This window comes from Lolium perenne, chromosome 2 (assembly GCF_019359855.2).
Source record: "Lolium perenne isolate Kyuss_39 chromosome 2, Kyuss_2.0, whole genome shotgun sequence".
Taxonomy (NCBI): Eukaryota; Viridiplantae; Streptophyta; class Magnoliopsida; order Poales; family Poaceae; genus Lolium; species Lolium perenne.
Window position 1 is genome coordinate 332793803 of NC_067245.2, and position 71926 is coordinate 332865728.

At 44.4% G+C, this 71926-nt stretch overlaps 4 protein-coding genes across 4 annotated transcripts; 2 read left to right on the forward strand and 2 right to left on the reverse strand.

Moving 5' to 3' along the window:
• Positions 1-15604: 15604 nt before the first annotated feature.
• LOC127335328 (malate synthase) lies at positions 15605-17780 on the forward strand. Its single transcript, XM_051361948.1, has 4 exons — positions 15605-16069; positions 16170-16498; positions 16571-16901; positions 16977-17780. Exons 1-4 carry the CDS (start codon positions 15692-15694, stop codon positions 17637-17639), a joined length of 1701 nt encoding a protein of 566 aa, XP_051217908.1. The 5' UTR covers positions 15605-15691; the 3' UTR covers positions 17640-17780.
• A 60-nt stretch (positions 17781-17840) lies between these two features.
• LOC127335329 (uncharacterized) lies at positions 17841-22770 on the reverse strand. The gene is made up of 5 exons (XM_051361951.2): positions 22455-22770; positions 20479-20635; positions 20095-20145; positions 18869-18961; positions 17841-18220 (listed from the first exon to the last, which is right to left on the reverse strand). The coding sequence occupies exons 1-5, from the start codon at positions 22538-22540 to the stop codon at positions 18152-18154; spliced, it is 456 nt and encodes a 151-aa protein (XP_051217911.1). The 5' UTR covers positions 22541-22770; the 3' UTR covers positions 17841-18151.
• A 1238-nt stretch (positions 22771-24008) lies between these two features.
• On the reverse strand, positions 24009-31273 carry LOC127335327 (ATP-dependent DNA helicase Q-like 5). Its single transcript, XM_051361947.2, has 21 exons — positions 30216-31273; positions 30027-30146; positions 29889-29942; positions 29499-29611; positions 28627-28839; positions 28447-28525; positions 28296-28349; positions 28152-28226; positions 28001-28054; positions 27784-27828; positions 27611-27705; positions 27406-27526; positions 26680-26778; positions 26381-26436; positions 26188-26290; positions 25476-25604; positions 24967-25145; positions 24838-24862; positions 24634-24749; positions 24360-24541; positions 24009-24260 (listed from the first exon to the last, which is right to left on the reverse strand). The coding sequence occupies exons 1-20, from the start codon at positions 31200-31202 to the stop codon at positions 24457-24459; spliced, it is 2802 nt and encodes a 933-aa protein (XP_051217907.1). The 5' UTR covers positions 31203-31273; the 3' UTR covers positions 24009-24260; positions 24360-24456.
• Positions 31274-32791: 1518 nt separating this feature from the next.
• On the forward strand, positions 32792-34405 carry LOC127330527 (tyrosine decarboxylase-like). Its single transcript, XM_051356713.2, has one exon. It carries the CDS (start codon positions 32792-32794, stop codon positions 34403-34405), a length of 1614 nt encoding a protein of 537 aa, XP_051212673.1.
• Positions 34406-71926: the final 37521 nt, after the last annotated feature.

Consider the following 71926-nt stretch of genomic DNA (forward strand, 5'->3'; position numbering starts at 1 on the left):
TAGATATTGATGATCACATCAATTCCTATGGAGCCTAACCTTAAGTTAGTATTAAAGTCCTTTCCAAAATGAGAGAGACCAATCATACAAAACATAGCTTTATCTATTTAAGAATAAAGGACAACCACTGAACTAGAGTATTAGGAGCACACCATAACCTAGAATAATCCATTCTTATATAAGAGAGATCAATTATGGTGTTACACTCAAGTTAGTTGAGGCAACACTTGAGTTTAAGGGAGAGAATTACCCATATACCCAGATGATAATATCAAAATTGATTAAGTAGAACCCTAACATAATATCTCAGGCATTCTCCTGGGATATAAACCAAAGAGACAATCATAGTAGACCCATACAAGAAGGTAAATTAGAAGTGCTATACCTTGATTGATCTAGACAATGATTGATCATGGAAGTGAGAACCCATTTAATGAGAGATCCCTAGGAATCCAAACCTTGATCATTATAAATTGAGTGATGATCATAAACCCTAAGAACTTGAGGTAAAAATGTTAAGAACAAGATGATCATGCCTAATCCATGATCATGCTCTTGAGGTATTGAGGATAAACCCTAAAAGGATAAGTAGTTATCCTTCACCACATGAAATCATAGGGAGGTAATTAATAAGCAACCCTAAACTTATATTCCAACCTTTACTTGTGAACCACTTGGTGATCATAAGAAGAATCCTACCATATCCATACTTCAGAAACTAAACAACTTCAGAAAACCTTAGAGTTAAACTCTATACTTTATATGGTGAGAAACCCTATACCCATACAACCAAAGTTAACTATAAAAAGAACTATAACCAATGTAGTTACTTAAATGATAAATTGAGGTTAATAATAGAAGCCAATTGGTGGAAGATAAAACCAATTCTCAATATCTTAGCAACTAAAGGAGAACATAAAATGTTAATTAAGCCATCACCTTATCATGGTTAGGGGAGATTAACCCTAGCACATGCAATATGGTGTCACTTCATCTCACAACCTAGAATTAAACCTCAACCCTAGTTTATGCATCACTTGGGTGATCATAATTAAAAATCTAAACCTTATTTGAGATTCAAACCATGTGTCATTAGGAGAATATGACTTGAACCCTAATGGTTCATTAATTAAATCCAATGTTTCAATTATAAAACATAAGAGCCACCTAATGCTAAGTTCCATAATTAAAACCACATAAGTAGTGACCAACCATTTATCCTTGGAATCAAGATCAATCATAATGGAACCAATATCTACTTAAATCCTTTCAAATATAATATTATCCTTAATAATGGGGTGTAATAGACATCCTAAAACCCTAACAAATTGATGCTCACATAAAATCATATGTGAACAACCAACTTCTTAAATAAGATAACCAGTCCTAATGATAAACTTTTAAAATACCTTGAGCTGGACTTACCAACTCTAATACTTCAAAAATATTGATTCCACCAGAAGAAGAAATTAAAAGAGTACATAAAATCATGAATAATTGAAACTTCAATAAAGCTCACATATTTAATAAATGTTCAGAACAACAAAACAATGCAGTGATTTTGTTATTAACTCCTAATTGAAATATAAAGAAACATCTGCAAAGTAGGATTGAATTCAAATTTGAATTCAACAAATGGAATGGAAAACATAAAATACAAAACAGAAAATAAAACAGAAAAAGAAAAGGGGAGATAAAAAACCTTACCTGGACTCACCTGGCCGCAGAAGCCCAGCAAGGCAGCCCAGCAGCAGCCCAGAACCGACCCACCTAGCAGCCCACGTACCCCTTCGTCGAAATAAGATGAGGATTTCATCCTCATCCTCTCCAACGCGCATGGAGGACATCACGACGGCGTGTCCGTCTTCTCCCTCGCGCTGGCACGCTCTCCTCGCTCAGCGTCGTGACGAGGCGCAGATCATCGCCATATAAAAGCCCACGACGAGTTCTAAGCCCCGGTTTCTTCCTCATTTGCCCCAATTAAGCAAACCCTAGCCGTACGGTGCCCGACCATCACCGCCGATGGAGACCACCCCAGACCTCGCCGTGACCACCGTTAGAACCGCCATGCTCTGCTTGCTCCTCCTGCAAAAGGAATCGAGCAGGGGCAGTCCGTAGCGCCGTCGCCAAGCTCAGCTCTCCGGCGGCTGGCGCCATGAAATCCGGCGAACCAGACCTCCATCGACCACGCCGTCAAGCGCTACGTGTTCCTGGTGAGCTATTGAATCCCGTGGTGTACTTGGTTCGCTCGATTACGCCCAGTAACATGCGTAGCATCGTTGCCCCGTGATATCTGCCGCTCGGTCTCGCCGGCGTGCGAGCTCCGGCGACCATTAGATGGCGGCGCTGCCACCACTAGCCTCGCCTCGTCGTCCTCTTCTAGTAAGCACAAGCACGCCCTCGGGGGACCACGGGAACGCCGGCAATCGCCGTCACTGGTCGCCGGTGACACACATGGTGGCCACATCAGCACCACGTGGCCGCCAGCGTGGACACGGCCCACCAGTCATGGACTGTGTGGTTGTCCTGTCCGTGTAACTTTAGCAATTCTGTTTAATTTCAAATTCAATAATTGCTGTAACTTTACAAATTCGTATAAAATTCAAAATAGCTCAGAAAAATATAAATGATACATTAAAATTCTTAGAAAAGAAAATTCTATTCAATAAAAATATAAAACCAAATTTTTATTTTTAATAAAAATTTACTTATTTAATACTTGTTATTTAAGCCTTATTTATTAATTCTAAATTCAATTAAAATTCAATAATCAGGAAAACCCTTCAAATTAAATAAAAACCAGTAAATAAATAAAGAAAACATTAAAACAAATTTTCTTTATTTATCATTTGTTAAATCTTTATTATTGGAATTTAAACCCTGATTAATAATTACTCTAATTATTAATTATTTAAAAAAATGATAAATGCCAAATTCAATATTATTTTTATTTTAGAGGTTATTAATAACTTCAAATTCAAAATGAAGTTATTAACTTATGAACTAAATAGTACTTTTGCAACCCTAGTTCCATATGGTAGAAAATTAGGAACTCATCATTTCATGTGGGATCCTAAAACCCTAATACCATTTAGAACCTAGCTCCACTAGTTCATTTGAACCCTAATTTACTTCTAAAACCTAAACCCTAGATCCTCGCATGTAATCATGGTATTCTATTTCCATCCATAGAACCCTAATTAGCAAAATAATACCTGCCATGTTCACATAAAATGTAGGAGCCCTTTTATCCATAACTCAGTATTCCATGTATGCACACCTATTCCACCTAGATGATCAAATAGGATCAACCTTAGTCCTTTATTATCAAGAATCTTATCCTTATTCATCCTGATATAGCATCACACCATGGTGATGAACCCTAATAACAATTATACCAAATATTGTGCATTACCTAACCATATTCCACTAAACCCTACTAGTGTGAGATACTTATAAACCATCCTATTTAGGAACCAGCCATTCTCTACTTAGAAACCCAATAGCTAATACAAGACAACCTCAACCTTAATTGTTATACTTCTTAGTATCTAAGAAGTATGTTCTTCAAAAGTTATTCTTTTGAAGTAAAACAAAGAACCATCATCAACCCTGCTTATAAGAACCTATAAGTCCTAGCCAGCCATCACTAGCAAGATAAACCAACCTTGACCACAACCATGTATAATAAATTGCTTAGGATGCCTAGGCTTATCTCAACCTTACAAGCCCTAGTTGCTGATGAATCCAACTATGTTGTGATCCATCTACTACTTACTCCAGTAACCAATTAGAACCATAGAAAACCATAGAAACCCACAAACCTAATTATCATAGTTGTTCTTTATCAAAGTACATGTTCTTTAAAAGTTATTCTTTTAAAGTATATGATAATCAATCATTAACCATGCCATTTAGTACTAAACCGACCACTTGTTCTTTACTTGATAACATTATGCCAATTGTCATCCTTTGTGTGCTCAATTGATTATTATGCTTTATTATCTATCTGTTGATAATACCAAATAAGTCACACCTGAATAAGAACTTTGTATGTGAATCACTCTAAAAGTGCAACACACCCTAAACCAATCATTACCACTCACTAATCCTAAATCATCGGGGTTAGGACACGCTTAGAGCGATTGCATCTCATTCTTATGCATTATTGCATTCTTGCCAATCTTTTAAACATCGTCCTTACTGGACGATGATGCTATTTCAGAATTTGGAGTTATTGCGTAACGAAGACCTTGCCTGCATAATCTTGCAGTCAAGAAAGGCAAGTTCATCACTTGCTCATATCATTTGAGTATTTTTATCAAATTACTTGCAAAGTATTATGGATATCACTATTGCACAAAAATCAAAACCACTACTTTCATAACTATGAATATGACTAAGTGGTGGGCAATGGAACCATGGATTGTGTTGTTATGGTGGAGGTTCCATTGCACGGGTTTATATCCATCTAGGATTAAACAACAAATGTCGCCAGTGATTCTTGTGCCGTAATACCCGTGTTAACCATAAGATCCGGAGTGGGACGGAGTAGTCAAAAGTGTTTCCACCTCTCGTTCATCAACGGATGCGCTTTACCGTAGTACACTTGTAATCCAAGGGGGCAAGCTGGTGAGGCTGGGGAGTCCTAAGTCCCCACGGCATAGTCCGTAGTACACTTGTCGCCCGAAGGAGCAAGATGGTGAGGCTGGGGAGTCCTAAGTCCCCACGGTATTGCGGTCTAGGATGGGTTGCAGCTACCGGCGTAGGAGTGTATGGTAGAGCCCAAAGACCGTTGTCGTGGTCGGGGTCCACCTTGAAATCTACAGAATAATGGGACCGACGTGGACCCAGGGTCGGGGCATGCAACAAAGGGTGGGTGTTCGAGGTAGCGGAGGAACATGATTGGCTAGACCTTATACCGGGCCTCACACCATAGGAAGTGTGGACGGGTCATTCCCGGTTGGCACCAAGGTTAAGATCTCTTATGGGTAAAGCAACACACCTCTGCAGAGTGTAAAGAACCGTGACCTGTCACTCCCTGTTCCGGGATATGGAACTGCGAACGCGGCCGGAAAGGAGCTCCATGAAGTTCTAGTAAACCGGTGAAGGCTGGCGGACATAGTTCTTCTGAATAAAAGCAACCTTTTGAAGAAATGGTTATGAAAACTTGCATTGGTATTAGACTTTCTGGTCTAATGCTGTAGCTAGTGCATTAAACACCTCTTTCCTATAATGAACTTGTTGAGTACGCTCGTACTCATCCCACTCTTAAATCCCCTGCTTAGATATGGAGGCATCGAAGGAGGATCTACAGTGCAACTCGAAGGCCGAGGAGTCAACAACTACTTCAAGAGACAGGACCCTGTCAGAGGAGTCAGATACCACATCCAACAAGGAGAAAACCTAGTTTAGCCATAGAAGGGAACTAGCTTCCTAAACTTAGCTCCTATTTAGCTAGAGTCTATTCATAGCCTCTCTAGATAGTTAAATACTCTACAAATAGAGTTCGTGATAGGATTAGACTACGAGTCGTTCTTCTGGAGTTTATTTGCAGATTTACCTCATTGTAAAGTAGGAGGCTGTGGTGATCTTATGTAACAGAGTCAATATTGTAATTCTATAGACATGCCTTGGACCCGCATATGTTTCTGTTGTACCACTCTGAGCGATATAATACTAGTGGAACGGTGTTTCATTGGTGTTATATCAGACTTGCATACTACACCATGCAGTGGTATGCCGGGTCACCACAAAAGCTGCCACGCCTCCTGTGAAACCTAAGACTGGCCCTAAGCCTGATGCTGAGTGTTATTACTGCAAGGAGAAGGGACACTGGAAGCGTAATTGCTCCAAGTATTTGGCGGATCTGAAGAGCGGCCTTGTCAAGAAGAAGAAAGAAGGTATATCTGATATACATGTTATAGATGTTTATCTTACTGGTTCTCGTACTAGTACCTGGGTATTTGATACTGGTTCGGTTGCTCATATTTGTAACTCGAAACAGGAACTAAAGAATAAATGAAGACTACTAAAGGATGAAGTGACCATGCGCGTTGGAAATGGATCCAAAGTCGATGTGATCGCTGTCGGCACACTTCCTCTACATCTACCTTCGGGATTAGTTTTAAGCCTCAATAATTGTTATTTTGTACCCGTGTTGAGCATGAACATTATATCTGGATCTTGTTTAATGCAAGACGGTTATTCATTCAAGTCTGAGAATAATGGTTGTTCTATTTTTATGAATAATATCTTTTATGGTGAAGCACGTGAAAAGAATGGCTTATTTCTGTTAGATCTCGATAGTAGTGATACACATATACATAACATTGATGCTAAGCGAATTAAATTGAATGATAATTCTACTTATATGTGGCAATCGCTGCCTTGGTCATATTGGAGTGAAACGCATGAAGAAACTCCATACCGATGGATTACTTGAATCACTTGACTTTGAGTCACTTGATAGATGCGAAGCATGTCTAATGGGAAAAATGACTAAGACTCCATTCTCTGGTATTATGGAGCGAGCTACTGACTTATTGGAAATCATACATACCGATGTGTGCGGACCAATGAGTGTAGCATCGCGCGGTGGTTATCGTTATGTTCTAACCTTCACAGATGATCTGAGTAGATATGGGTATATCTATTTCATGAAACATAAATCTGAAACTTTTGAGAAGTTTAAGGAATTCCAAAGTGAAGTAGAAAATCAACGTAACAAGAAGATTAAATTTCTACGATCTTATCGCGGAGGTGAATATCTGAGTTATGAGTTTGGCATGCATTTAAAGAAATGCGGAATACTTTCACAATTGACACCGCCGGGAACACCACAACGAAACGGTGTGTCCGAACGTCGTAATCAAACTCTCTTAGATATGGTTCGTTCTATGATGTCTCTTACTGATTTGCCGTTATCATTTTGGAGTTATGCATTAGAGACAGCCGCATTCACTTTAAATAGAGCACCATCAAAATCCGTTGAAACGACACCGTATGAATTATGGTTTAATAAGAAACCTAAGCTGTCATTCCTGAAAGTTTGGGGTTGCGAAGCCTATGTAAAAAAGTTACAACCGGACAAGCTAGAACCCAAAGCGGAGAAATGCGTCTTCATAGGATACCCTAAGGAAACTATAGGGTACACTTTCTATCACAGATCCGAAGGCAAGATCTTTGTTGCTAAGAACGGAACCTTTCTTGAGAAAGAATTTCTCACTAAAGAAGTGACTGGAAGAAAAGTAGAACTCGATGAGATTGAAGAATCTCTGCTCGTTGATCAGAGTAGCGCATTACCGGAAGATGTTCCTGTGTCGCCTACACCGGCAACAGAGGAAGCTAATAATAATGATCATGAAACTTCAAATGAGACAACTACTGAACCTCGCAGATCGACAAGGGAACGTGCCACTCCTGATTGGTATGATCCTTATCTAAATGTCATGATTGTGGATAACAATGATGAAGACCCTGCGACGTATGAAGAAGCGATGATGAGCCCAGATTCCAACAAATAGCAAGAAGCCATGAAATCCGAAATGGGATCCATGTATGATAACAAAGTATGGACTTTGGTAGACTTACCTGATAGCCGAAAGGCTGTCGAGAATAAATGGATCTTCAAGAGAAAAACAGATGCTGATGGTAATATTACTGTCTATAAAGCTCGACTTGTCGCAAAGGGTTTCCGACAAATTCAAGGTGTTGACTACGATGAGACTTTCTCACCTATAGCGAAGCTAAAATCTGTGAGGATTTTGTTAGCAATAGCTGCATTTTTCGATTATGAGATTTGGCAGATGGATGTCAAAACGGCGTTCCTTAATGGAGATATTGAGGAAGAGTTGTATATGGTACAACCCAAAGGTTTTGTCGATCCTAAAAATGCTGACAAAGTATGCAAACTTCAGCGTTCAATGTATGGACTGAAGCAAGCATCGAGAAGTTGGAACCGACGCTTTGATAAGGTAATCAAAGACTTCGGGTTTATACAGTGCCATGGAGAGGCTTGTATTTACAAGAAAGTGAGTGGGAGCTCTGTAGCATTCCTGATATTATATGTAGATGACATATTATTGATTGGGAATGATATAGAACTATTAAGCAGTGTAAAAGGTTATTTGAATAACAGTTTTTCAATGAAAGACCTTGGTGAAGCATCATATATATTAGGCATCAAGATTTATAGAGATAGATCAAGATGCCTAATAGGGCTATCACAGAGTACATACCTGGACAAGATTCTAAAGAAGTTTAGAATGGATGAAAGTAAGAAAGGGTTTTTACCTATGTTACCAGGCAAGGTCTTGAGTAAGACTCAAGGACCGGCTACGGCAGAAGAAAGAGAAAGGATGAGTCAGATCCCCTATGCTTCGGCAGTAGGTTCTATTATGTATGTCATGCTATGTACAAGACCGGATATAGCGCATGCTGTTAGTTTGACTAGCAGATATCAAAGTGATCCAGGAATGGAACACTGGACAGCGGTCAAGAATATCCTGAAGTACTTGAAAAGAACTAAGGATATGTTTCTTTGTTATGGAGGTGACCAAGAGCTCGTTGTAACAAGTTACACCGATGCAAGTTGGAACACTGATCCTGATGACTCTAAGTCACGATGCGGGTACGTGTTTATATTGAATGGTGCTGCGATGGTGGGCAAGCTCAAAGCAGTGCACGGTGGCGAAGTCTTCAACAGAATCAGAGTACATAGCAGCTTCAGAGGCTTCATCAGAAGCGGTATGGATGAAGAGGTTCATTGTAGAGCTCGGTGTGGTTCCTAGAGCATTGGACCCATTAATCATCTACTGTGATAACATGGGTGCCATCGCCAATGCACAAGAACCAAGGTCACACAAGAGGCTGAAACATATCAAACTGCGTTATCATTCGATTCGCGAGTACATCGAAGATGGAGAAGTAAAGATTTGCAAAGTACACACTGATCTGAATGTAGCAGATCCGTTGACTAAAGCTCTCCCTAGGGAAAAGCATGACCAACACCAGAATGCCATGGGTGTTAGGTACCTTACAATGTAATCTAGATTATTGACTCTAGTGCAAGTGGGAGACTGTTGGAGATATGCCCAAGAGGCAATAATAAAAGTAGTTATTATATATCTTTATGTTTATGATAAATGTTTATATATCATGCTATAATTGTATTAACCGAAACATTGATACATGTGTGTTATGTAAACAAACAAATGAGTCCCTAGTAAGCCTCTTAACTAGCTTGTTGATTAATAGATGATTAGTTTCATAATCATGAACATTGGATGTTATTAATAACAAGGTTATATCATTATATGAATGATGTAATGGACACACCCAATTAAGCGTAGCATAAGATCTCGTCATTAAGTTATTTGCTATAAGCTTTCGATACATAGTTACCTAGTCCTTATGACCATGAGATCATGTAAATCACTTATACCGGAAAGGTACTTTGATTACATCAAACGCCACTGCGTAAATGGGTGGTTATAAAGGTGGGATTAAGTATCCGGAAAGTATGAGTTGAGGCATATGGATCAACAGTGGGATTTGTCCATCCCGATGACGGATAGATATACTCTGGGCCCTCTCGGTGGAATGTCGTCTAATGTCTTGCAAGCATATGAATAAGTTCATAAGAGACCACATACCACGGTACGAGTAAAGAGTACTTGTCAGGAGACGAGGTTGAACAAGGTATAGAGTGATACCGATGATCAAACCTCGGACAAGTAAAATATCGCGTGACAAAGGGAATTGGTATCGTATGTGAATGGTTCATTCGATCACTAAAGTCATCGTTGAATATGTGGGAGCTATTATGGATCTCCAGATCCCGCTATTAGTTATTGGTCGGAGTAAGTACTCAACCATGTCCGCATAGTTCGCGAACCGTAGGGTGACACACTTAAAGTTGGATGTTGAAATGGTAGAACTTGAATATGGAATGGAGTTCGAATATTTGTTCGGAGTCCCGGATGAGATCCCGGACATCACGAGGAGTTCCGGAATGGTCCGGAGAATAAGATTCATATATAGGATGTCATTTTATGTGATTTAAAATGATGCGGAAGGTTCTATGGAAGGTTCTAGAAGGTTCTAGAAAAGTCCGGAAGAAACCACCAAGGAAGGTGGAGTCCCGGAGGGACTCCACCTCCATGGCCGGCCAACCCTAGAGGGGGAGGAGTCCCAAGTGGACTCCCCCAAAGGGGGCCGGCCACCCCCTCCATGGAAGGTGGAACTCCCACCTCTAGTGGGAGTCCTAGCTTGGGTAGGTTTTCCTATCATATGGAAGGTTTTGGGTTCGGGTCTTATTCGGAGACTTGTAGTCCAACCCTTGGGGCTTCCACCTATATAATGAGGGACAAGGGGAGGGGCCCGGCCACCTCAAGACCACCACCTGGCCGCACCCCCCAAGTGGCCGGCCACCCCCTCCCAAACCCTAGCCGCCCCCCTCTCCTCCATAGCTCCCGCGTGCTTTAGCGAAGCTCCGCCGGAGTTCTCCACCGCCACCGACACCACGCCGTCGTGCTGTCGGATTCAAGAGGAGCTACTACTTCCGCTGCCCGCTGGAACGGGAGGTGGACATCGTCTTCATCAACAACCGAACGTGTGACCGAGTACGGAGGTGCTGCCCGTTCGTGGCGCCGGTGATCAAGATCTTCTACGCGCTTTTGCAAGCGGCAAGTGAACGTCTACCGCAGCAACAAGAGCCTCATCTTGTAGGCTTTGGAATCTCTTCAAGGGTGAGACTCGATAAACCCCTCGTTGCTACCGTCTTCTAGATTGCATCTTGGCTTGGATTGCGTGTTCGCGGTAGGAAAAATTTTGTTTTCTATGCAACGTTATCCTACACCCGGTCCTATTCTTTACATCTGAAATACAATCTGCTGCAATTGTTCTTTACTATTCTTCGCAAACAAACATCATCATCCACACTATACATCTAATCCTTTGTTTACAGCAAGCCGGTGAGATTGACAACCTCGCTGTTACGTTGGGGAAAAGTTCTGTGATTGTGTTGTGCAGGTTCCACGTTGGCGCCGGAATCCCTGGTGTTGCGCCGCACTACACTCCTCCGCCATCAACCTTCAACGTGCTTCTTGACTCCTACTGGTTCGATTAAACCTTGGTTTCTTACTGAGGGAAACTTGCTACTGTGCGCATCACACCTTCCTCTTGGGGTTCCCAACGGACGTGTCAACTACACGCATCAAGCAAATTTCTGGCGCCGTTGCCGGGGAACTGAAGAAAAGTTACACCACAAAGATTTCTAACTCCCACGTCAACTACGCGCCAGCAGTAAGTCCCCAGGTTCTGTCCTGTGTGGCGTGGTATCGCACCCGAATGCGCTCTGCTACTTTTTTCCGTATCAACATATGCGAAGAAAACTTCCTAGTGGATGCGCTATGGATCTTATAAATATGACTAGAATTCGATTCATGAGTAAGTCCTGAAGCGGCACATGTGGAATTACGTCAGTGTTCCGGGGTCATGTCCAGGGACTTGACCTTGAAGTAGGTTTTTGCGGGTTTGCCACAAGAGCAGTTAACTGGTGCCTGATCCGTCAGATGAACCAGCCCCATTTACTATTATCCCTGTACAAAATATGTATGTCTCGAATAAATTGTTATGATGACTCGAAGAATTTATGGATTAATTGAACGATGGAGATTTTACTCGACTCTGCGACTCAAGCAAAATCTCGGGGGCTACCGACATAGGCATCCCGGATGGGCCTGCCGAAGAAGGTACCCGGGATTTACTGAAGGCCCACGACCCGAAGATTATAAAGCCCGGAAGCCCATTGAAGCATCGATATGGAAAATAGAGATAGATTAGGAGTAAAGAGAATTGTAACTATACGGGACAAACTCAAATAGTCTCCCGATATCTGTAACTTGTACGGCACGAAACCCTCGGCTCCGCCTCCTATATAAGGGGGAGTCGAGGGACAAATAAAGGATCAATCTCATTGTCAACATAACCCTAGTTTTTAGCAGTCGAGCACCTTTTCGGCTGAAACCTTCGAGATCTACTTGCCCTCTACTTTCCACGAAACCCTAGTTTACAACTTGTAGGCATTGACAAGTTAATCCCTTGTCACTCGTGGCCCGATTCACCAACTCAATAGGATCCACAGGCAAAAGACATAAACGTAGAATGGCAAGTGGAAAGATTGTCAAGCAAGGGATCGAATTCTAGAATGATGAAGCGATCACAATTTGGAAGAGGTGCAAAGCAAAATACCAAAGGTAGAATTGCAAAGCAATAGACCAACCGTGATGATGTCACTAAAGAGAAAAGATAACTCACAAGGATCCTTGATACAACTCAAAGATTTAGTGTCTAAAAGATAAATGGGTTCCCTAGCTCCTTTGGGAAAGGAGGAATAAGCCTAATTCATCATCATATACATTCTAGGGTTTCCTAATGAGGGTGGGGGCATATATATAACCATCCATGAGCTAGGGGTAGTTTGGGCATGCAAGGGTATCTTGAGATTACATGTGCTAGACCCATATCTGATGTGCATCGGCAGGAAGGAATGTCCGGGGTAAGTAAAGACCAGATACCTGGGCCAGGCCAAAGATTCTGGTGCTGGTTGGGGCAGAATATTCCAGTGCCTTGAGGCTAGATATTATAGGGCTTTGGTAGTTGCTTATTCCTTCTTCTCTTCCATGCTTCTATGATGTCGGTCTTGAGTCCACGTGCGCTTGAGGCTTCCTCCCATGCTCTTGTACTCCTCGTCGGTAACCTATCAGTATCACAAGATGGAGTGTGAAGTAGTATACAATTCAAGAGACATGTGGAGACACGCATAAAGGAAAAGATTCACTTTTGAGTGATAGCGTGGCTTGTCACTAGTGGTTGAAGCACTCGACATGGTGATGGCAGTACACCACCCCCGAGCATCAAGAACCCTTATAGTGATGGAGGCCCATTTTGATAGATATATATTGTCAGGTGTAACGTGTCTCATGGTCCGAGAAATGAACGTAAACTTCTAGAGGTATTTTCACATCATTGGCGGTTATTTTGTTCTGTCTCTAGCAGGTATTCTCGACGAGCCATTAGGTTCATCCAAATCGCCAGAGATGTCCCAAATAAGATAGGTCGTCATATACTAGTTGGATTTTGCATACTTATTGCCACATCTAGAATGTACATTGCACTAATATTGTATGTATCTCGATAATTATGAAATCATAGCAACATCTGCACTGTTCTTTGTGAATATAGCTTGATGTGTGAAGTTTTATTGTTTGGAACCATGAAACTTCCTCTAGTTCATAACATGCAAAGGGATCATCATAGTTGCGAGAGACTTGGGCCAAGAAACGGGGTTGCTGGATGAGGAAGGGACCTCTTTAGGCCAAGGTCCGACAAGGGGTAACTCGGTTGATGTGTTGACAACCAAACATGCCAGTCCATTTTATTACTCTGTGCATGCAGTTAGTAAGTCTCCGTTTTGAAATTTACAAATCTTAATACAACAAAAGTGTAAAGGAATATTGTAACTAAAACATAGACTACGCAAAACTGTTGTGTGGGACTAACTCTGCGTGACAAAATCATTCTATTTTTTCCTAGATTTTGAGTTATTTATGGTCGCCCGTTCTTATCCAGATAGCAGGACTCATTGACTCCATTTCAAATGATGGCAAGAAACATCGACCTATGATCCAGTGGCGAAGCTAGTCTAGCTACAAAGCCTGGGCAGATTACAAAGGCTCATGGCCGGTGGTTTTCTTGCCTATGCAAACTGGTGGTTTTTCTTGCATATGCAAACTAACGATTAATTCTTCAATATCCACTTTAACCTTATGGAGGATCCTGGGAAGAGCATGGCCAGCTGACTAGGCATGCCGGGGCGAATCTCTGCCACTACATTGACCCATACAACACATGACTGGTGTGGCAATACATGCAGTGATGGCTTATTTGTACTAAACTTCCTTATTTTCTAATAATTATCTATGTCAATATGAGATCTAAATTAATATGTTTCAGTCATACCAAGATTAAATCTTATTTGTTTCACATTGTGATGCTAAATACCAAGATATGATCATATTTGCTACACATTTCTAACATATGTCAACGCCCTACTTTCGCAATAAATTTAAATTGCATGTTGCGGCAAATTAGGTTAATTGTTCATTCTTGAATCTTCTTGCATCTGACTTTTTTTATTGTTGAGAAAATCACATGCTTCCCCAACATAGTTTATGCCAGTATAGATTAGTATAGTCTATATATGTTTTTGTGTGCATTGTAGTATATATGTTCATAAGGTAACTCAAAATCATAAGGTCTAACAAAGAGATTAGGGTTCGTGGAGTGAGCATTATTATCTATCTTAGGTGCAAATAAATAGAAAAGTCTAGAGTATACGAGGTGCCTATGAGAAGTTTGTTTTCAAATAATTGACATAATTTCTTGCTAGTGGCTCCATCATTATCAAATATGTCATTCTTGTTTGTGTGAGTTCGACAATTAGCTAGCAACCCATTACTAATCTTCCTTCATTGATATTGACTTTTCACTGCTTGTAATCACCGCGCAGAAGAATTTAGAATACACTTTATGATTGAAGTAGTTCACATGATTTTTTCTTGTGTTTCGTAATCTGCATCGAACTTTGCAACTCAAGGATAAATAACTAGAAACCTTCACAACTCACTCAAAATCAATCAAACTCATTGAGGTTAATGCATTGATTTGGAAAACCGAATTACCCCTTTAGCCATGTATATGAGCAACATTATTATACTGCTTGGCCTGCCTTTTGTTATATTAGGGTATTTTATTTGGTTGTCAACCATGAACATGAATGTATTATCCATTTTATTTGAGACTACTTTTTGTTGGTGTGTACTATTTGAGCCTACCTAACATAACAAATATATCTTTTTAGTAATTCGAAAAAAAAATCTCTTTTTAGTGGAAGATTCAACTATCTTTGTGTATAATCTGGCTATAACCTCGGCATGCGACTCCCACTGTGGGATGAAGACGCTGCAGCTCCCAGTCCCAGCCTTCTGTAACTTTGCACGAATTCTGCGACTCGTAAAAAAACTCAACGATAAAACTACCTTCAGAAGGAAGATAGTTTATTACTCCCTCCAATCCATAATAACCATTATGAGCTTAATTCAAATTTATCTAAATTGAAACTAAACCAATATTTATTATGGATCGATCGAAGGGAAGGGAGTTCTAGTTTGGGACATGACGGCACGGCTCTTCAATCTCTGCTCCTAGAGTCCAACCTGAAACTTCCACTGGACAGGTGGATAAGAACTGGAACAGAAACGGCCAACACTACTGTTAGTAAAACAATCTCCTCGTCCTCGGTACGCCAAAGAAACAAGCTACGCCAACCGCGCTATGGCCATGCATGCACGCTGATGCACAAGGTTACACCACAGAGCGGCGCACCACGGCAGCAGCTTCCCTTATCGTAACCGCAACCTGTTCCAAGTCTTCGTCACTCACCCTAATTCCTGATCCACGGCATACGCAATGCTTGATGCTATGCTAGCCTCTTCGCCTCGTCGTGTGCCCCATGTGTGCGTATATATCTCCGCACTCCATGGTCACCAAAGAAAACACACACACACACACACACACACTCCCGTTCCCGCTCAGAGCTCGCGCGAAATCAAGCTAGCTCGACACGATGCCCAGTATGCCCACCACCGGCACCGCCGCCATGGCGTCCTACGACACGCCGGAGGGCGTGGACATCCGCGGCCGCTACGACCCGGAGTTCGCGGCCATCCTCACCCGCGACGCGCTGGCCTTCGTGGCCGGCCTGCAGCGCGAGTTCCGCGGCGCCGTCCGGCACGCCATGGAGCGCCGGCGGGAGACGCAGCGGCGCTACGACGCAGGCGAGCTGCCGCGGTTCGACCCCGCCACGAGGTTCGTCCGCGAGGGCGACTGGACGTGCGCGCCCGTGCCGCCGGCCATCGCGGACCGCACCGTGGAGATCACCGGCCCCGCCGACCCCAGGAAGATGGTCATCAACGCGCTCAACTCCGGCGCCAAGGTCTTCATGGTAAGCACCCCATACGCGCACGTACGTGCAAGCCAAACGTGCATGCGTTTTAAGGAAAAAAAATACTGTAAATGAAACGTGACATGGGACGACGTGGCAGGCTGACTTCGAGGACGCGCTGGCGCCGACGTGGGAGAACCTGATGCGCGGGCAGGTGAACCTGCGGGACGCCGTGGCCGGCACCATAACCTTCCGCGGCGCCGCGCGCGGCGGACGGGTGTACAAGCTCGACGAGCGCACCGCGAAGCTCTTCGTCCGGCCGCGCGGCTGGCACCTGCCCGAGGCGCACGTGTTCATCGACGGCGAACCGGCCATCGGCTGCCTGGTGGACTTCGGGCTCTACTTCTTCCACAGCCACGCCGCCTTCCGCGCCGGCCAGGGGGGCGGGTTCGGGCCCTTCTTCTACCTCCCCAAGATGGAGCACTCCAGGTACCCATCGTATGGCACGTTCGTGACTGATAGTTAAGTTCAGGGTGATCATTCGAGCGTGCGCGCGTGCAGGGAGGCGAGGATATGGAATGGAGTCTTCGAGAGGGCCGAGAGGGTTGCGGGGATCGAGCGGGGGAGCATCAGAGCGACGGTGCTGGTGGAGACGCTGCCGGCGGTGTTCCAGATGGACGAGATCCTGCACGAGCTGCGGGACCACTCGGCGGGGCTCAACTGCGGCCGGTGGGACTACATCTTCAGCTACGTCAAGACCTTCCGCGCCCACCCGGACCGCCTCCTCCCCGACCGCGCCCTCGTCGGCATGGCGCAGCACTTCATGCGCTCCTACTCCCACCTCCTCATCCGCACATGCCACCGCCGCCAAGTCCACGCCATGGGCGGCATGGTGACCAACCAACCCAGCTCTCCATTGGCTATCGCTAGCTAGTTCCCAGCTAATTACCTGTGTGTTGATTGACAGGCGGCTCAGATTCCGATCAAGGACGACGCGGCGGCGAACGAAGCGGCGCTGGAGTTGGTGCGCGGGGACAAGCTGAGGGAGGTGCGCGCGGGGCACGACGGCACGTGGGCGGCGCACCCGGGGCTCATCCCGGCGATACGGGAGGTCTTCGAGGGCCACCTGGGCGGGAAGCCCAACCAGATCAACGCCGCCGGGGCGCCCGCCGACGCTGCCGCGATCACGGAGGAGGACCTGATCCAGCCTCCTCGCGGAGCGCGCACGGTGGAGGGGCTGCGGCTCAACACCCGCGTCGGCGTGCAGTACCTGGCGGCGTGGCTGGGCGGGTCCGGCTCCGTGCCGCTGTACAACCTCATGGAGGACGCGGCCACGGCCGAGATCAGCCGCGTGCAGAACTGGCAGTGGCTGCGACACGGCGCGACGCTGGATGCCGGCGGCGTGGCGGTGCGCGCAACGCCGGAGCTGCTGGCGCGCGTCGTGGAGGAGGAGATGGCGAGAGTTCGGGCGGAGGTCGGCCCAGAGAAGTTCCGGCGGGGTCGCTTAGCTGAAGCTGGCAAGATCTTCAGCCGACAGTGCGTCGCGCGAGAGCTCGACGACTTCCTCACGCTGGACGCCTACGGCCTCATCGTGGTGCACCATCCCAGAGCGCCGGCTTCCAAGCTCTGAGAATCTGATTAAGAACAAAACTGCGGCATCCATATACAAACCTTTATATGTTGGCCTCCTTGTTGCTTAAACAATAATCATCTGGGAGACTGGGACAGTCTGTATCTATGTTGCCTTATATTTTCTGTGTCATGTTTCTTACTAGTACTTGTTGGATCAAATACAACTATAAATAATTCCGTACCCAGAAGGTGAAGTTGATGACATGATCTCAGATATTCAGATTCATCGCCCCTGAAGCTACACATCACTTGCTAGTGGTACAGCAAACATTCAACATGAGGTTCTGATCGACAGTAGACATCTCAGATTTACAGTACCAACTGAAGTTACAACCTCCACCCTACGACACGGATCTAAAATCAGTTAAAACTTGTAGCACCATCATGAACAAACCACTTGTACACATCACATCAAAGAGGAGAACATTTTTCCATTCTTTACAAGACAACACTCATCATCGATCTGATATTTGATGATCCAAGTATTGCCAATATCTAGGAGCAACGTGGCTAGTAACTACCTAGAGCTAAGAGCATAACTACAGCTGTGAGGATTCCAAGGATGCAACCGGCCACCACCTGAGATGTAAAAACAAAGTATGTTTTACATCCAGTGCATCTGATATAATCATTGTTATGAAAATAATATATTCTTACGATAAGAGAAGTGTCCAATCTTACAAGATGAACATGTAGGCAAAAAATCGGAAAGGGTGAAAAAGAAAATTATGGGCACACATAGGTGAGGAACTATCAAGTACTAACAACTATCAGTCCGAATTGACTTGACTTATGAGATGTCATTTGCCTTTTAAGTATTGGTTAACAGAAGTGGATTTGATCATATGACAAAACTATTCAATAATATCCTAGAACATGCTACAGTTAAGAATATCTTCCGATGTGACTTATCCGCTAGCTGTTGAAGTAACTCGCAAATGATGCTCTGAAAGAGTTTTAGTAGGAGTAGTCAGTCTTGTCTACTTCATGTATGGACAACTACAATTGCTTAACTTGTTGCAAGGCTACATACACCAATATAGGGAAGCTAGCGGGCGCCAAGCGCATGGGCAACTTGATGCCGGGAGAGTAATGCTTGTTGTAATAGGGTTACAGTTCTTGTAATATTGTCACAATCCTTTCTTAATTAACGGAATAGGGCGAAGTTTTTGCCCTCTTTTCAAAAAAAAAAAAAAGGGAAGCTGAAGCTGAAGCATGTAAGCTAACCTGAGGAACTGTGTGTCCAAGAATTTCACGCAATGGCTTTGTCTCTGCGAGTGGATGCTCTATAGGCAGCTCGTAGACAATTTGATTCAGCACCTGATAGGATTTGCATCAAAATATTAGTTCCCATCTTGCTTCAGTGTTCCATAAAGTTGGAAAGACTGCATGGTGCATCTGTACTGTCTTATTCAAATCAGCAATTCAACATAACAAGTGATGGCAGCAGGTAAACAGAGAAAAATTATCATCTCAAACGAAAACGACGCATCACACTTCTATGCTACTTATCATGTCAATGAGGATCTGTACACGTACAGTTGTCGCTATCACAATTTAGGGAAATTTTAGTTGATAAAGTCCAGGCTACTCATCAATTGCTTATCAAGTGTTCAAGGAATCATGGAGAATAGCATCCAGTCAAACATAGAAATTATAGCCAATTTCAGGGAAACATTCTTGGTGGTGCATACTCCCCATTCTGCATACATAACTTCCTGGGCTGGATATCAGGTGATACTACACTTCACACGATACCACTCCTCAAAATTCAAATTTACAAGTTCCTAAAAAAATTCGGAAAAATTTGTGAACGTTCACAGGATGTGTGTTTACAATCCAATAATTTTGAGAACCAATTCGAAAAAATACATAGAGAAAAAAAAAAGACAAACCGACTTGTCAATAGCATCATTTTGTGCTTTGTCTTTTTGTGACACTATTCATGTTGGATTTGTCTTTTTCGTTTCTCTGTGTATTTCAAACTTGGTTCTTAAAACTATACTGATTGTGAACACACATCTTGTGAACACCCACCATTTTAAAGAAATTTTTAGAAACTTATAATTTTGAATTTTGAGGAGTAGAATCAGGGTACCATGTGATATTTTCTCAACTTACTGCACACTGAATGCTAGCAGCAAAGAACAACAGAATAATTTCAACATTTGATAACCATTTAGCTGTAATTTATACTTACAGGTACTGGTATCCTCAATTCGAGTGCAGCAAACCGAGGAGAAAGTCTAATGAATATATATGTTCAAGTGCAATTCAATTAATTAACCTCCAGTGGAGTAGTACAAAACAAACAGTTGTTCCATGTGAAAAAACTGTATGCTAGTTATAGACAGAATTATTAGCTTACAATCAGGGCAGCCAAAGCAGAAACCCTCCTATGCTTTTTCATAGTACTGTTTTACCACAAGTCTATTAGGATGAGATTGACAAACCTCTGCCTGTTTTCCAGCATGTAACCGAACACCAAAAGCATCATGCATCACCTAAAAACAAAATCAAAGGTTTTAGCCACAGAAGCGTTTCATATGCAAGCGTGTCCGCATTATATATCAGTGTTCAGAGGCGCAAATATGAATGCTATCAGGTCAGTGATGCTAACTAGTAGTTTTGCAACATACAATAGCGAATCTCAAAAGCAATGTGCGAAATACCACATGAAAGCAGAAGAGATAAATAGAGATGAAAGCAAAAAAGGGAATGCAGATAGTCTGATATTCTCCTCTATCTTAGGATACTCATGCAGTAGAAGTAGCTAAAGCTTAAGATCATCTGGTTACAATAAAGGATTATATAGAGAATTTCAAGCATGTACTCACCACACATGCAAGTATCATTGAAGTTGCAAATGTGGCACTACGAAAGCCTTCTTGGATTCCAACAGACACTGCAAGTGCTGTCACTGTGGCTGAATGAGATGATGGCATCCCTCCAGAAGCTATAAATTGCCTGGCATCCCAACGCTTCTCTTTATACCTACATAAAAACATTTTTTTTATTAATTGCTTTAGAGAGCAACAAATGTATGAGGTAGGACAGTGACAAGCCATTTTAGCATGCATATTACCAGTTCACCCATGCTTCTGTGAAGACTATGATAAGATAAATTGCAGAAAATACAAAGGTTTGGCAGAAGTGCAGTTTGAAACACATAGTTATCTGACGGTCTAGACATTCCTTGCCCCTCCCAAACCCAGCCTGAAGATAGTTATACAGCTGGAGAAATGGAAGCCACCTCCTCCATACCACTCCAGATCATAACAAGATAACATAAGCGATTAACTTCCGCAGGGTGTTATCAAATATTTGTCCTGGCGCAGTTCAGGTGAGTGTGCTTGTTCGAATGGTAGCCAAACAACTGATTTTCTTATTTCGAATAATATGCAGCACGCGACAGCAAATGGTAATGCGCACTACAATAAGCTCACAACCTGTGAGATAAATGAAACATTGATTATGAGGGCACGGCTCACATCATGCCTATAGTCCCATACCAACCTAGATCATCAGGAAGAGCAAAAGCTACTTTGGTTACTTGTAGATGATTCTTATGGGCAGGACCATCACAAATTTCTGATTATACATCTAGCATTGAACATGCAGCCAATTTGTTCCAGCAATCGCAATTGGACGAGAATCCAGCCCTTATCTGGCACCCAGAACAAGTGTTAAAATAAAATAAAAATAGACTTCGAAGTGCCTCACCAAACCATCTGAAATTCTGAATGACCCCAAAAAGTTCTCAGATTCCCTCACAAAAATTAAACAAAAGCTTTTCAGGTTAATAGCTAAAACCTCATAGCACTAACAGTAACGTGATCCAGTGGTGTCTCTCCACTACTCGGAGAGAAAAACATACCAAAATCATATATAGGCCAAAATTTGTGACATGTTTTTTTGCCATAGTTCCCTAAATATTTACATCACGTGGCATCTGGCATTTCGGTTGTCTCTCGTTCACAGATATTCTTTGGATATTTTCACAAATATCTTTTGACAGAAGCAGTTGCTGCAGATCATACTACCATAACGAAGCGAAACACAGAGATAGGAGGAAGATCTCGCTAAATTTGGCGAGGATCCGCGGTCTAGGCGCCTAGTTACGGATCTGATCCACCGAATCACAGAATTGAAGAACAGCCTAAGCTTGGTGAACGCCGGTTCCACGCGGTCCTCGAATCTAAATCCCCGCTCACCTTCGCGCTACGCCTGCAAGCTACAGACCACCAAAACTTCTCATGCGCGCCACTGGCTCACGAGTGGTCCAGATGAAACAAAATTCTCAGATTCCCTCACAGAAGTAAAACAAAAGGTTGTCATGTTAATAGCCAAAGCCTCATAACTAATAGTGATGTGACTAAAATTTGTGACATGTTTGATAAGTAGTTCGCTAAATATTGGCATCCGGTGGCATCTGGCATTTCAGTTGCGTCTCGTTCACAGATATTCTTCGCATAGTTCATAAATATCTGTTCACAGAGGCGGAACGCAGAAATAGGAGGAAGATCTCGCTAAATTTGGCGAGGATCCGACGCCTAGGCGTCAAGCCACGGAACTGATCCGCGGAGTTGCAAAATTAAAAGCAGCGTATAATTAGTAACCGCCGATTCCTCGCGGGTCCCGAATCTAAATCCCCCGCTCACCTTCGTGCTACTACGAACTCCCCAACCCACCAAAATTCCTCACGCTCAAACCGGCTCAAGCAATGCTCGCGCGGGGACCGCGGAGCCAAAACCGCCGGCTAGAAATGCAACGCTGGGAAGGGAGGTGAGGGGAGAGGAGCGGGGCGGCTGACCAGGTTGTGAAGAACTTGGTGGACTGCGCGAGCGCGAAGGCGATGAGCCCCGCGACGAGCGGGTAGTTCACCACGCCGCCGGCCATGTCCCGCCTCCCGCGCGCCTCGCGACCGGTCCCGCTTCCTCCTCCTCGATCTCCGGCGGAGCCCTCTCGAGCGGCGGCACGGAGCGGTGGGTACGGAGGATTCGAGTTCGGCGCGAGGAAGCAACTCAGAGCAGGAGAAGAGGGGGGAAGGAAGGCTTTCGCGTTCCTTGTGCCGTCGGTTTTTCCCTTTTTTTTCCCCCTCTTCCCCTTCGTGGCTTGTGGCTTGCGCTTGTCAAAAAGAAGGCCGTCGCGTGTAAATTTTGCGTGCGTGCGTGCCGCTCCGTGCTCCGTACGAGCTGCTCTTTTCTACGAAGGTGTCGACGTTGCGCTGACGTCACGGCCCCGCCGCTTTTACCACGGAGATCGATCGACTCGACAGACGCGAACGGAGTTCCATATTTTATTTGTTTTTTTTCCGTTGCTTTTCACTTCATCAGGTTCGATTCCGCGGCACGGGCATGTCGTTTTACCTTGTTGCAACGGCACAAGCTCCAATCCAACAGGCGGCTGGTCCCCACCCCCATTATGGCTGCCTGATTGCGAGCTTGTGAATATGCTTCGGGATCGCTGGATCCGAGCCGTGGAATATGCCATAATAACACGATAGATAGATACCTCACTACCTGCTGAGTGCTGACCCTCTTCCTTGAGAGAATATCTTTGCGAAACGAGGTCAGCTGTCCAATTTGGTGGCCTGACTACGGCACTAACAAAGAAAGCTGCGTGTTCACCGGTGCAACTCGGCAGTCCAGCTTAACTGCGTGTTCGCTGTCATGTCAATTTCCATCTACAATTACCGTGTCACGTATGATGGGCTCTGGCCTCGTGCATCTAGTAGCAGGAAGGTACTACGTAGTACTCCGGTGAACACGCAGCTATCGAGTAATTATACTTTGCCGTGCCGGGGGATGCAAATGAGCAATTTGAGTCTGTACTCTTCTCATCTTTTCTTCTATCTGGAAGCAACATGTACCAATGCCCCATGGTTCGCTGCGCACAGCACACGGTGTTCCAAGTTGGAACTTCCAACCAAAACCGCCCGTACGCACCCCACCGAGTAATGGGAAGATCCAACGTGTCACGCAATCAATTCAGAACTGGATCTGCCGGACAAGCACCTCAGGACGCACCTTAAATTCGTCGTGCTGCCCGATCTACATGGGCAGCCAACGAATGGATCGGTTGACGCCAAAATTGATGCACAGGCGCGCCATACCTTCTCTCAAGGACCCACAAAAGAAGCCTCTCTCACAGAACGCAACATGCCTTCCCGGGGCATATGCGGATATGTTATAGAAAGAAGAAAAAAAATGCGGATATTCGATGGCGACATGGCATGTGGCATGAAGCTGCCCTGCAGTACTCAAACATCCAACCGAGCTAGCTGATGATGGGGAAGGGCCCAACAACCGCCCAAGTGCCCCACTGCCGGTTGATCGGCCAGTCAACTCAGTTTTCATATCGTCCAAAAAAAAAAAGGAGTCAGCAAGTGACTAATATTTCTTTACATTGCAAATAATGTTTTTGCTCCCGAAGAGGGAACATCAGTTTGCATCATCGTTTATTCGTTTCCTTCATCAGCGTGCGTCTTAAGACAGCGAAAACGCATGTAGACAGCTTCACTGGAAGGCAAAGCATTGCTTGAATAGATGCTTCACAATCACCAGGCTGGTGTTCCCTCTGCATGAGAATGCTTGCCAACACACTCTCCCAAGCGTCTCTGCAGATTTGGAAGCAACGGAGATCAGCGTTAAGCCTAGCGAATTCCAAATGTTGGGGGTGTGCCCATGGGGCTACTTGCTGGGGAGTGGGCACGAACCTTCTGTAGTTAACTTTCTATCAGATTCTTGGTTTCTTCAATTTCATTCCTACGTGCATGGTAGCCTGGCAAGCCATCCGATTGCCAGCTTGTAGTACTATTCTCCTTTTCCAACAAATTTAACTAGCTCTGCTCTGGCAGCTTCTATGACCAATGGAAACTCAACCTCCATATAGCGTCCCCTGTTGAGCAACATTTCAGTCCGTGAGGTAAATCGGTGCGATGGGCAGCTACACATAAGTAAAACAAAACACGACCAGAGAAAGAGAGAGACCAGAAGTGGTTTTTGGACCAAGTTGCAGCTGGAAACGCTGGGCTCGAGATGCCGTGCATAATCCTCGCGACCGCCCTCGGGGTGAACTTTGCAAACGAATTGCTCTGGAGGAATACCTAGCGACATGGATGTGAAGACATTGTCAAGCAGGCCTATAACATCATACTAAATTGCAAGGAAATGCACCGTAGCATTAGTTCTTACTTTTATATCGGATTGCAAGAACGTGCTGCAAGAGGCAAAATCAAATTTAGGTCAGATAAAACTTACTAACTCGGAACAGCGTAAGAAACAAATGCTCTGGTAAGTTCTGTGGGAAGAGAGCACACATACCTGCTCTTGCGGAGCGGAGTACAGTAGTCATCGTCTGACGGGCCTTCAGTTCTGCTGAAGTAGTCTATAATCCTCTTCTGAATGCACGGAGTGTGCTGGGAACCAGAACACCCACTGGTCCTTTTGCAACTTTTGACGGCATAGTTCGCAAGACAAAACATAGCGTCCAGTTTTCTGATCTGTTTAAGCAGCAAGCATCAGCAATCAGTCAATAAGAACGTCTGAGACTCACTACACTACCATTTATAAAATCCCATTTAGTACATGATTTGCTGTCCTCTAAGGAATACAATATATATACTGAAGATCTACAGATACAATTTGGAGGACAATATTGAATGAAGAGATTCTTAGTTAGAATAGCTTAAGTAATAAATATTGCTGAATGCTGAGTGCCATGTACTGATAAATGCTTGAATAATTCAATAAAAGAGCCGTATGCATCAATTGCTGTAGAGGCTGGGGCTTTCCCTGTTTCAAAAAAAAAAGCTTAAGAAACTGTTTACCACCTTTGAGTTCTCTACTTCAGAAAGCCATTTTGTGACTTTTTCTGAAAGAGCATTTAAGTCATCTGGCCTTTTCAAGATCATGTAACAGTAGGCTGGGTCTTTCACTTCATATGATAGTTCTCCTGAAAACTGATTTATACAGGGAGCATATAAGTAATAAATATTGCATAACATAAGGAGTTTAACAAATTGGAGCAACAGGATAAAAAACAACAGAAAATAGATGATGAATCATCCCATATGTGTAATATTAGTAAGTCAACCTCGATCTATGCCCGGCTATAGGTCTGTAACTACATGATCAAAGATCTTACATTAGAACAGCAATGAGCAACAACCACAACAAATGTCACAGCACAAGTGATAGTGAAAAAGTTTGCTAGGATATGGAAATGTGATCATAAACAAAATGGTATAAATAACAGAAAGGTAGGCAAAGGCCTATGTGCCCATTTTCTGTAGCAACAGCACACATTGTCTAAACAGTGAGCTGATGGTCTGCTACAATACAGGAGATGTGATTTTTAAGTGTACAAAATGTGAAATTAGCTCAGATGCAATTTCCATTTCTCTGTTTGATAAGCTTAGCTCATCCTAGACTGTGGATGCATATATGAACAGAAGTTAAAACTGACCGAGATAACCATGGAATTTATGGACACTGGAAAACACCACATAAACTGGAAATTTTACTACGTTCATTCAAGCAAACCTTTAGCTTTTGCAATCGATCAAACACTTCATTCATTGTGATCCTCATATTGTTAGCTATTCTTGGTACTTCGAAGACATAACTTCCATCCTTCATCTCTGAACTGTGTTTCCATCAACACCGAAACAAAAACTTAAAGAAGTGCAGCAAGTTCCGATAAGCACTTCAAAACAAAAGCAGACAGTGTATTTACTTTTTTAGAATTGATCTAAGTAGTATATCCTTGTCAGCGAGCAATTGCGGTGATGTCTGCAGCAATATGAATCAGCAAATCAAGAGAAGTGAAAAGAAAGGGAGGAAAGTAAAATATCTTATCAAAAAAAAACAATGAACATGGTACGTGCACAGCACTCATATGCCTAGGTCAAAAACAATTAAGGGTGAATTTCTGTTACTAGACACATAACAAGGTCCTCAGCTGACTAGCTGAGCACGATAAGATAACTTTTGGTTCAAATGGTGCAAAGCTCAGATCACTGGGTAAGCACGTACCTTGTGAAAATACAATGTGCAGGTAACACTGAACTGAGGAAGTAAATGGAGATATTGCTCGTCGCCAATTTCCAGCTGTGTGAGGACCGTCAAAAGCACCTGCAGTGATAATTTGTTATGACATTTTCTTATCTTAAGATTAGCTGAATTGTTCGAGAATTCATATGTTTCACAAGTAACCAAATGCTTAGAGGGAATTTTAAGAGCAAAGCACATGAACATTTTCATAAGAAATGATAATTTTCAAATAGATCGTGTCACTACTGCTAAAATTTTTGAATGAAAGGGTATCTACATCTTTACTCCATATAACTAGCACACCCATTAGTTTGTTACTTGCCGTTCTAAAATGCATACAATAAAATGTTGACTACAAAGATATTTTTAGACTTATCAAAAACTCCCTCCGTCTCATAATGTAAGATGTTATTACAACCAATAACTTCTAAGATGGCATCTCATATTATGGGAGTATGGGACAGAGGGAGTATTATACTATCATTCATCCCTCACAAAAAAAAAGTCAAGACTAGTGAAAATAGATAACTTTTGCAGGTCATGTCGAACAACCACTAATCTCCATGTTACAGCTAACTAGTGCAGATGTGTATTGAGCTACTTCGATAGAATATTGTGCAAGGCTGTGAGCAGGCTTTCTAAGCACAGATCACAAGAGCAAAAGACAGAACAAACTAGTTGCAGTGGGCTTGTAAGACAGACGCAAACCTCTTCTTTCATATCGAACTTGCGTGATGTAGACTCTTTAACCAAGGAACAGATGCACCCTGTGCCAGAGGAGAATAACTGGTGAAGAAATTTGCTCATTGCATATTCATCAATGCCATCACTGCCAAAGGAGGTTGTAGAGTCATTTCATAATTCATATGAAACATATGGAAGACAGAGCAAGTACATCAGAGAGACAGTTCACCTGTGTGAAAGACTACGAATCTTATAGAATGTTGTTGAATCAAAAAGAAGATGACAGTGTGATACCCGTCCATCCCTTCCAGCACGGCCAGTTTCCTGGAAAGATCATATCTAGACGTTCAAGAAGAGAGGGGAGAATGGAAAAGCATATACCATGTCATGAATGTAAATTACCTGTATGTATTCTTCCATGCTTTCCGGCAACCTATAGTGGATCACCTTTAAGAAAAGAACGCTTTAATCAGTACAAGTTAGCAGCAATTTAATTTTGCTTTAGTTGGGAGGATCTCATTTGAAAGAATATTGAATTTTCTCGTTTTCTAGAGAAAAGAAAAAGAACAATTGCAATTTCTCGAGCAGATTGAAAATAATTGTGTGGACATATTCATACCCCTTCGACGTCACTCTTATCAAGACCCATGCCAAATGCCACAGTTGCAACAACCTTCCTCAAGGGAGGACGAAACAAAGTTAGATATCTGGCCAACTTATGAATGCAACTTATGAATAGGAAATACCAAGGTACATAGGCAAAGATATACCACTCTTATTTTGTTAGAGCAAAAAAGCTCCTGTACACGGCTCCTCTTTTTCATCAGAAGTCCACTATGGTAGCTCTAAAAAGACAAAAGATGTCATGAAAGTATATGCAGCTAACTCATGTCAAGCTAAAGATGAAGGCCAACCTTGGCAGTAATGTTGTTATCACACAAGTGCTTACAAACAAAGTCTGTTTCTGTCTGTTCAAGATAACAAGAAAGAGGTTACATATGCAATGTTGAATTATATTTTACTGGGGACATGTATGAACCATATTCAGGAAAGAGAAAGTTTAACCTGAAATTTACAATAGACGATAATACTTCTCATGTCAACAAAAGGGGGAGACTTTAATAACAACAATAAATCCTTCAACCTGTGACATAAAAGATAATGTGTCATGTGCCTTATTTGAAATATAATATCGTGGCTACCGTAGCAAATAGACTATTCATACAGAGTAGAAGGACGATCTACCTGTTATCACTCATGCTAATAGATAGCTGTAAATTTTCCCTTATTTGAGATGTTTGGATGAGATTACCAGATGGTATTTCTAAGGCACTTACTATCTCCTGCAAGGTTTGCGTTGTTGCAGTTGCAGTCATTGCAAGAATACATTGAATATTAAGCTTTCTCCGAAGTAGTGATGCTCGAAGCCTTAGATATGAAGGTCTAAAATTATGAGACCTGTTCATTTGGGAAGACATAAAGATCAGTTCATGAACTTGGTCACACTGGGAGTCTAACACTATAAAGTGGGCAGCAAGTACATAATACAGTAGGAAACAAAGCAATGGTGAAACTAGTGGGCTGTATCACGAAAATTAAGTATGACACACAAGCACAGATAAAAAGAGAGGTAGATCAGAAAAAATATCGCTAGGCAAGCTAATGGTAGACCTAAATCTTTTTAATTCAAAATCTAAAGTAAATTGTTGTCATTTTCTTATATGCAAGCTATTGGAACTATCTATGTTCATATAAAAAACATGAATGGTATCAATTATGTTCAATGAGATGATAGCTTCTGATCAGTGCATTTAACTGTCACCATCTGATTATGTGATTCCAATTTTCTTGGATATTTCTTATCTATATAGTGATGCATCAAATAATGTTTGCATGTTTGTACAAAGCAGAGTTGTTGTCTTGTTCAGTTGTATCTAGACTGGTAGGTGTTAATGACCTGTTTAAAACTGGCAGCTGCTTTCGTCCTAAATCTGATATTTCCATGTTTCGGTTTTTCATTTTGTATCCTGGCACCCAATTACATAGAGATTGCAGTGCCAACTGTAAACAAGTATCTCATGTTCTCAGCTGAACTAGAAGGAAAAATATAAACTCACCATTCAGAAATGCAATGAGCTTCATCGATCACCACAAGAGATATTGGCAGCGTGTCCCGGAATATCAGCAGAAATTCTTCATTCAAGAATCTCTCAGGGGAAACAAAAAGAACCTGATAAACACTGGGAGCTATGTTAGAACACTGCAACAAAATACATGTCAACATCACCTACTGCAAAACATATGAAGCACAATTGGGTTCATTTCCTGAATGTAAGAAGAATTGTCCTATTTCAAATCCATTTTTCGTCACTATATGAACAAGATATATTGTTTTGGAATATAATTTGCAAGGTATGGAGGGATGACTCTCTAGATAAGGCAGAATCAAGGCAATTACTCATTGTGCTAGACAGTCAATTGAGAAATGGGAGTTAAGAAAGCTGTACCTTTATTTCCCCTGCACGCAACCTTCGCAATGTTTCATGAAACTCATCGCTCGTCTGTATGAATGAAATAATATAATACCTATGTTAAAAATAGGATATTGAATAGGACTAGCAGGAAGCATAGAATTTTGCAAATACCTGACTACTCCCAAGAAGGCCTCCTGGGAGAAATGCAGGGAGCTTCCTCAACTGATCCACCATCAAGGAAAGCAGTGGGCTCACCACCAGTGTCAGTCCAGGCAAAATCATAGCGGGCAACTGAAAATTAGCATTACCATCATGTCAGAGCTGACCTACAAAACCAGCAACTAAAATTTGGCTGCATACCTGATAGCACAGTGACTTGCCCGCGCCAGTCGGCAGCACAAGCACCGTAGACTCTCCTGCAATTATATTCTGGATCGCCTGAAGCTGACCTACGCGGAATGAATCATAGCCAAACACCTTCCTGAGCAAGCTGTCAAGATTCTGCTCGGACGGGTCCTCCCTGGCTACCTCAACAGCCTCGAGAACACCGTCGCCTCCTCCCGCCCCATTCTTCTCCCGCTCGAGCAGCGCCTCAGCCACGAAATCCCCTTCCTCGTCGGCGCCTACCCGGGGCTTGCCACCGCCGGGCTGCTGCCGCTTCCAGGAGCGGAATTTCGTCGGGCGCCTTGCCTGCGACTTGAACGATTTCTTCCGGCCGTACCCGTTGATGTTGAGCCGAACGAAGTTGCCTGCGCTGTCCCCTCTGGGTCTCTTCGGCTGCTCGGCCGCGACCGTGGGGGCCTCCGACACCGAGTTGGGGTGCACCCGCTTGGGCCTGAGCTGCGGCAGCGGGTAGGTGGCTGCCGGGGGCGGGCACGGCTCGGCGCTTGGTATCTCCGCGGGCTCGGGCTCGGACGGGGAGGCGGGGGCAGGGGTAGGGATGGTGAATGCGGCGGCGGGTTCGACGGTGAGGTTGCGCGACTGGACGAGGCGGCGGAATGAGGAGAAGGAGGCTGCGCCGGCGTTGGCTGTGAGCGCGGACGCCGTGGGAGCGATGCGCCCGGTGAGGCCGTGCGGGTCAGAGAGGGCGGCGGCGCGGATTGGAGGCGCGGTGGCGGAGGTGGGGGTGGAGGTAGAGGAGGGTACTGGCTTGGGCTTAGGTTTGGGTTTGGGCTTGCGCTTGAGTTTTGTGGTTGGATTTGGCGTGGGACGGTGTTTGGGCGGTGGCGGCCGGGGTGGCGAGCAGCGGCGAGGCGGGGAGTCGGGTACGTCGGAGAGGAGGGAGCCGTCGGAATCGGAGTCGGCGGCGTGGAGCGAGGAGTACATTGCTGGTAGAGGCGGAGCCATGGCCGAATTGGTGGTGCGGGGCGGTCGGTCCGGCGGAGAGCAGAGTTGAGGAATTGGGGGGAGATTTTGAGCGTTCCCGCCAAATGCTCCATGTTTATTACCAAATCGTTTGTCAAGTACTGTAGTACACTCCTACTAATCATAAAGCCCAATTAACTCTGGTCCGTTACGAGGTACCGGTGGGCCTGAGCTTTTCCAGCCCAATTATGCAAGAGACTAATCGGGGTAAAACTAGATGAAGACAGACCGTTCTCAAAAAACAAAAAAAGATGAAGACCGACCTCTCCAAAGGTAAGAGGGCATCTCCAGCGGCGCGACTTCAAACGGCGATCCATTCAGTTTATTTCTATCTGTTTAGATCGCACCGTGAATAGAAAATGGGATTCGGTCCGGCTTATCGGGCCAGTGACCACACTGGTGCAACCCATTCGTTCTTTGATGGGCATTTTTTCCCTTTGGCCAAAGAGAAAAACTAAATAGATTCAAACAAAAACTAACAACGCACAAAATTTTGAAACAAAATAATTCATTTAAACATAATTTACATGGAAAATTAATAAAAGACAATTTTGCTAAGCCCTAGCTACCGCTTCTGCCCTACGCGGGCATCGACGACGTCGCTGCCTAGTCTACGTCCTCGGTGAGGTCGACAAATGAGGTGGTGTCCATGGCCCCTATTGTGCCCACGTATTAGTTTTTAGTTTATAGTATCAACTTGTTTCAAGCAAATTGTCTGCAAATATGTATGCAATTTATTTAATCATGAGATGTTGCGCTCCAACACCGGACTGAATGGGTTACGACCCTAGACGCAATGGCCTGGCCTGCTGGCCCGTCCAAATTATGTCTGTTGCGTGGCCCAAACAAATAGTATCGGACCATTTGAGTCACCGGTTTGGATCGCCCTCTGGAGATACCGTGAGACGAGGGAGTTGTACACGTGGCACGCCAAGTAAACCTGGCAGTGGAGGCTACATGTCAATCAGAGGTTTTCTTTTCAGTTGCAAATGTACATTTGTTGCTTTACTAAGGATACACCGCAAATTTCTTGGCTTTTGCACCTTTTACTGTGTATATTTGTCTCTTTTTCGTCAGTTCACACTCAACTTGAAATTTTATAGGACTGTATGAGGCCGGATTACCTGTGCATGGCCACTTTGTGTGCTTTCTCAGTTATTGCAAACTGAAGCGTGCTTTGTTGCTAGAAGAAAGGTCGAAAGTTTGCGTGAAAGGAAAGTAAGATTTCAATTTGAGCAACGGGAGTAATGTGTTCCGGAATACATTCACGAGTCGCGCGCTCACCTTTTTTTTTTTTTTTTTTTTTTGTGTGCTTCACTTCATGCTTGGTGTTTGCCTACTTTGCAGTTTCGCTGCTGCTATTGTTTGCCTCTATTCATCATGCTCTGACACTAGTACAGATACAACGCATCCGCTTTTCCTCGCATGCAGTTGGAGGATATACCAGTATAATGCCAGCTTCATACTGCTAGACTGTATAAATATCTGTCGGGACGGTTCGGAATTGACATCGATCGACATTGCCAATATCACCATTAATTTGTGGGGGTGTAGCAAGTTAATCACCACGCATGGCTCCGCCGTCGCAGCACTGCTTTGACACCGTCAACGGTGCAACCAACAACGGCGTCGTCCCAGTGGTAATGGTGGACACGCCCCAGCAGAAGCTGCCGTGCCCCACCTTGCTCGACGCCGACGAGTTCCGGCGCCAGGGTCACCATGTCATCGACTTCATCGCCGACTACTACAGCCGCATAGGCGACTACCCCGTGCACCCTAGCGTCACCCCCGGCTTCCTGCGCAACCAGCTCGCCGGCGCCGCGCCGTCCCGTCCGGAGCCCGACGCATTCGGCTCGGCGCTGCGGGACGTCCGCGACCTCATCCTCCCGGGCATCACGCACTGGCAGAGCCCCCGCCACTTCGCGCACTTCCCGGCGTCGAGCAGCACCGTCGGTGCCCTCGGGGAGGCGCTCACCGCCGGCATCAACGTCATCCCGTTCACCTGGACCGCCTCACCGGCCGCCACCGAGCTCGAGATGGTGGTCATCGACTGGCTCGGCAAAGCGCTGCACCTGCCGGACAGCCTCCTGTTCGCCGGAGGAGGCGGAGGTGCGCTCCTGGGCACCTCGTGCGAGGCCATACTCTGCGCCCTCGTCGCCGCGAGGGACCGGAAGCTGGCGGAGATCGGCGGGAAGAGGATCGTCGACCTCGTCGTGTACTGCTCCGACCAGACCCACTTCGCCTTCCGCAAGGCCGCGCGCATCGCCGGCATCCAGCGAGACCAGTGCCGCGAGATACGCACGTGCCACGCGAACATGTTCGCGCTCTCGCCCACGGAGCTGCGCGACGCAATGCAGGCCGACGTGGACGCCGGGCTGGTGCCACTGTTCCTGTGCGCGACGGTCGGGACCACCCAGACGACCGCCGTCGACCCGATCGGCGAGCTCTGCGCCGTGGCGGCACCTCACGGCGTCTGGGTGCACGTGGACGCGGCCTACGCCGGCTCCGCGCTGGTCTGCCCGGAGTTCCGCGACGTGATCGACGGCGTGGAGTCCGTGGACTCGTTCAGCATGAACGCCCACAAGTGGCTCCTCGCCAACAACGACTGCTGCGCGATGTGGGTGAAGAAGCCGTGCGCGCTCATCGCGGCGCTCGGCACGGAGCAGGAGTACATCCTCAGGGACTCGGAGGCTTCGGACGTGGTGGACTACAAGGACTGGACCATGACGCTCACCCGCCGGTTCCGCGCGCTCAAGGTGTGGCTCGTGCTCCGCTGCTACGGCGTCGACGGCCTGCGCCACCACGTCCGCTCCCATGTGCGCATGGCGGAGGCGTTCGAGAACATGGTGAAGGCCGACGGGAGGTTCGAGGTTGTGACGGACAGGCGGTTCGCGCTGGTGTGCTTCCGGCTCCGGCCTCGGGAGGAGTTCGGCGGCCAGAAGACGGCGAACGAGCTCAACCGGAGTCTCCTTGCTGAGGTGAACGCGTTCGGCTCGGGGCCGTACATGAGCTCCGCCAACGTAGGTGGCATGTACATGCTAAGGTGTGCCGTCGGAAGCACGCTGACGGAGGAGCGGCACGTCGAGGACGCATGGACGGTCGTCCAGGATCGGGCGTCAGCGATCCTTCAGAGAATGGAAATTATCTATAGTGTGGTTAGCCGTTCCGTTAGGAACTTGGGATGATGCTTCCCAAGAACCTAAAGCTCATTTCAACAGCTATAAAGTGGGTATTCTTTTCAGTCTACCCCTACTCACCATTTAATTTCAACAGCTATAAAGTTCGATGGGTTTCTTCCAAAGTTTGAAATAGCATGCTACAGTAGCGTTTGGCGTTTTTGGCACCGTGCTGACAAGTTTATTAGCGTGTTAAGAGGTGCCAAACCACTCAAGGGCTTGTTTGGTACTAGAGTTTTAGTGGAGATTAGCGGGGATAATCCTCTCCAAACTTCAAATCCCACTTATCTCCAATACATGTTTGGTGCTACAGTATGAACGAGTTTAATTCTCACTTATCCCCACTTTTTCCCAAATTTTAGTGTAATTTTTTCAATCCCCAATACTCTACCCCTACCTAGTGGATTGGGGTTGGGGTTTTGTGGGGATTGGGTGACAAAAGTGATTCACTCAATACTCTAGAGTATTATCCCCACTAATCCCCACTAAAACACTGGTACCAAACAAGGTCTAAATAGGTGTGTGCTATAGGGCGAGTTCTGGAAAATTAATTTAGCTCCGTAGAAATTGTAGGAGGTCATGGGACCTAAAAATCAAGTTGTGTAAGTAGATTTGTTGCAAACAAGTCGTCTTGAGCATCGTAGCAGAAGCCCATGCCCCGTTGTTTAGTTGGGCTCTTTTTCGTTTCGCATTTTTGGTTGCTTACGAGCCGTTTCCCGCATACGGTTACCACATCCGCTTCATGGCGAGCTTAGAGCATGTCTAACAGACCCTTAAAAGGGCCAAACCCGTATAATAACCGCCAAAATACAGGGTTGGGCTCTACCCGGCCGTCTAGCAGGCCCCGTAAAAATGACCCTCGCGTCAATTTTTCCCGGTTTTGATTACGGGGCGGGTCTTCGCCCCCTACTTGTGCGGGGTGCGAGCGGGAATAGAGGGCCAAACCAGTATCCTCCCCTCCACTGCGCGAGAAGGGTTTCAACGAAACCCAACCGCCGCCCGATCTCCTCCGCCCCGCCATTCCCGGCAACGACGCGGCCGGATCCCGTTGCCATGGATCCTCCGCAAGGGCCGCCGACCGCCGGCGGTGCACCTCCTTCGGCCGCGGTGGTTGATGTCCCCGTCGGAGGTCCGCCAAACGCCGGCGACGTGTCGGCCATGATCTCCGCCGCCATCCCGTCGAAGAGGAAGAGGTTTCCGAAGCAATTCTTCGAAGCCCCTGCGGCGACCGCAGCTCCGCCGGCCGCAGCCCCGCCAGCTGCTAAGAAGGGGGGCAGGATGAAGACGAAGGCGGCCGGGCCGAGGGGTGCCCCGCAGTCCAAGGTGAATACTCTGTTTTACGGGGTGGGGATACGGGTTCTGCTAGCTCGAACGAGTTTTCGGCCGGTGAAAACTGAATACAGGGCCCTCTACTCGCGTTTTAAGGGGCAGAAAAGTACGGGACATGTTAGACATGCTCTTACCAAAGCAACCAACAATACATAAAAGATGTTCGACAAAATAGCATTTCAAACAGGGCTAATATTTAGCACATGAATAACAACATAAACGTAGTTTTAGCACTGGATTAGATTGTTACACCATGAGTCCACCTATAATTACTTGTGATGCAACACAACTTCATCAACCGAGAGGTTACTCAGGGCGTATCCAGCGGGGTGGATGGGTGGAGCACCCTAAGAATTAGGCCCATATCAAATATATTAGTGCTAAAAAATATATAAATAATGTTACAACGGCGATTCTACCACTTAGGCCCAACCAAGCAGCAAAGACAAAGCTATATGGCCGATACTAAGATGCCTCTGTCTCTCGCTCACAGAAGTCCGAATGGATAACACATCCCGCCCTAGCTTAGGGGAAGTTTTGGCGAGGCGGTGGCTGATTGCGGCGGCTAGCCTTCTGCCGGCAGGGCTGCAGCCGGAAGCCAAAACTGCGTATGCAAGCTGGGGCGATCGCCTAAACGGCAGAAGTTTCCCTTCCTTGCCCCTTGCATCTTCAGGTGCTAGCTCCTTTGCATCTTTCAATCTTATTCTGAATTTTTTGTGCAGTTCGTACACATAAATTTTAAGTGCTTTGCGATAGATTTTTTGCATTGCAGAATTTCAACATCGGCGTTTCATTAGTGATCAATGAGTATGAATATTTATTCAATATTTCAATCTATTTGGAGAACCAAATGCAGATTTGCAGTTTTTATGATAGCATTTTACAAATGTCCATTTCCATGGTATAGTTGTAGCATTCAAAAAAATGCAACTAGTTGCCCCACGCTAGAGTAAAATTCTGGATCCGCCACTGGGGTTACTACACACCTCCTCGTCATACCTAGCTACCGCCAAAAATATACATACTTGGCATCCGTGTTCATCAAACCTAGCTACTTCCAAAATATACATCATCTTCATGATGTTCATCACTATCATCAGAACGAGCACTACAATAAGAACCCAATACTCTGGCTCCTCAAAGGTAATACTTTTTTAGGAAGGCAGTAAATCAGGACATCATGCACTCAGGGCTTATCGCAAGGTACCTGGTGGCATGTGCTTGTGCTCCATGAGGTGGCTAAGAGCACAGTGGATCGCAGTGGGGGAGATGGGTGCTTGTGGAACACGCCCGATGTAGATCATTTCTATCTGAGCATAGTTCTCTATGGGCTTGTTGAGGAGATCACCATCCCTCGGGTGAGTCTGCAAGCAAGAAGATAGTGATGATGGTCAACGGGCTTGATGAACTGTCTTGATTATTCCCCAGCAACAACGCCAAAAGATCTTGATATGTTGGGACTCCAAGTGCAGAGTGTTGTATCAGTAGAGTATTCTTTTCACAAGGGTGACTCGAGGGTTTATATCGAACTCTCGGTGAACTGGGCAAAGAGTATTCTCTTCTCTCTTCTTCTAGCAATTGTGTTTCCAACTCCACCGTGTGGTTGTCAAGCGAAAGGTTTCACGCAAGTAAATAAACACGAGTAAAAATAAAGCGACTAAAACTAGATGAAATAAAGTAACTAAGTAAAAACTTTAAAGGGGTTTATTTTTTTGGTGTTTTGGATGCAAATAAGAAAAGTAAATATTTTGTATTTTCAGATTAAAATAGTGCTGCAAATAGAAAACAAGATAAAAGCAAGATAAAAGTGTTTCTTATGATAAAACATGGACCAGGGTTCATATGTTCACTTGACTATTCTCTCTTTTAAGTTGTAGTGGATATATAGTAATTCATCAATGAGATATGACGATACAGAACAATAACATGAGTAAGATACGCATTCATATGGGCATCACGTCCTAACATAGAGATGATGCAACCCTTATCTCATATATTCCACAAGAAAGAGAAAACTCCATGCAATCTTTTACTAAGAATTAACAGAGTATAGCCTTAAGTACTTTGATATGATGCTTGAATATCAAATATGCTAACTTGACCAAACAAGATCATCACTTTTGTCACGTGACGAACGTAGCACATGCATTCACTTTATTCCTAGCGAGGTAGAAAAATAAAAGAGAAACCCATAATAGATCATGAATTTGTTGTCACTATTCAATCACTAAATCCATGCTACTCCATCTAATACACACATCACCCCACACACACTCTTGCATAGATGTTGGGTTAGAATAAATACTTAAGAACATGGTACATAATATGCATATATCAATACATCTTACACATAATACGATCAGATATCATAGCATAATATCATAGAATAAGGATACACCACATAAGTATTATAAATATGGCCATAATCATGTGAGGCAGCTCATATGGCACTAAGAACTATGAAGAACATGAGAGAAATAGATCAAGCTACTGCCACAAACCCGTAGTTCAAAGGTGGACTACTCTCCCTTGATCATGGTAATGATGATGAAGACGTTGGAGAAGGTGTAGATTCCTCCGGCGGTGATCCCAGCGGAGTTTCCCCCTCCAATCTTCTCCGCTGCAACTTTTGTTTTCATGTATGTGTATTTCTGCGGCGCTCTCTGATGCATGTAAAATGCATACATGAACTTTGCACTTTATTGCAACATATTACAACATATTTGCATCTTATATAATGTTATTGACATGTTTTATGATGTTTTAGGGGATTTTCTAAACAATCTCCCTCCACCGGTTCTGATTCTGTTTGGCAGAAAACGTCACTTTTTAGTGTTTTTGACTTTTCAGGAGCTACGGGACCCCAAAAAGGGCAAGATCAGGGGCCACGCTTCGGAATTTTCGAGCCGGACAAAATGAGCTAAAGTGAGACACCAGGAGGTCAAGGAGCTACAAACTAGGGCAGGTGGCACCCCCCTTTGGACGCGCTACCTGGGGTTGTTTGCACCTCGTCCATCCGATTCGACTCAATATTTCGCGAACCGGCTCTTTTTGCACCAAAAATCGCTATATATATGACCCCGAGGATTTCGTCGAGGCTACGATGGCGTAGATCAAAAACACATAAACATAAAGTCAGGAGGCCATCATCGGTGGAGATCGGAGGAGAGAAACGCTGTCGGAATCACCTCCGGTGGACTCCACCCTCCTCCGATGAAGGCATCAGCACCATCTTCATCAATATATACGGCAACTCTTCATCATGTTTGTAGCATGTCACTTCAGAAATTATTTTCTTTTTATCGTTTACCTACTCGAGGACGAGTAGGAACTAAGCTTGGGGATGCTTGATACGTCTCCAACGTATCTATAATTTCTGTTGTTTCATGCTTGTTTTATGTATCATTTTCACATGTTTTATATGCATTATATATCATTATTATACATTTTTTGGGACTAACCTATTAACAAGATGCCACAGTGCCAGTTCCTGTTTTCTGCTGTTTTTGGTTCCAGAAAAGCTGTTCGGGCAATATTCTCGAAATTCGACGAAACAAAAGCCAAACCTCCTATTTTTCCGAGGGACACACGGAGCCAGAAGGGAAAGCCAGGGGGAGGCCCAGGGCCTCCACCCCATAGGGCGGCACGGCCAGGCCCACAGGCGCGCCGGCCTGTGGGGAGGCCACCTCGGGACTCCACCGACGTCGCCTCTTTGCCTATTTATTCCCCCACGACGCGAAACCCCAGATATATCTATCATACTCCAGAAAGACTCCTGGGGCGCCGCCGCCATCGCGAAACCTAGTTTTGGGGGTCAGAAGTTCCTGTTTCGGCACCCTGTCGGGACGGGGATCGACCCCCGGAGCCTTCTCCATCGACGCCACCGCCTCCAATATGCTCCGTGAGTAGTTCCCCCATGGACTACGGGTTCTAGCTGTAGCTAGTTGGTACTCTCTCTCCCATGTACTTCAATACAATGATCTCATGAGCTGCCTTACATGATTGAGATCCATCTGATGTAATCGGTGTTGTGTTTGTTAGGATCCGATGAATTGTTACATTATGATCAGTCTATCTATAAAGTTTGTGAAGTTATTATTGCTGCAATCTTGTTGTGTTTAATGCTTGTCACTAGTGCACGAGTGGCATGCTCTTAGATTTAAGCTCTATAATTATTGCTTAGATTGTATCTACAAGTTGTTTGCACATGTCTATGTCCGGAACCCGAGGCCCCAGAGTGACAACAACTGGGATAACTGAGGGGATGGCTTAGATATGAGGATCACATGTTTTCACCAAGTGTTAATGCTTTGCTCCGGTGCTCTATTAAAATGAGTACCTTAATTACCAGTAGTTTCCCTAGAGGCCCGGCTGCCACCGGCTGGTAGGACAAAAGATGGTATGCAAGTTTCTCATTGCGAGCACGTATGACTATATATGGAAAACATGCCTACATGATTAATAAACTGGATGTTCTGTCTTAATGCTATAATAATTATATCAATTGCCCAAGTGTAATTTGTTCACCCAACACTTGTTATTGGAGAGTTACCACTAGTGTAGATAGCTGGGAACCCCGGTCCATCTTTCATCATCAAATACTCACTTGGTCCTATATGCCATTAGAAGTAGTATCAACTATTTTCTAGTGCCATTGCCTTTGTGTTACTGCTACTGCTGCTGTGTTACTGTTACTATTGCTCTCATATTACTGCTGCTTTCACATCACCCCTATTACTAGTGTTTTTCCAGGTGCAGCTGAATTGACAACTCAGTTGTTAAGGCTTATAATTATTCTTTGTCTCCCCTTGTGTCAAATCAATAAATTTGGGTTTTACTTCCCTTGAAGACTGTTGCGATCCCCTATACTTGTGGGTTATCACCGAGCCATAACCCTGACTGCTGAGGACGGTGAAGTAGTTGAGCATGTGGCGACCATGCCATCCTCAAAGGCTTTATGCAAGAAGAGTGTCGCCAGTCCAGCCCTGCATGAAGTACCTATATCTTGTGAGTATCCTGAGGTTTTCCCCGGTGAGTTACCCGGTATGCCCCCTGATCGGGATATCAAGTTTATCATCGAACTAGTTCCTGGAACTGCCCCATTGCTCAGCGACCTTACCGGATGAATCGCCAAGAATTAGTTGAGTTGAATAAGCAGTTGGATGACATGCTAAGGAAAGGGTTGATTCGTCCGAGCGCATCACCCTGGGGATCTCCTGTTATCTTTGTGGATAAGCGGGACGGTACTATTCGCATGTGTGTGGATTACCGTAAGCTAAATGATATCACCATAAAGAACAAATACCCCTCCTGAAAATGGAAGACCCGTTTGACCAGATGAATGGAGCCTGAGTTTTCTCCAAGATCGATTCCGAACTGGTTATCATCAACTCAAGGTTCGAGAGTCAGACATCCCCAAGACTGCCTTCACCACACGGTATGGACTTTTTGAATATACCGTTATGTCATTTGGACTGACGAATGCCCCTGCCTATTTCATGAATCTCATGAACAAGGTGTTCCTGAAGTACCTCGACAAGTTCGTCGTGGTGTTCATCGACGATATTCTGATCTACTCAAAAAATGAAGAAGAGCATGCTGAACATTGATACGTCTCCGACGTATCGATAATTTCTTATGTTCCATGCTACTTTATTGATGATACCTACATGTTTTATGCATACTTTATGTCATATTTATGCGTTTTCCGGAACTAACCTATTGACGAGATGCCGAAGGGCCAGTTGTTGTTTTCTGCTGTTTTTGGTTTCAGAAATCCTAGTAAGGAAATATTCTCGGAATCGAACGAAATCAACGCCCAGCATCTTAGAATCTCCGGAAGCATCCAGAACACCCGAGAGTCACCAGAGTGGACCCACAGGGGGCCCACACATGGTGGCGGCGCGGCCAAGAAGCCAGGCGCGCCGCCCTATGGTGTGGTGGCCCAAGGCCCCCTCCGAGGCTGCCCTTCCGCCTATTTAAAGCCTCCGTCGCGAAAACCCTATGACGATCGACGAAACCCGCAAAAACCTTCCAGAGCCGCCGCCATCACGAAGCCAAGATCTGGGGGACAGGAGTCTCTGTTTCGGCACGCTGCCGGGACGGGGAAGTGCCCCCGGAAGGCTTCTCCATCGACACCACCGCCATCTTCATCAACGCTGCTGTCTCCCATGAGGAGGGAGTAGTTCTCCATCGAGGCTAAGGGCTGTACCGGTAGCTATGTGGTTCATCTCTCTCTCTATGTACTTCAATACAATGATCTCATGAGCTGCCTTACATGATTGAGATCCATATGATGATGATTGTAATCTAGATGTCGTTATGCTAGTCAAGTGAATTTTACTTATGTGATCTCCGGAGACTCCTTGTCCCACGTGTGTAAAGGTGACAGTGTGTGCACCGTGTGGGTCTCTTAGGCTATATTTCACAGAATACTTATTCACTGTTATGGATAGCATAGTGAAGTGCTTATTTATATCCCTTTATGATTGCAATATGTTTTGTATCACTATTTATCTATGTGCTACTCTAGTGATGTTATTCAAGTACTCTATTCCTCCTTCATGATGTAATGGTGACAGTGTGTGCATCATGTAGTACTTGGCGTAGTTTATGATTATGATCTCTTGTAGATTATGAAGTTAACTATTACTATGATGGTATTGATGTGATCTATTCCTCCTTTCATAGTATGAAGGTGACAGTGTGCATGCTATGTTAGTACTTGGTATAGTTGTGTTGATCTATCATGCACTCTAAGGTTAATTAAACATGAATATCGAATGTTGTGGAGCTTGTTAACTCCGGCATTGAGGTGCTCTTGTAGCCCTACACAAATAGCGGTGTTCATCATCCAACAAGAGAGTGTAGAGTGGTTTTATTATGTGATCAATGTTGAGAGTGTCCACTAGTGAAAGTACGATCCCTAGGCCTTATTTCCAATACTGCTATCGCTGCTTGTTTCTTTGTTCTGCTTTGCATCTTTACTTACTACACGCCAGCAAGCACTTTTACGCACTTGTTACTACTGCTCATATATATTCATACCACCTGTATTTCACTATCTCTTCGCCGAACTAGTGCACCTATTAGGTGTGTTGGGGACACAAGAGACTTCTTGCTTTGTGGTTGCAGGGTTGCATGAGAGGGATATCTTTGACCTCTTCCTCCCTGAGTTCGATAAACCTTGGGTGATCCACTTAAGGGAAACTTGCTGCTGTTCTACAAACCTCTGCTCTTGGAGGCCCAACACTGTCTACAGGAAAAGGAGGGGGCGTAGAGATCAAGCTACTTTTCTGGCGCCGTTGCCGGGGAGGAAAGGTAAAAGGCACTCATACTCCGGTTCCAGGTAACAGTACTTTTCTGGCGCCATTGTGTTTGTGCTCGAAGCTATTTCCTTTAGATCCTGCAATTGCATCTTTTTGTTTCTTGTTTACACTAGTTAGGCATAATGGACAACAATGAGCTTCTTATTCTATTTCCTGATTTAAGACATGGATGGTTTGACCCGGAAATTAAAAAACCCATGGAACATATTAGCATGAACACTTTGAACACTATTGTTGCTAATGATATGGAAAGTTCTAAGCTTGGGGAAGCTGGTTTTGATGAGCATGATCTTTTTAGTCCCGCAAGCATGGAGGAGAAAATTTACTTTGATGATACTTTGTCTCCTATTTATGATGATTATAATGATAGTGGTCTTTTGGTACCGCCTGTTATGGAGGATAAATTTGATTACGATTACAATATGCCTCCTATATTTGATGATGAGAATAATAATGATAGCTACTTTGTTGAATTTGCTCCCACTATTACTAATAAAATTGACTATGTCTATGTGGAGAGTAATAATTTTATGCATGAGACTCATGATAAGAATGCTTTATGTGATAGTTATATTGTTGAGTTTGCTCATGATACTACTGGACATTATTATGAGAGAGGAAAATATGGTTGTAGAAATTTTCATGTTACTAAAACACCTCTCTATGTGCTGAAAATCTTGAAGCTGCACTTGTTTTATCTTCCTATGCTTGTTACTTTGCTCTTCATGAACTTGTTTATTTACAAGATTCCTTTTCATAGGAAGCATGTTAGGCTTAAATTTGTTTTTAATTTGCCTCTTGATGCTCTCTTTTGCTTCAAATACTATTTCTTGCGAGTGCATCATTAAAACTGCTGAGCCATCTTAATGGCTATAAAGAAAAGAACTTCTTGGGAGATAACCCATGTGTTATTTTGCTACAGTACCTCTATTTTATATTTGTGTCTTGGAAGTTGTTTACTACTGTAGCAACCTCTCCTTATCTTAGTTTTGTGTTTTGTTGGGCCAAGTAAAGTCGTTGATAGTAAGGTTCATACTAGATTTGGATTACTGTGCAGAAACAGATTTCTTTGCTGTCACGAATCTGGGAAAAATTCTCTGTAGGTAACTCAGAAAATTATGCCAATTTACGTGAGTGATCCTCAGATATGTACGCAACTTTCATTCAATTTGAGCATTTTCATTTGAGCAAGTCTGGTGCCTCAATAAAATTCGTCTTTACGGATTGTTCTGTTTTGACAGATTCTACCTTTTATTTTGCATTGCCTCTTTTGCTGTGTTGGGTGGATTTCTTTGTTCCATTACCTTTCAGTAGCTTTGTGCAATGTCCAGAAGTATAAAGAATGATTGTGTCACCTCTGAATATGTGAATTTTGATTATGCACTAACCCTCTAATGAGTTTGTTTCGAGTTTGGTGTGGAGGAAGTTTTCAAGGATCAAGAGAGGAGGATGATATACACTATGATCAAGGAGAGTGAAAGCTCTAAGCTTGGGATGCCCCGGTGGTTCACCCCTGCATATATCAAGAAGACTCAAGCGTCTAAGCTTGGGGATGCCCAAGGCATCCCCTTCTTCATCGACAACATTATCAGGTTCCTCCCCTGAAACTATATTTTTATTCCATCACATCTTATGTACTTTACTTGGAGCGTCTGTTTGTTTTTGTTTCTGTTTTGTTTGAATAAAGTTGGATCGTAGCATTCATTGTGTGGGAGAGATACACGATCCGCTGTTGCATATGGACAAATATGTCCTTAGGCTTTACTCATAGTATTCATGGCGAAAGTTTCTTCTTCGTTAAATTGTTATATGGTTGGAATTGGAAAATGATATATGTGGTAATTGGTATAATATCTTGGATAATGTGATACTTGGCAATTGTTGTGCTCATGTTTAAGCTCTTGCATCATATACTTTGCACTTATTAATGAAGAAATACATAGAGCATGCTAAAATCTGATTTGCATGTTTGGTCTCTCTAAGGTCTAGATAATTTCTAGTATTGAGTTTGAACAACAAGGAAGACGGTATAGAGTCTTATAATGTTTACAATATGTCTTTTATGTGAGTTTTGCTGTACCGGTTCATCCTTGTGTTTGTTTCAAATAACCTTGCTAGCCTAAACCTTGTATCGAGAGGGAATACTTCTCATGCATCCAAAATCCTTGAGCCAACCACTATGCCATTTGTGTCCACCATACCTACCTACTACATGGTATTTCTCCGCCATTCCAAAGTATATTGCTTGAGTGCTACCTTTAAAATTTCCATTCTTTACCTTTACAATATATAGCTCATGGGACAAATAGCTTAAAAACTATTGTGGTATTGAATATGTACTTATGCACTTTATCTCTTATTAAGTTGCTTGTTGTGCGATAACCATGTTTCTGGGGACGCCATCAACTATTTCTTTGTTGAATATCATGTGAGTTGCTATGCATGTTCGTCTTGTCTGAAGTAAGAGTGATTTATCATGATCAAATGGTTTGAGTATACATATTGTTAGAGAAGAACATTGGGCCGCTAACTAAAGCCATGATCCATGGTGGAAGTTTCAGTTTGGACAACAAACCTCAATCTCTTATGAGAATATTATCTGTTGTTGAATGCTTATGCATTAAAGAGGAGTCCATTATCTGTTGTCTATGTTGTCCCGGTATGGATGTCTAAGTTGAGAATAACCAAAAGCGAGAAATCCAATGCGAGCTTTCTCCTTAGACCTTTGTACAGGCGGCATAGAGGTACCCCTTTGTGACACTTGGTTGAAACATGTGCTATGCTATGATAATCCATGTAAATCCAAGCTAATTAGGACAAGGTGCGGACACTATTGGTATACTATGCATGAGGCTTGCAACTTGTAAGATATAATTTACATAATACATGTGCTTTATTACTACCGTTGACAAAATTGTTTCTTGTTTTCAAAATAAAAGCTCTAGCACAAATATAGCAATCGATGCTTTCCTCTTTGAAGGACCATTCTTTTACTTTTATTGTTGAGTCAGTTCACCTATTTCTCTCCACCTCAAGAAGCAAACACTTGTGTGAACTGTGCATTGATTCCTACATACTTGCATATTGCATTTGTTATATTACTTTACATTGACAACTATCCATGAGATATACATGTTACAAGTTGAAAGCAACCGCTGAAACTTAATCTTTCTTTGTGTTGCTTCAATACCTTTACTTTGAATTATTGCTTTATGAGTTAACTCTTATGCAAGACTTATTGATGCTTGTCTTGAAAGTATTATTCATGAAAAGTCTTTGCTATATGATTCATTAGTTTACTCATTATCTTCATCATTGCTTCGAATCGCTGCATTCATCTCATATGCTTTACAATAGTATTGATCAAGGTTATGATGGCATGTCACTTCAGAAATTATCTTTGTTATCGTTTACCTGCTCGGGACGAGCAGGAACTAAGCTTGGGGATGCTGATACGTCTCCGACGTATCGATAATTTCTTATGTTCCATGCTACTTTATTGATGATACCTACATGTTTTATGCATACTTTATGTCATATTTATGCGTTTTCCGGAACTAACCTATTGACGAGATGCCGAAGGGCCAGTTGCTGTTTTCTGCTGTTTTTGGTTTCAGAAATCCTAGTAAGGAAATATTCTCGGAATCGGACGAAATCAACGCCCAGCATCTTAGAATCTCCGGAAGCATCCAGAACACCCGAGAGTCGCCAGAGTGGACCCACAGGGGGCCCACACATGGTGGCGGCACGACCAAGAAGCCAGGCGCGCCGCCCTATGGTGTGGTGGCCCCAGGCCCCCTCCGAGGCTGCCCTTCTGCCTATTTAAAGCCTCCGTCGCGAAAACCCTATGACGATCGACGAAACCCGCAGAAACCTTCCAGAGCCGCCGCCATCGCGAAGCCAAGATCTGGGGGACAGGAGTCTCTGTTCCGGCACGCTGCCGGGACGGGGAAGTGCCCCCGGAAGGCTTCTCCATCGACACCACCGCCATCTTCATCAACGCTGCTGTCTCCCATGAGGAGGGAGTAGTTCTCCATCGAGGCTAAGGGCTGTACCGGTAGCTATGTGGTTCATCTCTCTCTCTATGTACTTCAATAAAATGATCTCATGAGCTGCCTTACATGATTGAGATCCATATGATGATGATTGTAATCTAGATGTCGTTATGCTAGTCAAGTGAATTTTACTTATGTGATCTCCGGAGACTCCTTGTCCCACGTGTGTAAAGGTGACAGTGTGTGCACCGTGTGGGTCTCTTAGGCTATATTTCACAGAATACTTATTCACTGTTATGGATAGCATAGTGAAGTGCTTATTTATATCCCTTTATGATTGCAATATGTTTTGTATCACTATTTACCTATGTGCTACTCTAGTGATGTTATTCAAGTACTCTATTCCTCCTTCATGATGTAATGGTGACAGTGTGTGCATCATGTAGTACTTGGCGTAGTTTATGATTATGATCTCTTGTAGATTATGAAGTTAACTATTACTATGATGGTATTGATGTGATCTATTCCTCCTTTCATAGTATGAATGTGACAGTGTGCATGCTATGTTAGTACTTGGTATAGTTGTGTTGATCTATCATGCACTCTAAGGTTAATTAAACATGAATATCGAATGTTGTGGAGCTTGTTAACTCCGGCATTGAGGTGCTCTTGTAGCCCTACACAAATAGCGGTGTTCATCATCCAACAAGAGAGTGTAGAGTGGTTTTATTATGTGATCAATGTTGAGAGTGTCCACTAGTGAAAGTACGATCCCTAGGCCTTATTTCCAATACTGCTATCGCTGCTTGTTTACTGTTCTGCTGCATCTTTACTTACTACACGCCAGCAAGAACTTTTCTGGCACTGTTACTACTGCTCATATATATTTATACCACCTGTATTTCACTATATCTTCGCCGAACTAGTGCACCTATTAGGTGTGTTGGGGACACAAGAGACTTATTGCTTTGTGGTTGCAGGGTTGCATGAGAGGGATATCTTTGACCTCTTCCTCCCTGAGTTCGATAAACCTTGGGTGATCCACTTAAGGGAAACTTGCTGCTGTTCTACAAACCTCTGCTCTTGGAGGCCCAACACTGTCTACAGGAAAAGGAGGGGGCGTAGACATCAAACTTCTGCGGATTGTTTTAGGAACTCTCAGAGACCATCAGCTTTACGCCAAGTTTAGTAAATGTGAATTTTGGCTGAAAGAGGTAGGATTCCTATGTCATGTCATATCAACCGGCGGAGTGTCCGTCGACCCATCCAAGATTCAGTCCATCTTGGAGAAGAAAGCCCCTACCAATCAGACCAATGTCCGCGCCTTTTTAGGATTGGCGGGTTATTATCGTAAGTTTATTGAGGGATTCTGCAGCATTGCGAGACCCTTAACGCAGCTGTTGAAGAAGGATAAGAAGTTTGAATGGACGGACAAATGTGAGGCCAGTTTTCAGGAACTCAAGAAGAGGTTAGTTACAACCCCCGTCTTGACTATGCCGGATATCACCAAGGATTTTGATGTGTACTGCGATGCATCGAAACTTGGTCTGGGAAGTGTGCTGATGCAAGAAGGAAAAGTGATAGCCTATTTGTCAAGACAACTTCGACCGCACGAGATGAATTACCCCACACACGACTTAGAGCTTGTTGCAGTGGTTCACGCCCTGAAGACCTGGAGTCATTATTTAGTTGGGAATCGCTGCGAGATCTACACTGATCACGAGAGTCTGAAGTATATTTTCACTCACCGGGAACTGAATATGAGGCAGAGCAGATGGATGGAGCTCATCAAGGATTATGACCTCGGCATTCATTATCACCCCGATAAAGCCAATGTCGTAGCCAATGCCCTTAGTCGAGAGCCATGTTCGTTGAACGCCCTCATCAAGGTTGCTCAACCCAAGTTGTATGAAGAACTTGAGCAGTTCGGCCTCGAGTTGGTTAGCCATGGATTCCTGGCAAATCTTGAGTTGAAGCCTACTTTATTCGATCAAATCAAGGAATCTCAAGTGGGTCATAAGAGTATCGAAAGAATTAAGCGTAGGATGGATAGGGAGGAAGTCCCTGGTTTCATGATTGATCCGAAGGAGTTTTGTGGTACAAGGGACGCCTTTGTGTACCCAATATTGAAGATCTCAAGCAACTCATCATGAAGGAAGCTCACGACACCCCCTACTCAATCCAACCCGGAGGAACCAAGATGTATCAAGACCTGAAGAAACAATTCTGGTGGCACGCTATGAAACGCGAGATAGCCTTTTTCATCGCTCGTTGCGACGTGTGCCAGAAAAGTGAAGGTTGTACATTAGCGACCAGCTGGACTGCTCCAACCCCTCCAAGTCCCGAATGGAAATGGGAAGAAGTCGGAATGGATTTTATTACAGGACTGCCTAAATCTCAGCGTGGTCACGATTCCATCTGGGTCATCGTTGACCGACTCACCAAAATTGCTCATTTCATCCCGGTAAAGACCACCTATAATGGTACCAAGCTAGCTGACATGTATGTGTCCCGGATTGTGAGTCTCCATGGCGTTCCTAAGCGGATCGTATCGGATCGTGGTACCCAGTTCACCTCCAGATTCTGGAAGAGCCTGCATGAAGCCCTCGGTACCAAGCTAGATTTCAGCACTGCCTATCACCCGCAGACCGGTGGCCAGACCGAAAGATCAGATTCTTGAAGATATGCTTCGTGCTTGTGTCCTTGCTTATGGAGCGAAATGGGAAGACTGTCTACCCTTCGCGGAATTTTCTTACAACAATAGCTACCAAGCCAGTGTACAGATGGCCCCCTTTGAAGCTTTATATGGTCGCTGTTGCTGAACCCCTCTCAACTGGTCCGAGACCGGGGATAGTCAAGTTTTTGGACCTGACCATCTTCGCAAAGCTGAAGAACAAGTTCAACTGATTCGTGACCGCCTCAGAGCCGCGCAATCCCGCCAGAAGCGTTATGCTGATTCCAAGCGTCGTGAATTGACTTTCAAGGTTGGAGATCTTGTCTATCTTCGTTTCACCCGACTCAAGGGAATGCAGAGATTTCACGTCAAAGGGAAACTTGCCCCCAGATATATTGGGCCCTTCAAGGTTCTCGGTCATCGAGGTGAAGTATCTTATCAACTGGAACTGCCTACTGAATTAGCGGATTTCCATGATGTGTTCCATATCTCTCTACTTCGATGATGCCTCCAAGTGCCTGACAAGCCCGAGACATTCAAGAACATCGATTATCGCACCCTCGACCTCAACACCGACTTAACCTTTCGAGAAGTACCCCTTTTGATTTTGGAAGAAGCTGTTCGTCTCACTCGAAGAAGGAAGATTAAATTTTGTAAGGTTTAGTGGACTAATCACTCCGAGGAGGAAGCCACTTGGGAACGAGAGGATCAACTCCGAAAGAACTTTTCCGCACTCTTCAGTTCTTAGCCACCGAATCTCGAGGACGAGATTCCTTTTTAAGGGGGGAAGGTTTGTAACAACCCAACTTTTTGTGCATTGGTTTAAACTTTGGAATGCAAATTGTTGGGCCAACAAAAACTTTTTCTGTCTTTAAACTTTGCATGCATATAGTTGATCTAACCTTTGATTGTAGAATATGTGTGTTTGTTGCTTGGGGAGATTACATTTGTGTGTCCCTCCCTAAAACCCTACCAACCCTTTTTCACTTGTGACTCCCTTTTATTTCTAGTTGATTTTTAACCTTGCCAAAACCCTTGAGCATGAGATCCTTAGTGCATGTGATCATGATCTTCCAAGATCATGCCTCTTCCAATTTTCACTCCTCCATTTATATTCCATTCTTATATTTCACATCAGAAAGTTATCCAAGCAAGAACACCATTGGCTCATCATATTTTTGCCCTAGCCTTTCCTTGGATCACACATTTGAGGGTTGATCTAAAAATCCAAAGAATTGGAAAATTTGGAGAATGGCCATGCCGGCCATGCTCACCACCTCTCCCATTTTGCACTATCTCTCTCTCTCTCTCTCTCTCTCTCTCTCTCTCTCTCTCTCTCTCTCTCTCTCTCTCTCTCTATTTCCTTCCACCCTCCAAACCACCTGTATGTGGATAGCACCTCGACCCCTCTCTTCTCTCTCAACTCTCTCACACTCCACACCACTAATCACATGTGTGTGCGGCCCTTTTTCCATCGTGTGTGTGTGAGAGAGGTGGAGAAAGAAATGTAGCCGGGGCTGGTTTGGGGCAATGCATCACATGGGCTCCATGCCAACCAGATGCAGCCAAACCTGGAGCACCTGCACACCCTACTTCTCCCTCCTGTCCCTCCCCTTTCGACCTAGCCCTCTCTCCCGTCACTTCCCTTCTTTGGACACAAACCGCACGGGAGACACTCTCCTCTCTCTCACTGCTGCCCGTGCACGTGGGGCTAGCACGCTGTCGACGCCTCTCTGCACTCATCTCCCACCTCGACCACCCTCCCGTGTACCCCTCTCCTATTTGTGCTGCACGCCGACCCCCAGCAGCCGACGGGCGCATCACCGTGGACACGACCACGTTGGCCGCCCCACGCTCCATTTCGGTGATTAAAACTGCCAATAGTTGGGCGAGCAGATCTCCACCACTGCACCCATGCACGTACAAGCCACTCCCCGAGCTCTCCTGCAGGCACGCGGCCGAGCAACGCAACGGGATTTCCGTCGAACAGCTGGCGGGAGCGACTGGACGCGACCGTGCACGCCAGGCCGCACGTCCCCGACGTAGCACATCCCTCCAAAACCCATCGTCGTGTCTACGACGTGTAGCTCACCGCCCAGTCGCCCAATCGGCTGCTGCCGCCCGCCCTTCCTCCCTCGCCACGGACCCGGTGCACCGTGCACCTACATTGCCCTTTATATTGCGCATGACCTCCTCCGATCAAGCCACTTCTCCACCAGGCACCTCCTGAACCACAAGCTCTCCTCCCCAGCGGAGAGGAGCTCCACTTCTCTCTGCTGGCTGTGACCGTGCTCGACATCCGTGAGCTCACGATCAAGGTTGAAGTCGCGGGAATTCCCCATTCTTCTTCTCCCTTAGCTCCCTGGACACCCCTCCCTCTTCTCGTACTGATGCGCCCTTCCCTTCCGTCCAGGAACACCGCCAGACGCCGCCACGCCGAACAGCCGTTTTCACCATCGTCGTCAACTGCCGCCCCGGCCATCGCTGTTTTCTTCGCCGTGACCGCCGATCGAAGGCTCTCCCTCCTCCGCATCCAACGCGCCGGCCCTTGTTGTTTTCTGCTCCCTCAGGTGAGCACAGGAAGCTCCCGCTGTAGCTAGGGTTCGGTCCGCCGGCCTCAGTGCTTGCGTGGAGGAAGAAGGCGCATGCACCATTGGATTAAATCCAACGGGTGCATGCAGACTCTGCGGGCCCGTGCACTGACGAGGAAGGGGCCACGTCTGGCCGGGTTAAAAAACCGTCCTCCCGCGTGTCTGCCCCGCCTCTGGGCTAGCCCGCGAGCCAAACTGGGCCGCTTATTCGCTTCCGGCCCGTTTCGATTTAAAATCTAAATTTGACATTTCCCTCCAGTACATAGATCAGTAGCTTTTCTAATTCCATAAATTCGTCGATGACTCAAATTGGATGATTCAAATTTCTGTGTGCTTGTGAATAAATTCTTAACCATGAATAATTGCATGCATGTGCTGTTTGCCTATGGATCTGTGTAGATAAATCATGTTCTAGATTGATGCAGTATAGGTAGTTTAATTAGTGTGAGAATTGTGTTGATCCTTTTTTGCATGAGGTTAATTTTGTTGTGAAGTATAAGTAGATATATTTATTTTTACACTAGTCTCACATGCAAAAGCTTCCTAGATTTGAGATAATTTACAAAACAAGTTTTGTCCAGAGAGCCAGTAAATGAATTTTAGTTCGAAAACTACAAATGTTTTAGAATCAAATCCAAGTGCTACTGGTAGATATAGCTATAGTGTAATTTTGTGTCAAAGGAAATATTTTTCAGAGTTGTAGTTTAATTATAAGAATTTATTACTGAAACAGAACACTTTTCAGTGTCTATTTTTTTATATTTTATTTACAAATCAGAAAAATGCCAAACCCGTGGGGTTAGATCACATTTGGTATTAGCTATCTATAGGTATGCTTGGCTCTGGTTGGTGATGCTCTGATACTGGTGCGCCTAGCTATTTGTGTGCTCTGGTTCCTGTGTTATTTGAATTGCCAAGGTTATTTAAAAATATAGTTGCATGTGATTCTTGTGCATGTTTGTTCTACATGTTGTTAGCTTTTTGTAGATATACTGCATGTATTTTTGTAATTCACATAAAGATTTAGACCATTTAGATGGTTCTTTGCAGGGATGATGCCCACACGATGAGTATTCGGATCTTGTGGGACTGGCGGAAATGTACCTGGGAGGTACGGTGGAAAATCTGGAATTGTTGTAATGGCCATTTGAGATGGCCGGAAAGAAAGATGGGTCATCCTTACCTATTAGTCTGCAACCAAAATGGTTTACAGAAAGGTTTTTCAACAAAGATATATCATACTCTCGAGAGGAATCCCCTCTCGCCCCTTGTCGCCCTACTTTAGTGTTTGTTCCTTGCTACTGCCATACTACATATTCTTTATTTCTCTCTAAGGTGGTTTGCGAGTACATTCAAATGTACTCATTGGCATTGTTGTCCTGGCTATTTACTTGGCCAAACTTTGAAGAGGAGTACTACGAAGAAGAAGAGTACGGCGCCGAAGACGCGAACTAGGACGTTCTCTCAGTCACCCGCCTGTAGGGTAAAGGCCTAATTTGGGTTTCACCGCTGTTTGGAGTCAAATAAATTCCGCTGTTGTTTGTTGAACTTCGGCCTTGATGGCCTATGATGTAAGACTTCCGTAATAATGTTAATTTGGTATTGTAATAGATGATGTAATATGGTATCAGTTCGGTTATGTATTCACGATGGAATAATCTTGGGGTCGTGAAATTGTATGCATAACAGAAGTTTCGGACTGGTAAGTCCGGGGCCCCACAAGGAGCCTACCGAGTGACATTTGTTATGGAAATAGTGAGAGTTGTGAGACTATAGACACCACCATGGTTTTCACCACAATAGAATTGATATCTTAATACATTTTATATTTAGGAACGGAAGTACTCCTAGTAATAGGTTTAATCAAAGTTAAACTGTAAAGTTTGACTACGTATTTAGGAAGAAAAAAAACTTACAGTATTTGAATCACCATAAGCTATATTTTCATACTATGTGCATTTGGTGTTATAGTTTTTAATATTTTCACTACAATTTCGGTTAAATTTGATAGTGCTTGACTTTAAAAATCAGCTAGAACCCAAACTAATAAAAATAAATAGGGGGAGTACTAGTAATCCTGTGTATAGCAAGACATTAATTACCATAGTCAAGTTGGCACGTGTGGTGCTAGTTAGGAGTTGCCAGTTTAAGAAAAGTTGTCATGTTGTGACTGTACGATCGAGTAGATTTAGTGCTAGGTTGTATATGTACACATGCTATTATGAATTGTACGTGCTTATCGACGGTTCTTGTGCAAAAGCCAAAAGAGCAATAAAAAGGGAAAAAAGAAAACACGGCAAATCTCGTGCAAAGGAAGATCACAATGTTGTGTTTGTAGAGTTAAAGCCAACAGTTTCCACCGCCTTGCACCCTCTGCATGCACTGTGCACAAAGGCAGCGACCAATGTACACGGGAGGATGAAAGAACTGATGCAATAGCCAACTAATTAAAAAGTCTAAATTAATGAAAAGAGACTACTTAGTGTATTTATATTCAACACTCCCCTCACGTCCACACTATTTTAGTTTTTAGCGTGAGCTCGGTGCATCCGTGAAATGTTTTATTCGTTTGTTTGTTAATAATGCATGAGCGGGGTCTTGAACTTGTGAGATCTCTTGACTCTCATACCATAAATGAATTAATGCACTAGATGCTTGAACCTCGAGGTTGACCATATGCAGCGTGAAGACCTAGGGTTTGATTGCATCCCCATACCACCTTTGTCTTTTTAGGGTCTTGTATGAAAGTTGGTGGACTTCGCAGTAATTTCTAGTTTCATTAGTGTCCTTATGTAAATTCATATGCACCGCTCTTTTAGTTCAAACCTTCGGGGTCATTCATTGTTTCAGTGGTTTTAGGTGTTCATGAAATAATGCTCCCTTCATCCCAAACTATAGTAGTGTTGCGGTCAGAAACCCACCGGCGAGCAGCGACGGGCAACACAGTAGAGCCGGGAGGCTCCCAGGACTGCGGCTGGCCCTGGTCCCTCCGAGCGACGGCCCGCAAAGACTCGGCACGCACGTTCGATGCTGGTGCAAGGGCGTGCCACCTGACCTATACCTGGTCAGGAAGGTGATGGATGTGCCTCGCTTAGTTTCCTGCATGGCATACACGTAAACATTAACTACGAGCCTCGATCGGCTCTCAGGTTGTCCTGTGAATCGGCTCAAAGAGCCGATCCACCCATGATCCGTACGAGGTGTACGGATATATGGTGGTCATGCTTGATCAAAATAAAGCTAAAACGACCTACTACGATTTAGGGTTTTCACCACATAATCGGAACATCCTACTCGTGATTGAGTCTGGCGGCCACGCACGGTGATCGTAAACCGACCCTAGACAAGGCCTAAAAATCAACACGAGGTTGATCCTCGGAACATCCTGTCTAGGGCTAGCAAACTACACCCTACGCGCCACTGGATCCTTCAACCCGTTTGTAAGGCCTAACTATGCAGATATTAAACTAATCCTTGGAGAACAAGGAGCAATCATAACGGATCTACTAAATAATGATCAAGCGGGGTGCCGCCCTTACACCTAAGATAGGTGTAAGGGCGGCTAGACGTCTCAGGGTTGCACGACGACAGCATATGATTCGATGAACAATGCTAACCCTAACACGTCTAAGATAACTACGTTGCTCGCCATCAAAAAGGCTTCAGTACGAGCAACGCATGAACAACGAATAAACATGTACTGCCTAGATCGCAAGATGCGATCTAGGCAGCATGATACTTACCCGGAAGAAACCCTCGAGACAAGGGAGTTGGCGATGCGCCTAGATTGGTTTGTGGTGAACGTGATTGTTGTTTATTCCAGAAACCCTAGATACATATTTATAGTCCGTAGACTTTCTAACGTGGGAATAATCCCAACCGTGCACGAGCCAAAATCTATCTAACCGATACGTATCCTACTATATTTACAGATACACGGGAAAACTAGCCCAAACTTTGTATACAAGGCCGATTCATGTATTTCTTCCAAGTTATACTCTTCAAGCCCATCTTAATCGCGGCCCACCTCTGATCCGGTCAAATTCTGGTGATAACACATGCCCCCCTGGTTTTGGAAATGACAATTCCAAAATCATCCTGATTTTCCTTCGTCGGGTCATGTCGTGGCAGAACAGAACCGCCACGGTATCCCTTCATCATGATACCTTGCCTTCTCAACTCCTCCGCATGATTTGATGGTTTTGGCACCACATCCTCGGGAACCGCTGCAGCATTGAATCATCTCCACTATATCGCCTATATTTTAACCGCATCCCGCAGTTCACCTTTTCATCCCCTTCGCATTAGCACTCCAAAAGCCCTCCTCTGCCACCATGTCTTCTTCCTCCTCTGCATCGTCGGGACTTTCCTCCCAGCCCTCCTCCTCCCGCAAGCCGACGCCAGAGTGGGACCCGGAGGAGGCCCATGAGGCCAACATTCGCCGCGCCATAGAAGACGGGGACGAGTCCAGTCACGACTTCTCCGTCTGGTCTGAGGACGACAAGTCCTCGACCGACGGGGAAAGTGACCTCCGCTTCCTTGCCGATGGGGAAACGGAGGAGGAGAGCGATGACGATCGCTTCTCCTGGGACGACTTCACCTCCTCCGAGGAGGAGGAGGAGGAGAAGAAGGAGGAGGACGACACCTCCTCCGACGAACCGCCGGCCAAGCGCTTCTGCCCCTGGCCGGGGAACCTCAGCGACTTCGACAGCGACGACGACGACGCTGACGAGGAGGACGAGGACAACGAGGGCCCGGCCGGCGGCCGCTGCAGCAGTGACGACGAGCCCGCCGGGAGTAGCGCCGACAGCGGCGACGACGGCGACGACGAGGGCAGCGATGGCCCGTAGATAGGACCCTTAGCATAGGATCAGTAGTAGTAGATGGGGCAATGTATCCCCTGGTACTTCCTTTTGAGAGCAATCAGCTCTTTATGTAAGAAATCCGGCTATTAATGAAGAATTTCCTTTAACTTGGTTTTGCCGATTTCCTTTATGCTAATTTAGCCGATTTCCCCTCATACTGACTTTGCCGATTATCAACTTGGTCCATGCTCAAAGAGCCGATGGCAACGCATCGGTTCCTCACGATAAATTACGAGATAGGTCAATTTAGTCACCCCCTCACACGGTAACCTGCAAACCTTGCTCAGATTCAGATCCCCAAATTTCCGATGGACAATGTGGAAAACCCATGCCTTCAGGAGAGCCCTAAGACCGTTGCTAAAACAACTTTACGCCGAAGCTGAAACTTCTGCCGAACAGGTACCACTTGCTCGCAAATTTCCTTGCGATAGTTTTCAGTGATGATTTATAACCCTGCTCTGTTTCTTTGCAGCAACAAGATGGTCCAGAGCCTATCAATGATGATGGATCCCCATTCAAACTCCTCCCACCAGCTCCAGTGGTCCTCTTCTGCAGGAACTTACCACCCTTTAAAAAGGTTGTGATGCAGAGCCAGCCGATTCCAATAAAATCGGCTCCCAAGAGTACAGACTCTTCAGGGTCAGCTGCCCCCCGAGCCTTAGTCAGGGCGAGAACAGCAGTGAGAAAAGTAGCAGCGAGGAGACGCAGTTCTGCCGACGAGGCTCAAGCTTGGGCACCTCTGAGGACACCACCACGCAAAAAACAGCCAGATGTGCCACCATCGGCTCCCAAGAAAAGGTCAGCCTCTGAACCTGCTGCCCTCCAAGCTCCAATCAAAACAGGGCAAGGAAGCTAACGCACCCAGAGTCAATGCACCAAGAGGGCTCGGAAGGATCAGCGAACCCCTTCCTCGAACCAAGAGGCTTCAAATGTAACAGCTCTCCAACTCCTCCTGGCTCAGCTCTTGCGCTTTGCTGACCAGATCGGCTCACCATCCCTTGCTTGTCTGGGCTGCGATCTCTCAGGCTTGCTGCCGTTCGACCCTGAACTTATCGCGCCGGACCATTCCACAGCACGTGATGAACCGAGCCCCGGCGTCATCGCTGACCAATTCCAATCCCTCAAAGCTCTGCTTTCTTCACCCATTGAGATATTAGTCGAAAACCCTGAGGAGGTGAAGAACACTCTTGAAGAAATCCAGCCTCACGTCCCAGTGACGCTGCAGTTGAAGCTCTGGCCAGTTGGCAAGGATAATGGCGATAAGGCTGAGATCGGCTTTATACTCTGAAGTCGATGCCCGTGCATCGGCTGTGACTTGCATCCTGTTGTCTTCGCATCTTTTCTCAAGTCGATGTTTGTGCACCGGCTGTGATTTTGATTTTTTTTTACTGGCCGATTTTTCTACATGTATCGCACATGTTCCTCTGATTAGGTGCCCCCCCCCGAGCTGAATCTGTCAGGTAACTGCGGATATCGGCTCTATAGTTAGCCAAGGCACTGTATTTGAACGTCGGCTCCATTAGGACTAATGTTGACTCTCATCAGCCGACGTAAAACCGCTGCTCATTAGATCGATGTTGAACACAGGCAGAACGTGTGGTGAAGATAATTTTGGCCGATTGCTGGAATCGGCCTCCACGTTGATTGAATCGCTCAATGAAGGTTTTGCAATGTTCCTCCATAAATCTTTGGGGCCGATCCCAAGGATCGGCCTTGCCACGTTTGTCCATAGGTTTGTTCTTGCTATACGGTCAGGCCAGTGGATAAGACCAGCCTAACCCTGTCCTTCGTCACGTCGATGCGCTCGCAGTCTCCAAATTGATACCTGAGAGTGGCTCTTGGCCTGTTGTCTCCCAAGCGTTCATGCCAGCCGTTGAAATCTCGGCTGAGTCATCTGCATGGACGACCTCTACTTCATCTCCATCCCACTGTATTACGCATTGGTGCATCGTGGATGGAATGCAACAGTTGGCGTGGATCCAATGTCTTCCTAGCAGGACAGCATAGGTGCTCTTGCTATCGACAATAAAGAACGTCGTAGGGATGGTTTTCCTTCCTACGGTCAGATCCACGTTCAGAACACCTTGTGCATCAGACGCTTGGCCGTTGAAATCGCTCAATGTCACGTTGGTCTTGATCAGATCCGAGCTAGAGCGTCCCAACCGACGTAGCATGGAGTATGGCATAATGTTGACTGCCGCACCGGTGTCCACCAGCATCTTGTTGACAGGCTGCCCATCGATATAACCTCGCAAGTACAGGGCCTTCAGATGTCTGTAACTTCTTTCTCGTGGCTTCTCAAAGATAACTAGCCATGGGCCGCAGTCAAGTTGTGCCACAGGTGCTTCGTCTAATCCTAGAGCACTAAACTCCATCGGAAGGATGAACACCATGTTTGTGCCAGCCGATGTTTCATCATCGGCTTTCTTTTGTCTAGGGCGCCACTCTTTCCTTTGTGGCCGACCTTCTTCGTCCAGGGTTCGCTGAATTTTAGCGGCCAGATCAGGCCGCGCCTTCCTCAACGTGTGCAGGTATAACCTTTCGGCTTCCTCCAAACCACGCAGTCGCTGAACCCTACGCTTTTGGGAACGGCTGAGTCCATCAGGGCACCACCTTGGCCGGTGGTACTTATCTTCTTCTTCTTCATCGTCTTCCAATTCCTCGAGATCTTCCACCCGAGAGGACTCAGCGTGCTTGTTCCGAGGCGGGAGAGGCCCTAGACGTTTGAACACGGACACGTTAGCTGCATCCTTCCTCTTCTGTCTACATTCTGGGCAGTTGCCGATTGTAGGCAATCGGCTCATTCCTGAATCCCAGCAGTGTCTGAAGAAGGAACAGTCCCAGTGCCTATCCTCGTCGTCTCGCTCACTTGACTTTTCCTTGGCATGGCGCTCATATCTCTCCTCGTTGCGATCATGCCGACGATGTCTCCTGGAGTCCCCAGCCAGGCGATCTCTTTCACCATCGTCGTTGGGTCGTCGGCGTTGGTCATATTGACTCACATACTTGTTGAGGAGGTGATCAGAGAGAGGTCGCTGATATCTCACATTCCTCACTTCTCCCTCTGTGATGTAGCGCTTGCTGATACGTCCAAAACGTATTTATTTTCCCGAACACTTTTGCTATTGTTTTGCCTCTAATTTGTGTATTTTGGATACAACTAACACGGACTAACGCTGTTTTCAGCAGAACTATTCTGGTGTCTCGTTTTTGTGCAGAAATCCAACTTTCGGGAAAATCCTCGGAATTTATGCAGAAGGCCCTATTTTCCCAGAATACTGACGGAGCCAGAAGGACAATTCAGGGCCCAGGGGGGCCCGCGCGGCCCTATGGTGTGGCCCCCTCGGCCGGCCTCCGACGCCCTCCTTCGGACTATTTATCGCCCTCGACCTAAAAACGCACGGGGAGAAGTCGAAGTCGCCAGAAACCCTCCAGAACGCCGCCACATCGCGAAACTCCGTCGCAGGAGCCAGAAGTCTCCGTTCTGGCACTCCGCCGGGACGGGGAATTGGAGGAGATCATCACCGCCATCACCACCGATGCCTCTCCATCAACCAGCAATGTTTCCCCCATCCATGTGTGAGTAATTCCCCCGCTGTAGGCTGAAGGGGATGGTAGGGATTGGATGAGATTGGTCATGTAATAGCATTAGATTGTTAGGGCATAGTGCCTAGTGTCCGTAATTGGTACTTTGATGATATTGTTGCAACTTGTTATGCTTAATGCTTGTCACTAGGGCCCGAGTGCCATGATCTCAGATCTAAACATGTTATTATTTCATCATGATATTCATTGTTTATGGTCTTACCTGCAAGTTGTATACACATGTCGCTGTCCGGAACCAATGGCCCCGAAGTGACAAGAATTGGGACAACCGAAGGGGATGGTAGTGACGTGAGGATCACATGTGTTCACGGAGTGTTAATGCTTTGCTCCGGTACTCTATTAAAAGGAGTACCTTAATATCCAGTAGATTCCCTTGAGGCCCGGCTGCCACCGGCTGGTAGGACAAAAGATGTTGTGCAAGTTTCTCATTGCGAGCACGTACGACTATAAATGGAACACATGCCTATTGATTGCTTTGTACTTCGACACCGTTTTATTATTATCTGCAAATGCCCTGCTATGATTGTTACATGAGTTTCTCTCATCCATGCAACGCCCGTTATCCATCCCTGTGCCTACAGTATTTTAATCTTGCTGTTTACTATAATTACTACTGCTGTTTCTGCTACTCGTCGTTATTTTACTACTACATCGTTATAAAACTGTTACTACTGATAAACTCTTGCGAGCAAGTCTGTTTCCAGGTGCAGCTGAATTGACAACTCCGCTGTTAAGGCCTCCAAGTATTCTTTGTCTCCCCTTGTGTCGAATCAATAAATTGGGTAATACTACCCGCGAAGACTGCTGCGATCCCCTATACTTGTGGGTTATCAAGATTGTTTTCTGGCACCGTTGCCGGGGAGCATAGCTTTATTTGGAAGTTCACTTGGATTGATATTGTTCGCTGCAAATTCTCCATCATGGGTAAATCTCGCGATCCTAAAGTCGCCATATTACCATCCACTACAAGAAAAGGTACAACTCTGAGTACCTCTGCTACACTTGATTCACCATCTATGATAAGTCAACTTGTTTCACCGCCGCAAGCTTCACTTGTTGGTACTTCTGCTGAATCTGAACACTCTCATAATATTGATAATGTTTCTGCTGTGCTTGATGATAGTGGTTCATTGGGATCTTTTCTAGATGCTACAATTGCTAGGTCTAGACAAATTGAAAATGCTGAAACTCCTAATGCTACTACACCTGTTAGTTCACCTGAACTTGATTATTTTAGTGATGATCCTGATGAGGATTATGTGGAGCTTAATGATGATTTTATTGATAAATGCAATTCCATTACTGATGCAAGAAAAATTAAAAAGTTTCTCGCACAATATACTGTTAGACATAAGTTATCTCCTGATCCTGAATTTGCCACATCTCCTATATGCATTAAGGATAAAGATTATGATTTTTCTCTTGATCTATCTCATATAGCTATTGTAGAGAAAACACCCTTTTGTGGTACTGAAAAAGAAAGTGCTGTAGAACACATGATTGAGCTTTCTTCTATGAGTAGCTTATTTTCTGATGATGTCAAGATGCGTACTTACTTTGTCGCTAAATTTTTTCCTTTCTCATTAAAGGATGATGCTAAAACTTGGTATAATAATTTGCCTCCTGGTTCTATTAAAAGTCCAACTGATTTGCGTGATGTTTTCTTTCGAAAATACTTTCCTGCTAGTGCTCAACATATTGCTTTACAGAAAATTTATAGGTTTGACCAGGGAGATGAAGAGAAATTGCCTGAGGCTTGGACAAGATTTTGTTCTCTTATCAGAGCTCGACCTGGACATGATTTAGAAAAGAATGATCTACTTGATATATTTTATAGTGGACTAACCATTGAATCTAGAGCATATTTGGATAGTTGTGCTGATTGTGTTTTCAGAAAGAACTCCAGGCATTTGTCAAGAATTATTGGCTAGAATAAGCCGGAATTATGATGATTGGACTACACCTGAACCAACTCCAACGCCAATATTGAAGAAGAGGGGTTTAATTAAATTGAATGATGAAGATATGAGGGAAGCTAAGAAGTCTCTCAAAGAGAAAGGTATTAAATCCGAAGATGTGAAGAATCTACCTCCCATAGAAGATATATGTGAGATAATTCCCCCTTCATCCATGATCGAGGTAAACTCCCTTCAACGCTTTACTGGGGAAGATATTCCGTATTCAAAACCTCCTGCTCAATGCTTAGATGAGTTTGATAATTATATTGTTAAGCAAGAAAATTTTAATATGAGAGTAGAGAATCATCTAATGGAAAATTCTCAAGCTATTAGCAATTTGAATGATATTGTGGAGAGAACCTCCAATGATGTTAAGATGCTTGTTAAACATTTTCAAATGGTTCAAACTCAAATTGATCAACTCACTAAAGTGCAAAATGACTTGTTAAAAAATAATTCCAAAGAGAAACATGCTTATGAAGTAACAACTAGAGGCGGTGTCTCTACCCAGGATCCTCTATATCCCGAAGGGCATCCCAAAAGAATTGAACAAGATTCTCAACGAATTGAATCTAGTGCTCCTTCTATGAAAAAGAAGAAGAAACATAAAAATGTTGTAGAATCCTCTGAACCTGTTAATGATCCTAATAGTATTTCTATTTCCGATGCTGAAACTGAAAGTGGTAATGAACATGATAATAACAAAGATAATGATAAGAATGACGCTTCTGATAAAGAAGAAGTTGAAGATGAACCTGAAAAGCATGCTAAAAATAGAAAGTATACTAAAGAAGATTTTATTTCTAAGAAACATGGTAATGAGGAAAATCCCCAATGAGGAAATTTCCACCATGCTTGCTAATTACTCTTTCAATGGCAAAGTTCCAAAGAAGTTGGGCGACCCTGGTATACCTACTATTCCTTGTTCTATTAAGAATAATTATGTTAAAACTGCTTTATGTGACTTGGGAGCCGGTGTTAGTGTTATGCCTTTTTCTCTTTATAAGAGACTTTATCTAGATAAGTTGATACCTACTGATATATCTTTGCAAATGGCTGATAAATCTACTGCTATTCCTGTTGGTATATGTGAGGATGTTCCTGTTCAAGTTACTACTAACTGCTTGATATTGACTGATTTTGTTGTGTTGGAAATGCCTGAAGATGATAATATGTCTATTATTCTTGGGAGACCTTTTCTTAACACCGCAGGGGCTGTTATTGATTGCAATAAAGGAAAGGTTATTTTTAATGTTGATGATAAGGAGCATACCGTTTATTTTCCCAAGAGGATTGAGAAAGCATGTGGAGTTAATACTATCTCTAATGTGAGAACTATCAAAATTGGAACTATTGATTGTCCTATATATGAGCCTAAAGAAGAATATCAAACTCTTATGATTGGATCCATATCAATTCAATACAAGGTAACATGATTGATTTGAGGTTTATTTCTTCATATGTTATGTAAAATTTATTTGGTGGCAAGACTTGATCAACCTTGTTAACAAATACTTTTTATATGCATAGAGGGGTAAACAACATCTCTTTCTTCCTCCACTTGTTCTATTTGCTGTAGCACTTTTGATTTGCAAAGTTCCTTAGTTAATTAGAGATTTCAAAAAATTTCCTCGCCAGTAATAATAAACTTAATACCCAGAAATGTGCATTTTTCAAAGTTTTAAAAAATTCACGAAAATTATACCGTTGGTCCTATTTTTCGACGAGGCACCTGGGAGCACCAGAGGATGACCAGTGGGGCACCCCAGGGGGCCACCCCACCAGCCGGCGCGGCCAAGGAGGGGGGCGCGCCACCCTGTGGTGTGGGCCCCTCCTTGCCCCACTTTGTCATCTCTTTCTCCCAGAATCTTCTCTCTCCCGAAAAAACTCGAACCAGCTTTCTCTCACTCGCGTTTTTGCTCAAGAGCTCGGGATTTTTCGATCTCTTTGCTCAGCCCAGATTTCCTGCTGAAATTTGGCACATTTGCTCCTTGGTATGTGACTCCTCCAATGATCCAAGTAGAATTTCGTTTGGTTGAGTATATCTTGATTATTTTGCTGCTGTAGGTAACATGTATGGTGAGCTTGCATGCTTGTTCTAAGTTGAATAAATTAGTTTTGATGCATGATTAGTACTCTAGCAAGTTCCTATAGTAGTTCCCCTTGATTATATGTCACCAAATCAAATTTTATATGATGGTTGAAAAATTTCAGAAAAAGGATGAAGAACTTCAACTTTGGAGAGTTGTTCAAGAGAGGGACAACCAGCACCGGAAGGCCATCTAGGACCGCCACCCAACTTAGGCGGTCCTACAATGAGGATATCATCGCACCAAGCTTCGCGCCCGAGGAAGACAATAGGGCTCCTAATGCTTCGTCTTTCCCGTGTTATGATTTTCTGAGAAATGCAGGGTTGTTGGATGATTTCTTCACCCTCGTCAACAGGGCGGGCTTAGCCTCCTACGTGGGAGATGAAAGGGAGCAATACCATATGCTCACCAAAATCTTCGTCGAGAGCTTCAAGTTCCACAATAAGCAATATGGGCCGACAGTTGCATTCAAGATCTATGGTAATCCTATTACTATGGAATTGGAAGAATTTTGTGTTGCATTGGGTATTGCCCCTGTAGGTACATCAAGGAGGATTGAGGACAACCCTCGGGTCTTATTAGAGCTCTACCGAGGGATTACCAATGATGATTGCCGCACCATTCAGCGTGGCAAGATAAGAAATATCCAACTCCCCGCCATTAAGTATTTTGCCTATTACATTGCTACTAGCATTCTTGGTAAGGAGAACACTAGTAATATTTCTAGTTACCATCTTGCTTTCTTAATTGCTGCACTTACTGGAGAGACACCATATCATCTTGGTTCTCTTGTTGCTCGCCGCCTGTCTAGCAGGGGCCCTATTTTTGGAGGAATTATTGCATTGCGCATTTTAACACATTTAAGGCTTCCTCTTGATTCTAATGATGTGCCATTAACTCCTAGGAGGCTAGATATTACTGCTATGAAAAGCCATCATTTTGTTACCGTTGATTCCACTTTAGATAATATTGTCTATAGAATGTTGTTTGCTGACGGGGATGAGAAGGAAATTCCTCTTCCCCAGCCAGGTTTGTTTAGTATTGACAGGCAACCATGGTCTCGCACTAAGGAGGAGGTGGAGGAACATATGAAGATACAAGACTTCCACCAGCAGCATGACTCCGAGGACGCCGAGCCCTCCTACGACTACACCGTCACGTATCCGGGTGCTTCTTCCAGCACATACCCGGACTATGATCCATCTTCGTCGTACTACGGAGGCGCTACTTCATGGGCGCCATGGGATTGATCTCCACTTGGGCCAAAAGCCTAAGCTTGGGGGGAGGTATACCAGCATCACTCATTCTTTGCATATTATGATTGCTGGATACTTGTATATACTTGTTTAGTTTGTTTGAGTGGTTTTCTAATGAGAGGGAGATGATATTTGGGGAAGTGCTGCCTGAAAACAGATTTTGGGCTGTCACCATAAAAATTCTCAAAAACAGCCAGAACTTTATTTTGCGAAGCCAATTTTTGTGCATGTTCCCCAGGTTGTTATCTAACTTTTATTAGTTGAACAGTTTTCGAGCTGAGCAACGGAAGATTTTTGTAAAAATCGATTTCTGTACTGCTGTCAAGTTTGACGAATTTCTGCTGCTTTGTGTTTATGTGATTTTTCTAGTTTGCTATTTCTTGTTTTTGCTTTGTTTCTTTCCCAAAATACCAAAAATATTTCTGTTGTTTCTCTTCACCATTTGTTTGTCTTGGTTTCTTGCATTTATTTCGCTTTATTTGCTATTACTAGTTGCTATAAGAAAACCCAAAAAGATTTTGCTTTGTTTGCTTGTTTCCTTTTGTGCTTGTTTCAAAAATCAAAAACACCAAAAATATTTGCTGTTCTTCTTTGGTTTGTAAAGTTCATTTTGAGTTCAATGGTCTTCGGTGGCTGGAGCGTGGTTTTCATTTCATATTATCCAAGCTACACAAGTGAAAGGCAATAATGACGATCTACGACAATTGGATTGTGGTGAGAGGCTGGTATGAATTCTATTTGTTTTCATTTTTGTACATATACTCATCCATGTGAGCATGCTTAGTTGGTTCATGTGAGGTATATGTCATTTGAGAAAGTCTAGTAGTTCATGATCTCTCATGTTTAGCTCCAATTTATTAATATGAGTAGCATGTCATGGATGTTTGCTTGCATTGTTTTAATTCATAAGTAGGTATGGCATTGTGGTATCCTCCTCTGAATAATTCATTTATATCGACTTGGCACATGCTCACGCATGCATATGACTGAACAAAAGTCAATTAAGCCTCGATGATTTACATTGCTTCAGAGTTCTCGTATCATTTTTATGCCTCCGTTAATTTATTTTGCCGCAAGCATGATTATGACAGTTACTGCTCTCTTGATTTGTCGCTCCCCAGTCTATTGCTAGCCTTCATTGGTACTGAGCGGGAACGCTGCTCGTACTTCCAAACACCTGAAAACCAAGTTGTTCCAAAGTGTCCACCATAAATACCTATGCATGGCATTTCAAACCATTCCAAGTAAATTCGCATGCGCTACCTTTAAAACTTTCAAAATGCTTCTCAATTTGTGTAATGTTTCATAGCTCATGAGGAAGTATGTGGTGTTTAGCTTTCAACCTTGTCATTTACTTTTGACGGACTCTCATATGGACTAGTGGCACATCCGCTTATCCAATAATTTTGCAAAAAGAGCTGGCAATGGGATTCCCAGTCCCGAATTAATTAACTTAAATAGACACTCCTCCATGGTATGTGATTGTTGGACGGCACCTGAAGGATTCGGTTAGCCATGGCTTGTGTAAGCAAAGGTTGGGGGGAGTGTCATCATCATAATAAAACTAAAATAAAAAAAACACTCCTTCATGGTATGAGATTGTTGGCAGGCACCCGAGGATTCGGTTAGCCATGGTTTGTGTAAGAAAGGTTGGAAGGAGTGCCACATAAACATGCAAATAATTCATGGGAGCCGCTCTTGAAAGTCCGGTTGGCGAGGTAGTTGGTGTACCCATTACCATTCGTTGACAACAACAAACACCTCTCAAAATAATTTTACTCCTGCTTTAAAAATGAAAAGCTCTAGCGCATGTTAATCCCTGCTTCCCTCTGTGAAGGGTCAATCTTTTATTTTTATGTTGTGTCTCCATCCTTTCTTTGAGCACTATCTTGAGAGCACAACTGTCATTCTTAGTACAATATGCTTGTCTCAAAATATTATTGATTGTGGTATAACTTTGATGCTTTTATCTTTGACAATCTCTATTTCTAGTCTTTCTATGAACTTCAGAGGTGCCTGGGCATTTATGTTTTGCTGTTCGAATACAGGCAAGCGAGATACCACTTTATCATACTTTCTTATGAACATTGCAATCCTGCTTATATACATGATTCATGATGCTTATTATTAATTGTTGGTACCTCTCCATGATTGACATAGTTGTTAGATGATCTTATTTGCATGCATCTCATTATGAACTGCCTAAGTATTAGCCATAGCATGAGAATATATACATCATATGAGCAAATGTGTTCTTGAAAGTTCTTTTATCGCTCAGTTGTTAACTGAATTGCTTGAGGACAAGCAATAAGCTAAGCTTGGGGGGAGTTGATACGTCCAAAACGTATCTACTTTCCCGAACACTTTTGCTATTGTTTTGCCTCTAATTTGTGTATTTTGGATACAACTAACACGGACTAACGCTGTTTTCAGCAGAACTGTTCTGGTGTCTCGTTTTTGTGCAGAAATCCAACTTTCGGGAAAATCCTCGGAATTTATGCAGAAGGCCCTATTTTCCCAGAATACTGACGGAGCCAGAAGGACAATTCAGGTGGAGGCCCGAGGGCCCCACACCATAAGGCGGTGCGGCCTAGGGGTGGCCCGCGCGGCCCTATGGTGTGGCCCCCTCGGCCGGCCTCCGACGCCCTCCTTCGGACTATTTATCGCCCTCGACCTAAAAACGCACGGGGAGAAGTCGAAGTCGCCAGAAACCCTCCAGAACGCCGCCACATCGCGAAACTCCGTCGCAGGAGCCAGAAGTCTCCGTTCTGGCACTCCGCCGGGACGGGGAATTGGAAGAGATCATCACCGCCATCACCACCGACGCCTCTCCATCAACCAGCAATGTTTCCCCCATCCATGTGTGAGTAATTCCCCCGCTGTAGGCTGAAGGGGATGGTAGGGATTGGATGAGATTGGTCATGTAATAGCATTAGATTGTTAGGGCATAGTGCCTAGTGTCCGTAATTGGTACTTTGATGATATTGTTGCAACTTGTTATGCTTAATGCTTGTCACTAGGGCCCGAGTGCCATGATCTCAGATCTGAACATGTTATTATTTCATCATGATATTCATTGTTTATGGTCTTACCTGCAAGTTGTATACACATGTTGCTGTCCGGAACCAATGGCCCCGAAGTGACAAGAATTGGGACAACCGAAGGGGATGGTAGTGACGTGAGGATCACATGTGTTCACAGAGTGTTAATGCTTTGCTCCGGTACTCTATTAAAAGGAGTACCTTAATATCCAGTAGATTCCCTTGAGGCCCGGCTGCCACCGGCTGGTAGGACAAAAGATGTTGTGCAAGCTTCTCATTGCGAGCACGTACGACTATAATTGGAACACATGCCTATTGATTGCTTTGTACTTCGACACCGTTTTATTATTATCTGCAAATGCCCTGCTATGATTGTTACATGAGTTTCTCTCATCCATGCAACGCCCGTTATCCATCCCTGTGCCTACAGTATTTTAATCTTGCTGTTTACTATAACTAGTTGAATGCCCGTGCGTTGCTACGGTTTTGATGTTTCCTAACAACATATCCGTACAATACATGTAAAAATTCATGTGCATGAAAATACCATAATATATTGCAAAACCCCATAAGACTCAAAGGATAAAAATGTGTAAAATACGAGGAATCATCATCATTTAAGCATGTACCTCTAAAAAAGAGATAAATAGTCCCTTTCAGGGCAAATTATCTGGATAGAAGATATGAGACAATCTCAATCAGTAGCTACACAACAAACTTCCACCCAGGAAAGATTTTCCACAAACAGTACGTGGAGCTTCATTAGTAGTGATAATCTTCTCTCTTTCCTGTTTTTCCTCACCGCTCGCTTACCCCTCTACTCATATGCCACCACAACAAAACATAAATAAATGATAGTAATAGTTCACTACAACAACCAATTAGATCAAACCCAACATTCAACACAGAGATGCAATCCTCAAAAAATCTTAACTAACAGACATTGTCAGCCTCTTCTCGTTATGCGCACATTATCAGCTTTCGTAGCCATGAAAGCAGCGACAACTTCTACATGGGGTGCCATGCTTGGTACCAGCTCACATGCGCTCGCCTCCAGCCATGAAAGCGAGCCAATTCAAACTGAAGAATGGTATATGATTTCAACTCATCCGTGAAAAAGATAATATTATTGCTTAAAAGGGTGAAAAAGGCAATATTTGAGTCGCTTACCAGAATGGTACACTCTTATCATCTAATCAGGGCCCTCAAAAAAGCATGACATGGACATATTCCGGGTGTGCAACTCTTCCCTTCATCCGAGATTGTTATCATTCAATAAGCTATAAGACTTTACTTGAAGTGCTAGTAAAAAAACTTCTCCAGATGGTCTATGTACCTGCAGCTCCAAGAGCCCTAGAGAAGACAGACCATAGCAAATAAGATTGACCTTCGTCTGCAGTAAAGAAAAAGAACCTAGCTAATCTGTAAGATCTTGTTGACGCCCTGAACTATTCATATCAAGTTTCTCAAATGTCCCAAGTCTTCACTTTTTAATTTTTTTTGTAGAAATGAAAATTAACCACCACACATGCTTTTCTTGTGGAAATTTGATTGGTAACTTATAGCTTATTTTCCATAACAAATCTCACGCATTCATAGATTTTTTTTTACTTCATATGGCTGTTTAAGTAAGAGGATATTGGTTTAAAGAGACTGGCTTCACTACGGGAAAAATATGCGTCGCCGTGCAGCATTTCTTTGCCGTGTGTCCCCGCACGGCAAAGAAATCTTTGCCGTGCGCACAGATAAAAACGCACGGCAAAGACCTTGGTCACGGGAAAGATAGACACAAGCACACGGCAAAGATACGATTCACGGCAAAGATGGAAGAGGCCGCACGGCAAAGAAAGGTGCACGGCAATGGTCCAACACACCGCACGGCAAAGACTTGGTGCACGGCAAAGGCGTTGGGCATTGCCGTGCCTCATCCTTTGCCGTGCGCGCAGCTGGGTTGCACGGCAAAGCAGCCTTTGCCTAGTGTTTTTGAAAAACACACGGCAAAGAAGTCTTTGCCTAGTGTAAGCGCACGACAAAGATGTAAAAACTGGATTTTTTTCTCATCTCAAAAGGCATGGCATGGTATAGTTATCAACAAACGAACACATAGCTCAGTGGCAAGGTTGCACGCTTTCCCTACTCTGTGTCCTAGGTTCGATTCCCAGACCAGCCAGTTTGGGACCTTTTTTTAGATAAAACATGTTAGGCACACGGCAAAGAAGCGACCTTTGCCGTGCGGCGTCACACGGCAAAGCCTTTGCCGTGCAACGTTGGCGAGTCACACGGCAAAGAAGCCTTTGCCGTCGATAACATTGCCGTGCGGGATCGCACGGCAAAGCCTTTGCCGTGCAAATAGGACTCTTTGCCGTGCAAATAGTTGCACGGCAAAGCCTGTTTTTCCCGTAGTGCTTGTCTCTAACAAATAACTCGGTGGACATCTAAAAAAATACTAACACAACCAGATGCAGCTAACAAGCTCTAACTACCTATGACTTGGCCAGATCACTCATTCCTAATGGAGATGCATAGGCAAAGATGTGCATGGTGCACTATCTTCATTTCATCCACGATCCTTGCTTGCCCATAGCATAGCACAATATTAATTAGAAAATTCGGTAAGCTTTCAAGCCCCATCCTTGCTTGATTAGAATTACAATTACTCCTATTTGGCCTGCCTCTCATGTTGGAATCAACACTGGTAGAACACTTCAGAAAATCTAATAGAAAGGAAAAATGAAGACATTTTACCAGAACACTACATCAGCTCTACTGGTTACATTCATCGGTCACATTTATTGGT

Excerpts from the sequence above, each read along its gene's own strand:
- LOC127335329 (XM_051361951.2), bottom strand. The coding sequence starts at position 22,540 with ATGGCCGGCGGCGTGGTGAACTACCCGCTCGTCGCGGGGCTCATCGCC. Across the intron at positions 20,636-22,454 it reads ACCAAGTTCTTCACAACCTG|GTATAAAGAGAAGCGTTGGG; the intron begins GTCAGCCGCCCC and ends GTTTTTATGTAG. Across the intron at positions 18,221-18,868 it reads TTGGACACACAGTTCCTCAG|GTGGTGGCCGGTTGCATCCT; the intron begins GTTAGCTTACAT and ends TTTACATCTCAG.
- LOC127335328 (XM_051361948.1), top strand. The coding sequence starts at position 15,692 with ATGCCCAGTATGCCCACCACCGGCACCGCCGCCATGGCGTCCTACGAC. Across the intron at positions 16,499-16,570 it reads CCCAAGATGGAGCACTCCAG|GGAGGCGAGGATATGGAATG; the intron begins GTACCCATCGTA and ends GCGCGCGTGCAG. Across the intron at positions 16,902-16,976 it reads TCCACGCCATGGGCGGCATG|GCGGCTCAGATTCCGATCAA; the intron begins GTGACCAACCAA and ends GTTGATTGACAG.
- LOC127335327 (XM_051361947.2), bottom strand. The coding sequence starts at position 31,202 with ATGGCTCCGCCTCTACCAGCAATGTACTCCTCGCTCCACGCCGCCGAC. Across the intron at positions 27,706-27,783 it reads GCATGGAAGAATACATACAG|GAAACTGGCCGTGCTGGAAG; the intron begins GTAATTTACATT and ends TGATCTTTCCAG. Across the intron at positions 26,291-26,380 it reads CTTAGATCAATTCTAAAAAA|TTCAGAGATGAAGGATGGAA; the intron begins GTAAATACACTG and ends ATGGAAACACAG.
- LOC127330527 (XM_051356713.2), top strand. The coding sequence starts at position 32,792 with ATGGCTCCGCCGTCGCAGCACTGCTTTGACACCGTCAACGGTGCAACC.